The 72089-nt window shown below is 36.2% G+C and overlaps 4 protein-coding genes across 4 annotated transcripts; 2 read left to right on the top strand and 2 right to left on the bottom strand.

The window, feature by feature from the left end:
• Positions 1-22493: 22493 nt before the first annotated feature.
• LOC119066110 (fatty acid synthase-like) lies at positions 22494-29915 on the bottom strand. The gene is made up of 6 exons (XM_037168387.1): positions 27424-29915; positions 25364-27348; positions 24807-25311; positions 24677-24737; positions 24270-24616; positions 22494-24210 (listed from the first exon to the last, which is right to left on the bottom strand). The coding sequence occupies exons 1-6, from the start codon at positions 29859-29861 to the stop codon at positions 22521-22523; spliced, it is 7026 nt and encodes a 2341-aa protein (XP_037024282.1). The 5' UTR covers positions 29862-29915; the 3' UTR covers positions 22494-22520.
• Positions 29916-37807: 7892 nt separating this feature from the next.
• On the top strand, positions 37808-38799 carry LOC119086014. The gene is made up of 2 exons (XM_037196589.1): positions 37808-38162; positions 38222-38799. The coding sequence occupies exons 1-2, from the start codon at positions 37941-37943 to the stop codon at positions 38495-38497; spliced, it is 498 nt and encodes a 165-aa protein (XP_037052484.1). The 5' UTR covers positions 37808-37940; the 3' UTR covers positions 38498-38799.
• A 3615-nt stretch (positions 38800-42414) lies between these two features.
• LOC119085995 (ethanolaminephosphotransferase 1-like) lies at positions 42415-44332 on the bottom strand. Its single transcript, XM_037196566.1, has 7 exons — positions 44171-44332; positions 43946-44014; positions 43467-43844; positions 43183-43409; positions 42935-43115; positions 42633-42881; positions 42415-42567 (listed from the first exon to the last, which is right to left on the bottom strand). The coding sequence occupies exons 1-7, from the start codon at positions 44225-44227 to the stop codon at positions 42541-42543; spliced, it is 1188 nt and encodes a 395-aa protein (XP_037052461.1). The 5' UTR covers positions 44228-44332; the 3' UTR covers positions 42415-42540.
• Positions 44333-44571: 239 nt separating this feature from the next.
• On the top strand, positions 44572-46668 carry LOC119066504 (luciferin 4-monooxygenase-like). Its single transcript, XM_037169013.1, has 4 exons — positions 44572-45352; positions 45411-45536; positions 45598-46412; positions 46472-46668. The coding sequence occupies exons 1-4, from the start codon at positions 44829-44831 to the stop codon at positions 46606-46608; spliced, it is 1602 nt and encodes a 533-aa protein (XP_037024908.1). The 5' UTR covers positions 44572-44828; the 3' UTR covers positions 46609-46668.
• The last annotated feature ends 25421 nt before the right edge of the window (positions 46669-72089 follow it).

Below are 72089 nucleotides of genomic sequence, written 5' to 3'. Positions count from 1 at the left end.
TGCAGTATGTGCTGGAGATAAGTAACGATCAAAACTTTTTAAAAGGTGTATGTATGACATGAAAATAAAGAGGTCGTAATGCGGAATTCACGGAAACAAAAAATACAATCGAGACACGTTTGTACCACATACAGTTCTAAAACGTGTCGCATTTCTGTTTCAACACTATTCTACGATGGGTATATCTCTTTTCGTAACACAAAAGTTTTGTTGATTGAACAAGTGCACCTAGCAAAGTGTGCCGGACGATAATGAATTGATGAATCCACCAATTGCATTCGTAATTAGTCTTGAGGGGTAACCGAGTTCTTTTCTAACTTTTCATTTTTAGAAATTCTTAACGATCAAATCTGTGACTTCTTTTGTTTAAAGCATCGTCTCGTGTTAGATAGCAAATCTTGGGCTTCTTTAGTTCTGACACACATTTCAACATATAAAAGAATGCAAGTCTGAGCGCAATCTTTATTTCTGTTGGTGATGTTGGTTACAGATGACTAGCTAAGAGTTCGAAGGAATTATTACGCGAAAAATTGCCGCGAAAAATTGCACTATGATTTTAATAAAAATTGTAGAGGGAAGCGTGGTTCTCTATGCGGAAACCATTAACAATTTTCAATAGGTAGTAGCGGATTTCTCCTTCAAATCTCACAGTTTACTACAAATAATTTCCATTTATTTCGGTGTGTTGTTTCTACTACTCTTGACTTAATTAAAAGCACATCCACTGCATTAAGAGACCAGGTACCACGCAGTGTAAAAAGTTCCATCTTCACTCGTTAAGTGTATCGATATAATGGCTTCTACAGAACATGGTGCTAATGGATATAAAAGTTAAACGAAATTTTACGTTTGTGTAAGAATAGTGGCGCTTAATTTGTACAAAAAACTCTGAATTTATAATTTTATTCAAAAATTTTCAGCTTTTAAAGTGTTTCACAGTGCTCTAATGTGTGTCCTAAGTGCTGTGTATACACTTATATTTCATGGTATCGCATAAAATTAACAAAATCAGTGTATGGTTTGAACACTTTTCCTTTACACAAGTTAGATCCCCTTGCTTATCAAAGCAAGTAATTGTATTATACCTTCAAAAAGAGCGACATTATTAATGTATGGTTGTCGATGTAGAAATGTATGCTGGAAAAAAACGTTATACATAAAACGGACACAAACCCTTTAACATTTACAAATTTTGTAAAGAAGGTTTATGAACGAAATTCTCGAAAATTCAGCAAAAAAAAACGTGGACATGTTGTGTGGTGCATGAGGCATATTGACAAAATATTTTTTAGTTGAATAACCGGATAACTGGTATGAGTATATTTGTATATGTAGTAGAATGACGAAACACCAAAGTCAATGAAAAATTTTCGTTGGAAAGAAATTTGATTTTCATGCATAGCTCTTCATGTGTAAGAAGGAAATTTTAAAATAACATTCATGGAATCTGAATACTTTTTGCAAATTTTTAAAATCAAAATTTTTCTTTTTCAATTATTTTTGCGGATCTTTATAATCGTATGGCTGGCTTACCTATCCCATTATCCATTATCCCATTATTATTATCCTATGCCATCTGCTTGACGCTGAACACCCGCGAGAATTTACAATACATTTTTTAGTCAATGTAGTGCTCTTTACCTAGGTTCTGAAAGAGCAGATTAACTCACTCACCAAGTCGGATAGCAGCAAAATTTGAATGGTTCAGTGGATTTTCTCTCCACATAAATATTTTAGTGCACGAAGCTTGTTGGAAGTGGAGTACTGGCTGCATGATTGTTCGGATAGAAATTATATCCGCACAACCAATAAAACACAACTTTGCCTTTCGGCTGTTTATAAGTTCTATCCGAAATATCCTGCAGCCAGTTCTCCACTTCCAACAGGTTATGGGCCCAGGGCCCAGAAAAATGGGGAATAAGTAAATTAAATTTGGTTTAATTATGAAATTCGGAAGAAAGTGCAGAATCAAAGTTTGGACACATAACGTAAAAACAAAGTAATTGTGAGTGTCGAGGTGTATCGTTCGGTTTCAAGTCTTGAACTTCAAGGATAAGAACAAAATGCGGATGCAACTAAGGACAAAATGCGGAAGCAACAAAAGGCAAAATGCGGATGCAACTAAAGGTTGGGGTAAACTTCAGGATTCGACGAATGTAGTCACATTAGGATTCACTTGGAACAAGATTCGTGACATACGGAGAAACAAAGGCAAACCATCAAACCGTGGTCTGGACAATCATGGTCTATCAAATAGTTAAAAGTTCAAAATGATGTTTTCCTTCAACAACTCAAACACAATGCGCATCTATGCAGGACTAACAAATCTTGGTGCCTATTACAAGAAGAAGGGACCATCTACTAATCTGTTAGTGTTAGCGTTCGATTTATCAATCTACTGAGAAATTTCATTGGCTGAAACTATCGCGAGACCAATTAGAACCTATCGGAATCGCTCACATTGTGCGAATGAAAAATTTAATAAACTCTAAACTGTCGAAAGCGGAAAGAAATAGTCATGAAGTCACTTTCAAAATCTAGAGGGGAAATTACAAATATCAATTTGGTGACCAAGTATATTAAAATGACATGATGTGGGACACCATGATTGGATCTGACTTTCTATTGTTTATTATTTTCCTCGTCTGAAATACGTAATTGGGTAATCGGCTTTATTTTGACTGTCACCATAGAGTACGTGTCTTTGTATCGGTATTTCTCAGTACATTTTAGATAATATTTTGACAAAGGTTGCGTAGGTGCGAAATAAGAACATTTTCTTCTCTTCATTCTATCGAAAGCGAAATTCATTGTCGAATGTTGGCAGACCTTTTTTGTGGTGTAATTATTAGAGCGATTTGCGTGAATGTGACTCAGAGAATAGTATGAGAACATTTGTCGTATTCGAGATTGTCACAATAAAAAACCTTAATCTTTAGCAACCCACCCATGAATCAAAATCACTCCTCATGGATCACTCCCCTGTGAAAGGGATCGTAGTAAATGAGTTTAAACATTAAGACGTAATGTCAAGTTACTGGTTCTTGAAACACTCTAAAAACCGTCTAGAAGTTCATAAAGTCTAAATAGAAACTGTCTAAGCAACAGGCTTTTACATCTACCGATTCACTTAAAGATGTTCTGTTGACGTAATATTTTTATCACTCTCAAGAGAACTCAAAAAAAAAGATAATTCGCCACAAGAACCACGACTATAAACACCAAAGCAGCAAAATATATTTGCTTTCTCACATTTCCATTGGTAATGTCAATTTCAGGAATTTCATTTAAAGGTTTTTCTTCAAACATTCAAATTCTTTTGTTCTTCTTTTCTTCAAGACAATTGGATTGACTTCACACACATATAATATTGAATATACGATGTTGTGAATTGATACTTTTATAAATGGTGATATTACATTCTTCGACGTTATAATACGTGGAAGAAACTTCTCTCAATAACTCTAACCCACCAATTTTTGGTATCTTCGGTATTTAATAGAGTGTAATAGTTGATCGAGTATACCTATATTACAAAAAACGATTTGAATTAGAGCTCCCTTGCGTCGTTATGTTAACGTAGAGTATGTCTCATCAAATTGAAAATGTAACCTTTCACAAATTATTACAGAATTATGCTCTTGATCTAATGAATTATTTGTTGCACTCGAGCGAATGAAGTTGAATTCTTCAATAATATTAAGTGTAGTGAATGAGACGCAATGCCACTTAGAGCACATTTTGCATTAAAAGTTTCGAGAGACAACATGCGACTTCGACAGTTGGTAAAAGTTGAAGTGAATAACAGTCGATTTTTCGAGTAACTTTTATTTCTGTCGGAACGACAATATATTTTAAAGGCAAACCTAAATCCATAAAAAAATGAAAAACTTAATAAAAAGCTACTTCGTTGGCCACCTTTCTTATCGTTATAACCATCAGTAAATCTTCTACTTCTTTTATTCAAGGTATTCCTTACACTGTTCGATACAACATTGTTTTAACATTGAATTGATTGTATGAAATCACATGCCGGAAGTCATATCTTATTTTTGTCGGAGATGTCGGTGATTATCCGTTGTTGAAAGGTTAAAAGACACTGAGCAGTTCTGAATAATTTGAAACGGATTTTACGGGAGATAATATATCTCCAGACAAAGTAAACCTGAACACAATGTTTCCATGGACAGCCACATCATTAACTTAAGCTTACCATCATATCATTGTCACGATGTCTCACCTACATACCACGCCTTTTATTATCATCGGAATCGAATTATTTTGTCATTCTAGTTCATGTCCGTGAAAGTAATGGCAACCAAATTTGTTACTAAAGTATGCTTCAGGTTTACTTAACTCTGCCTTGCTTCAGCTGTTTCACCAGCTGGGACACTCATTCGAACACACTGCTTATACAAACTTACACGAGATTCATAAGCACACATACAAGCAATTTGATAGTATGATTGGACCAACTGGCAAAACAGGTGAAGCACACGAATTCGGTTGACATTAACTGTAATATGACGAAAACAAACACAAAATTCGTCGTAAATCGGACATCCCAATGTTCTATTCAAAATCAATTATTGAGAAGTATAAATCACAGAAACACATATCTTACAAATCAGGATGATGCACTATATGTTTATCGACGCAATCAACCAGATCAGGTAATATATGATCCAGCTGGAGTTTTCCATTAAAATCTTTTATAATTTTTGTTTTAACATACATTTGACTACAACGAGAATACACGCTAGTCAGAGCTCATTACTAATAGTTATTCTCGGTTACAATCTCATTTCTCATTCTTTCTTCTCGTCATCCAATTCGCATTCGGCCAAATGAAACGGAGTCGCTGAAAAGCGTAACGCAAAGCGGAAAGAGTCAACTCGAATCTATAATTATAATTGTGAATAAATTTTGTTTATTTTTTTACAACCTCCGGGTCCACAATGTTTTTCATATCTCATGCGTATTATTTCTGTTGAATGTGGATTACACACAGCTGTATAATCGTGAAAATTATATTTTGTGAAAGTTTCATTAAAAACAAACAAAAAAAAAGTTGTGTTACATCATGCGGTTTTGAATTGTATGTACACCAGGTGCTTTCATAATATTTTCAGCACGCAGAAAAAAAGCCGGGAAAAAAGTTTTTCTTATTTGTGCGTTTTGTTGAGACTAATTAATTATAACCCTTTTGTCGGTTTAATTAAATAAACCAGTTTGCATAAACGAGACCCCTATACATACACATATATTTCTGACACAATGAAAAGAAAATCTTGCGTAACTTTTCCACTAGCATGCATTTTTAGAGATTTGGAGAGTAGATGTAGCTGTATACACAGCAGGTAGAAGTACGAGTTATATAATACACCTGTGGACACAGGACCGCACTAGCTGACGAAAGTCAGCCAGAGTTAAGCTTCCCATTTCTGTTTTTAAATAGAAATAGTTATGACAGTGTCACAGGGGAGTTGGGGGAAATGATACAATCAAAAAAATCGAAGGAAATAGATAACAACGCCGGCGAAAAGCTCAAATAGCACACAATTTCAACGATTTAAGACGATAATAAATTCCCAAAATTACCAACGTGATGGTCAAAATTCGAATGAGCAAAAATTTAATTCGGCCCAGCTTATGATCGTCATTTTCATAAAAAAATTTAAAAGTGAAAATTGAGTTGCGTCGAAATTATTACCAAATCTTTGCGTTACCAGTAACTCAAGCTCGAATAATATCTTTTTCTGGTTTAGTGTCCGCAAAAATAATTCAAAGGAATTCGGGTCGAATTGGGACTAGTTTTAGAAAATGTTCAGCTCGCTGATATTTTAGAATGGTCCAGAGAAAGTCCTAATAAATCAGATACCCGAAAGTGCTAAACCGTTCCCGAGATGTTTAAAGTTATTTGATTTTACACAAGAGAGAATCTAAGATAGTGTCTTTGGCGCTAGAGCTCTCGACTCATAATCGGGAGGTCCCGTGTTCAAATCCGCGGTTGGGCAAGATATTTTTTCCGTCATTCGTTTAATATGTAACACTCACTCGGTCGAAGCGGTCAAAGATCTTATCGAACTTGTGAAAATTTAGGAACGCTCAGCTGTTTTAGTCCGAAATCAAACGAGCAATTTTGCATTTCTAGGATCGACAACTGTGCTGCGATTTCCATTGTAATCCGATACTCACCACAGGCTAAATAATGGAAAATAAAACTTAATTGTCGATTCCATCAACTCAGAAATGCTCGTATGTTTTCGGCCTTATGTCGTTAGTGAGGGCAAGACAGATACTAGTAAAGTGTGAAAATTGCGAAAAGCTCAGCCCGAGTGATGGCCGATCCGGGTCTGGGTAAAAATAAACGAAACGGTTGGATTTACTGTGTACTTTGTACGATACAACATTTATCTCCTGCAAGCTGATATTTCATACATTACGCGTTTCTGCATATAAACACAAACACATACATAACCACAGCCTATACGATTGGATAATTCACACATAACCCACCTAGGGTAAATTTACTTTCCATCTACATATTTGAAAAAAAAAAAAAATCGCCGAACGGCGGAAGCGAACACGGGACCAGCAGCATATCAACCAAACACGCTGACCACTACGCCAACAAATCACATAACGCGATGCAATTGGTGTCGGTAGTGGTTCGTTAGTCACTTCTACATCGATCAAATAATCAGAGTAGTCGGAATGATGTGATTTGAACGAAATGTTGAGGTGGATAGTATATGTGTGTGAGTAAGTAAATAAAGGATTCTCTGTATGATGTTTTTTTTTGTTGTGAATGCGTTTTAAAACAACATGCTTAATTAATTAATTTTAAATCCAAATTTTTGTGGTTATTTCGCTAATGTATGAAATATCAGCTTGCAGGAGATAAAACATTGTTCTACCTTGGTGTATATTTCTCGAATCACTTCTTATGTACAATTGTATATACACTCGCTGGCGCTCGTTATATACAATTGTACATACGAAGTTATTCTCGAAATATACACCAAGGTAGAAAATGTACTATAATTGGGTTACTTTGAAAGTTTTGCGATAAAACATAATTCTTTAAAAAGTATCACATCATTTTAAGCCGGTAAAAAGCTCTCTCCCTCATCCATACAATATAATACGGAACAAACAACAGCCAAACAACAAAGGACACCAAAATCCACAATATATATTAGTTTTCAACATATAAAATGTGTTTTCCTAACGGCATTAGATAAACATTGTTGAATGGGAAAATGCATTTATATACACAGGTAACTTTTGCGAGTCTATGGTTAACCGTTCTGCGGAAATTCATATCCCGAAAAAAAAGAAACCACCGGGTTTGAAAGTATTCAACGTGCAAGTTTTGCCAGTTAAAATTACCAGTTATAATGTATTACCAGTGTTATGCATTTACACAAACACACGAGACCGAAAACTATCTGTAAAAGAAGTACACAGCGTTTTCTTCACCTTATACCCGCCATTCGAACAAGAAATATCCGAACTGTAAACTTTAGCTGTATATTCCATAAAACTTTTGCTTCGTCTATTACATTGGAAATGCCAAAGTGTTTTATTGTACAATTTAACTATATCATGCCATAAACTTCGATTTTGTCTTTACAGTTTCCCACTTACTTCCTAACTGTATATAACATCCACACATCGCTATATATTTATGTGTGTTTCGGAGGCTATATAACGCTAAGCTCTTTCACATTTTATATTTCTTCTGCTTTTCAAATGTAGCTTATTTCGTGTGAATTTTCGATTCATCATCAATCAGAGATAGATAAATAAAATGTATGCAGCAATGGGTTGAATGGATGGATATATTTGGAAAAATCAATGGGATCTGTGTGGGGTGATGTGTGTGTGTGTGATTTTAGACGAATAAATATTCCCGAACATGTTTCATATACATTCGCTTGTGTGTCCGGAAATATTTTTGCGGATAGTCGGATTTTTGCGGATCAAAATAAGGTCATCATCATCATGATAGCGAAAGTTAAAGTTAAATCCTTTTAATGGTATATCTGGCTACAAAATATTTTTGAGTCAATCGGTGTGTATGATATGCGAATTGGTTGTATTCATATATAGAGATCGGGAAAATCAGTGATTGATGGATTATTGATGACAACACATACTCCGGTTTTCCGTGATTGATCTAGTTTACTGTGGTTAGCACTTGATATGCGAGTGAAAAGAGGCAATGACAAGATAAACGAACCGAACGGAAGATGAGTTGAAAATGTTTCGTTTTCATAATCAAAAAAAAAACGAAACGATAAAGATGGCCACTTCAGCTCCATCACAAATAATTAATAAAGAGACGGATTTCCTATTACCATTTCAATTACTTGAAGATGGGCTGATAGTCATTTGTGAGGAAAAAGAATTACATTTCTATCACTGAGATGAGAAAACCGCATTGACTAATTCCTCGAAAGTATCTCGTTCGGATTCCTTTTTTTGATACATTGTAGTTTCATCCATACATGTATGTGGGATATTAATCTTTAGGAGATTTTAATGGAATTTCAACGATTCCAAGAAATTTGATATTGAAACACGAATTCAAATACTGCAGCATTTGATTCCAAGCTTCTTTTAGATTTAATTAAAAAATTTGAAAACGCTTAAAGTCGTCGAAAGCTCCAAAAATTGTAAATTTATGAGTGTAGTTCGGTGGTTCCGACTTTGCCCAGCAACTGAAGATTGAAAATAAAGCTTGGCATTAGACTGCTGTGTTAAGCTAAAATGTCACAGTGTGTGAATCTTAAATCACTGTATCAAAGCTGATAAGAATCTCCATTTAACCTGTCACATACGGCAAGCATATTAACAGTTTTACTATTCAAACTATTACTTCATTTCGAAGATTTGTGAAGAATGATTTCAGAAATCTTTTACTTCATTTGTTTTGAGCACGATTTCTGCTATAAAGATCTCATCAGTCAGAGCTTGTCGTTTATTCTTGCTGTCGTTGTCGATAACAGATGCCAGCCGTCTGTAACAGGTTAAATATAATGCGTTTTTGCTTTAGAGAGCTTTCGAAAGCTTTGACCTTCTTTTGGATTCCATTGTAAAAGTGGAGTATTTCAGTAGAATATAAGCTTAAAGCCCTCGAAAGCTCCAAAAGTTATAAATTTTACAATATTAGTTCCAAGCTTATCCAAAAAAAAGGTCTTCAAAGAAAATACGTACAATTTCTGTAAGTTGTTCTTCAAAAGAATCCCTACTTCTTCCACCTTAAATTTTACATAACGTTCCAGCAAAAAACAATCAATCACATCAGAGTTTAGTTTCATGCAAAAGCTTCGTAAGTATCGAAGTCGAAAGGCTTGTTGTTTACCAATAAGATGTCAATTTAGATCTCTCTGTCTTAAAACAGACAGTTTTGCATTCGAGGATGCAGAAACCCATCCATTAACCTCTTCAAATATTGAACATGGCAAAACCGGGCAATTCATCAAAATATCAGCCAACCAATAATCAGTGTTACCTGCAAATGTGCTCAAATTTATACCAAATTAATAACCAGATAATCACTCTTGCACCAGGCACACAAATGAATCACCTTCCATCCTCATATAATAAATCTGCAGCCAATTAATTATCCAAATCCTGTCTAAATTCGTGTCTATTACCACGATACTTACATTTTGTGTGTACCTAGACCAACGACTGTACATAGATACACGTACACAAACCATCAGAACATCAGACGTATAATGATGGTTGTTGCCCGTTGTATGTTATTAAATACACTTTGCTCAAATTAATTAACCAATTTCGAAATTTTCAAACAAAAAAGTTCCTTTCCGTTCTCGCCAAAAACTTTCAACAACTTTTCGCAACTTCATTTCGTATTACATTTTTCATACCTACCCAGAATCAGTCGAGGGAATGTCGGGTTGAATTTTTCATTTTTCTTCTGTTCTTGGATCAATTCAACCAACCTTTGCCCAAGATAAAATAAAAGGGAAAGAAAAACCCTTTATTTTTTGAATTATGGAGCTGAAACAGGTGTAGGTATACCATACAGGTGTGCTAAACAAAATACAATAAACGTTCGTTCCGTTCCGTTTTTTTTGTATATATCAAGAAAATTTTGTTAATCACGGAGAAATTTAGGAGAATAACGAAAACTTTTTGTTTTTCTTGAAATCTTTGATCGGCAAACATTTAATTTTCATCGGATATTTCGTTGAGCTCCGGTTCGTTTTTTTTATTGATACCGACCAACAGCTCTGTGTTAGATAGGGTTACCAGACGTACTCATTGTACTCTTTTTCTACATCCACACGTGATGAAAATTATGACAGATAGCCCATACATTTTGTGTCAACATTCCATTTCACCGGCTGGCTGTATACTTGGCTTAAAAAGGTAAAAAAAATCGCTGCGCGGCAATAAGTTCAATTTTCTATTGAAATCATTGTACGTGTTTCTCAAGAGATTTCTTTTTGTAAGAGATGGAAGTGGACACTTTCTTTTAAAGTTGCGGGAACGCTTTGAAATTTTTGATGCAAAGTTTGTGTTTGCAAACAACTTTCTACAACAGAACAATGGTATTAATAGAAGCAAATTTATAGTACTGATATATCCTCTCCAAGTTACGGTACTTTTAAACGTAACCTCAGATTAGTTTTATTCAACCCAAACTTTTAAAAAATTGCTGCCATTTGAGTACTAAATTAGAAATCCTGTGTAAAAAAGGACGAGCAATAAGCGGTGGTTCAAAATCTTTCGTTCAAATGACAATATTTTTAACATCGATGGCAGTTCTTAACGTGGATATGGCATTTCAAACGGCCTTGAAGATGATCTATAATAACCAACATTCTTTTTTGACTGAGTACAAGTACAGCCATAGATGTCAAGAGGTGGTAACTTTTCATTGAGAAGTAGAAACGTTTGTGGTTATCATCAATAAATGCTAAGGCATTAAAGCATGAACCGAACTTCGTCCAGAAAGAGTTAAAATTCAAAGCTATCACTGAAAAACCATTTTAATGAATTTTAATGATAATGGTTTTCCTGCTTTGGCAACCGTACTCTTTTGCACTCTTTTTCAAGTTAAAAATCTTTTTGCAATTTTCGATCTGGTAACCCTAGTATTAGAACACGTTTCGGTGACGTCCAGCTCGGAATACAGAATCAAATGATATTTTTTTCCGAAAGTATATTTGTGAAGAAAATGCAATTTCAATACGGTGTACCAGAGTGACCAGATTCGATTAAATTTTCTCATTATGTTGCGGTCTGTACAATTTTCGCATATCTTTCAGATATGGAGAGTTTTTCGCGTTCATAAAATGTAATTTACTGTTCATTTTTTAATACAAAAAGTATTATGCAAGTAATGCCAAGTTTGTTAGTTTGCAGCTGTGGGCAAAACAGACGACGTAATCTTTTTTCCTTATGGGTGCAGTCACATTGAAAAAGAGTTGAAAAATAACTCATAGTTCGTCGTACTAGTTCATGATAAGAACGATGTCTGTGAAAGGATTTTTTTTTTTGCTTAATTTACTTACATTTTTCATCTCCGCAGTACACCACTTGAGCTGCATTTTTATTCCCGTACAAAATGTAGTGGTGAATTAGTTTTATTGTGCTGTTTGTGGCGTTATGCGAGTGGAAAAAGTTTCATTGACTCTCGTCTTGGAGAAGTGCTTCCACATTCAGTCAACCAAATTAACAGAACATCCTGGAGTAGAGAGTGAAGTCGTAAGTAAGAAAGTTGATCAAAGGAGAGTTTCAATGTTATGATTTTTAGTATACCTCGAAAGGTAAGATGGCCGGATGATATAAGTACTCGAAAGATAGAATGATAGCGTGATATAAGTAGGATTTTCTCAAAAAAATGCTTTGCACCATAGAGTGTACATCAGGGCCTACTTTTTGGAAACTAATTTCTAGAATTTCTCGAAATTTCTCGAATTTTCTGGAATTTCTTAAAATTTCTCGAATTCGAGAAATTCGAGAAACTTCAAGAAACTCGAGAAATTAGTTTCTTGAAATTTCTTGAATTTCTCGAAGTTTCTCGAATTTCTTGAATTTTCTGGAATTTCTTGAAATTTCTCGAATTCGAGAAAATCAAGAAACTTTGAGAAATTCAAGAAATATTTCTCGAAGTTTCTTGAATTTCTCAAAGTTTCTTGATTTTCTCGAATTTCTCTAAAAGTTTCTAAAAAGTAGGCCCAGTACATATTGCAGCGTACAAGCACAGATAAAAATATGGGATTAAAATCTTTTAGGTCAGAGAGGATTATTATCAAAATCTAATTCTTTTGCGATTAGATTTTTAATCTCCGCCAAAAATTGGAAAATGTAATTCCTTCTGGCATTAAAAATAGGACCAAGCAATAAGGGAATTGAACGATGATACTGTTGCCACGTATTTTCCGTCGATAATTTTTAAATTGTCTTGACATCAAACGTTTGTATTAATTTAGTTCGAACAAGATTTACGAACAAGATACGGTTAAAATTAATTGAAATGCCGATTAATTTGATCGTAGAATTTTTCAAACCATTTTTAGTCTGTTTGTAAAACAAATTCTCACAACAATACAAAGATATTAAATATCTGGCAGGCCACTTCCTTTTCTATGTATCTCAAAATATCGTATATGGAATGAAAGTAGATTTCATGGAAAATTTTTAGAATTTTTCGTTGTGTTTTGACCGCACCCAAATGCAGCGAAGTTTACATGGAAAAATGTTTGCAATACGATCCCGTACGCTTGTACCCGTTGTATCCAAACATCATAATTATGTCAATAATGTATATTGCTCTGTTTCTGTAGTATTAAGCTACGCAATTTCTTTTCTAGATCAACGCTAGCACCGTAATTTCACGGCAGAGTAAAATAAACCAGGCATGAGCGGTTCATTTTGGAAACGTCAAACAAATGACAACTGTATGAGAATGAACTCAAATGAACACTGACATAAATTGAAAAAAATTATTCGCAAAACACAAAGGCTACTAGATAATTCAGGCCCCCTCCCCCTGCCAAATCAAGCGTTCCTGCCTGGTTTGCTTTACTCTGCTGTGGTAATTCACACGAGTTGCAAACTTCATTCTTTGTTGATGACCAAACACTTCAAATTTTCAGCTATTTTTCTGCCTGGAACCTGGTTTATTTGAAGTGTTCTTAAATCAATATGGAAACTTATTGCCCATTTTTAACAAAGAAAATATTTTTCATAATTTACAAGATTTCTTGGTTTGAATTTTTTTTAAACACTTTTTTCCAATTCACCTAAAATGAATAATAATTTTCTCTTCCATCGAATGATTATAAGCAAATCATGAAAATGATGCTATATAGTGTAATGTAGAATTATTATTTTTTTCTGTTAATAAATTTACTTTTCAATGAAAATCAATAATCCGTGAACCAGTATGCAACGAAAAGGCAACAATTCTTTTCTTCTTCTTCTCAACATTTTCCATTTATAACACAAAGCATTATGAAAAAGTCTTAAACAATTTTTCATTCAATTCTGGGATGTCGGTGGAATTAATGAAGCGAAATATTTGGCTTAATAAGGAATAAAAAGAAATATTTAAATTAAATACAGAGCTTTGTAGTAACCAGTTGGAAAACGATTTAAATTATATCGATATTGAATGAATTTCACAGTTGAGAAATCTTTGTGTTCTGCAGTAATTTTATTTCATTTTAATTGAAGAACGATAATACAATACGATAATATTGGTTTCACTGCATTTGGTTCTAAATTTAAACTGACCTCAAATTATGTACAGTTGATGGTCAGAGATGAATGTGATTCAGCTTTTTTTCAGCCGGTCCACTCATACCAATAAAACTGCGTACATATGTTTGTATGTCTGTAATAGGAGCACACACGCTCATGTTACTAGTAAAACCGTATAAAGACGTTTAAAAGGAGTTTTGTTTGTTTGGGTGGACCAGCTGAAAATAAGCTGAAGCAAATTTCTAACGAATTTCACTGACATCCGCTGTATGAAAATAAAACAATCTGACATTTAGTGTTATCTGCCATCCAATACAAAGTTACCCCGTTAGAGGCGACAAGCATATGATCAATATTATAGGGCAATGATGTTTGGAAACTGAAGTTTAAATGTAAAAACGGTAAAACGGTAAAAACGAATTTTGACAGACCGAAAACAACCGACCGTCATCCACAGAAGCAAACATAACCGCAACTGAAACAAATTTGTTCGTGAAAACTTCAAAGTGAGGTTGTGTTGGCTTCTCTGTGGATGACGATTGACATTTTCAACGGCCTTGGAAGAAACCTAAAAATTTTCGTAAATTTCTATTACATTTCTAGTACATAGATTTCGTCATAAAATTACTAATCTTAGAGCTATATTTTTTGTGAACTAACTTCACTGCAATGACATTTCATGGAAATTTACCAGAGTGAAGTTATTTCACCTGAAAGTAGAGCGGAAAGAATGAAGTACTGAAAAAAATTGTGGTGACTCTACAGGCCAAATGACGCGACGTTTTCTATTATCACGTCTATTACTTTGTAAACGGTTGATTTCGAATCTTGCACTTCAATTTTTTTAACATGAATTTTACTATATAAAGGACTATATTACTTAGAGCTTGTCATTATTTTTGTCATCGTTATCGATTAGGGATGAATATGACAAGTTAACGAGGAGAACTTAGAAGACATGTCCTATGTTCGTGGTTGCCGAAAATGTTGAAATGAGTGAATTTTCTTTTGTTAAATGTTTGACGTTGCACTCGACCCTTGATCCTTATACACCCAGGCTAACACGTCACTGTACTTCTGCCATTTTGGCAAAATCGTTTTGCCATTTTATCTAAGGTGAATGGAAATGGGCTATGTCATGTCGAGAGGGCGTATATTGTCTGGTGCGGGTTTTAGTATTTTTGTCGATGAGATTAAAGACCATGGTCAAAACTGCAAACTAATCAGTATGAATGTAGCGGAAAATTGTTAGAATTAAAGTCGAATTTCACAAAGTTTCCACAGTCAGTATTAGCAATTCGTCATGATAACTTCCAACATTTACTCTATTTTATGTAAACCCTCAGGTTCATAGTAACTGTAGTCGGGGGTGTACTGCTTGTAAAAAGAATAAATAAACATATGGAATAACTAAATGAAAATCCAATCTAAAGTCCTTAGCAAATAATTCTCACACAGACATGGCAACGGGTAAATCCCACATTTGAAAGACTCCCCCTCTCCCCCTCTACAGTGTTCAAGAGATATTTTTTGCATAAAAAATGATGTACATCTACCAATCCATCTATTATGCACACCAGCATTCGGAACTGTGATGTCTCGAACATTTTATTCGAATTAAATTTCCAATTTTCCGATAAATCAATTTAGGAAATAGTTTCACGTTCATTTGATTAGTGGGTAACATACCATACTCTCTCGACAGAGTACATATTGAATTAGTGTTATATTACGTCGTTGTTCAGCAAATGAAGACAGACGCAAAAAACAAGAAGAAACATAAATCGATGCCAAAAATGTAAATGTAAGGAATTTTTGTTAGATTTCTTTTAATATACTTACCTTTTATGTATTATATGCATGTTCCATGCCGGAGCCACCTCTCGTCTATATTGTGTGTATTGTATATATAAATACTTACATTTAATGTATTTTTATTTATATTGATGTATTTCGCATGTAATATATATAGAGCTAGAGAGCTTGAAACATCTTTTTTTCCTGAAATCGTGGAATCCGAAGGTAGAGCTATATATGCATGATACCTCTATATACAATGATGAAATTTACGTGACAAGAATTTCCCTTTGCAGTAATTACGACGGCAGCACGTACCATATAAAAAACTACGTTTAAATATGAGGAAACCAGTAACATTTTCTTTGTTCAATTTTTGACCGTTTTTTGTACAAAAAATATTTTCCAACGTTTTGTTGATCGTTTTCTCTTCCTACTAATTCTTTTCAATAAAATAAAACATTAGGGGCAATTCATAAATGATATCCATCCTAGTGATGAAGTCAAAATTCATTATAGAGGAACCAACGCTGATGGAAATCCCAGCTAAACGAGAATTTTATTCTACAATGTTGATCAGTGTGAAATTGTTTAGCTAAGCTCCAGCTTGCGGGGCTTGTAAATCGAAATTTTATATTCTGAAAAGTACGAAAAATTCTGATTTTTTTCGGAATTTCCCCAGAATTTTTCGGACTTTTCAGAAATGAAATTCCCAAAAATAGATCCTGACGCCTATTTGAATATACCACTTCCTTCTAAATGAGAGGAATATTTGGTGGTGCATTTTGTCTATAAGTTTCTGTGAACAATTTATGGACAACCCCTAATCACCGTGTTATCAAATTAATAACATTCCAGTTCGCAATTTCCGAAATTATTTTGGATGAGCATTGGATGCATTTCATAGCCTCTCTCTCCGTTTATTTTTCAAATGGCTGATTTCAATTTTAATTAACACGTAACTCCGATTAACATTGCACGTAGCAGTTTACGTTGGTACAGATTTTTCAATGCCCTACGCAAGGGACCGTCATTATTTTGTTTTTCATAATTGACGATTTCTGAAGCGAATTGGTTTTCATATTTATTAACAACTCGTGATGATATGGTGTGTTTTGTCAAAATATGCTCAAACTGGTGGAAACAAAATCGGTTTCAATTCGTCTAATTTAACCCTGTAATGCTCAGAGGAGGTATGGTGTGTATGTTATAACTATACTTACGAGATCAGGTAATTCTACCAGTTTAATGTTTTCTGTATACGTGAGAGTGTATTGGTGAGCTATGATATGAATCGGTTGGTAGGGAAAGTAAACGGTTAAGAGAGAAAGTAAAGGTTGGGAAGGAATGCACCAACACACTCTCACTATTACAGAAAATATCTTTCAAAATACCCCAATACACACTCGATGTGTGGGCTTCGCCCGCGCGTGTACACACATCTTGTGTGTATTGGGGTATGTTGAAATATACTATTTTAGTTAATCACTTGTAGTTTGAATTAAAATCACAAATGCAAAATATTGATATTCACATACTTTACACAATCCCTGTAATAATTTGTCTAATGACAATTGGGGTGAGAAAATGTATACTTTCTCAAAGCTGTCTCTCCCGTAGCTACGCGTAGGAAGAAAATGTGAAATTTTGACACTTGAGAAAAACGGAAAAACGGCGTTTATTTGAAAAACGTTGTGTTCACCTGAGAAATAGGAACTTCCAGCCCGCTAATTCGTTAATTACAGACCTCACTAATTGTTCAAACTTCCAATTTTCCCCCCTAAAAAAGCAAATATCGATTGAGTGAGAAGGTGGTACCTGCAGGGCGAGGGGTGACGCACTTCCATTTAATCCATTTAATCCATTAAATCCATTTAATCCATTAAATCCATTTAATCCAAAAAAAAATTTTTAGTTTTACCGAAATAATTAGGCTACCGACCTGAAAAATTTGTAAAGTAATTGCGAAAAATAGATTTGCACGATCCCCAGCTCGTTTAAGTACTCGTGAGGTATAGGAAAAATTTTTTTGTGAAAATTTAATCCATTTAATCCACTTTACACCAAAAACTCCTAAAAGTGGATTTTTTCGCTTTTTAACATTGTAGTATGAGTTGTAGTACGTGGTTCGATCAAAATCAACAATTTTTAAGACTTTTACAGTATTTGGTAAAATGAACTTTTTTCCTATTTAATCCATTTAATCCAATTTTTATTCCATTTAATCCATTTAATCCATTTAATCCATTTAATCCATTTAATACCATTTAATCCATTTAATCCATTTAATCTTGAAGTGAGTTACCCCTCGCTGCAGGGGCTATTTAGTCGAATTAATTTGCCGAAATTCGTCGAAATTCGCCAAAATTCTCCCAAATTAAAAAATTCAAATTTTGAAAATTTTCTTCCAAATTTATGTTTTTTGGAATATTTTGCTAGTTTTGTGATATAGCATAACAAAAATATGCAAGAATCTACCAAATACACAAATATATGTAAAATTCACAAAATTAGGACATTTTTCATCGTTTGGCCAAAAAAAACCTTCATGGCTTCCCGGTTAAAAATAGATTTTTAGAATGTCTTGGCCAAAAATATGTAACTAAGTTCTACGATTCTTTGAAATTTCTTAAAATCATGTATAAATCACAAAAATTTGCAAAAATTCGTCAAAATTCGCCAAAATTCGTCAAATTCGGCAAAATTCGCTAATAATTCAACTAAATAGCCCCTGGGTACCTGACATTACTTTACCTCTTTTCATTGATCTCAGATAAATAAAAAATGAGAAAACCTCACAAACTAACAAATTTTTAAGATCTTTGAGATTGGGCTTCAGAATTTTGGTGTAACCCGGAAAAGCGAATCGTAAATCTAGATTTATTGCACTAATGTAAGTAACGTATACTTCACGTAAAGTCTAATTGTTGGGTAATGCAATGCAAAGCACAGCCCTAATTAAATCTTTTTAATTTCCTTCACACTAAACGGTATGTTGTTTCTCCATGCAATGGAACGTTTCGCTTTGAAGTTTTAGCAAAATTTATTTTGGAAATTTAATTTATTTCAACAACAAAATCCACACCAAATAAAACAAAGAGCTTTAAATGATTGCATTTCAGCCAGGGATATTGTATACTTACCGGCGAAATGTGTTTATTCACACATCAAAGGGGTGAAACTAAAAACGTACGTGTGTGTCTGAGTCTTCAACATCTTCTCTCGGTTTTGTTGTCTGAAACCCCCGTCAAACTTTTATCAAATGTATTAAGCGTATTTTATTTTCGGTGTTATACACACCGTCAACATAAAGTACGGCTACCTTTCATACATGGTAGTATTGTACGTCCACATCGTATCAATCGGGGGTTGGCTGCAGTAACCTTTCGAATGTATATAAGCTTTCCAGGATGTTCACAGAGAATTTCAACGCCCAAGCATGTTTTGACTGGTTTTGTCAAAATGGAAATTCTACTAGAAATTTTCAAATTACCTGCTCGTGAATACTGAGAATTTGAATATGTTTTCGATAGTATGTCCATCAAAGCATAAATTGTCGCTACATAACACAGTCAACTCATTTATCAGATCCTATGTGAATTGATGTTAGACTGGAACGCATACGAAGTAATTCTAAGTAAGAGTCTCTAAGGTTCATCAGAGGCATCATTACGTTAGTATATTGAGATTGTTCAATTAAAACCAATTTAATCGAACTCAGAAGCAAGTCGTCTGACCGATGTCATTCCGTCTGTTATCATAACATATGAAGAGATTTCAATCAACCAAGGCATGTTTAAGAGGCCTGGATGCTCCGCTAAAAGTCTACATTTTTAGCCTACACTTATGCGTTTTTGATTGTACAGTGTAATCAGAAAGTTTCGACACGCGAACAATAGAATCGCAAACAATAGGACATTAGAAACTCACTATTACATTGATGATATCGTTTTGTCAGAATACTTTTTGAAAAGTTTGAAACCGCAATAACGACCACAGAGCTGGCGTTAAATAAAAAATAGAATTTTGGTCCTCATTTTCAACAGTTCTGGGAAAACTGAGCAGTTTGTGCAAAATTAAGGTAAAGGACTCATGTCTCTCAGGGGTCAAACTGACGCAAACAATTCTATATTTTTATTATTGAAAGCCAGTCAATACATTTGCGGTCGTCATTGCGGCTCTACATTTTTCAGAAAGGATTCTGGAGAAAAGATATAATCGAAAAAAATACGAAATGTAGGAACTACAATATCAGCTAAGCATTCATGCCTCTTAAAAGGAAAAGCCTACATTATGGCGTTTTTTAGTCATCATTTCTACTTACAGTGTGTTCATCTTTAAAAAGAACAATTTTAGATTTATCAGAGTTTTAAAAGTCATCGATGTTCCCAGTGAATAAAGTGTTTCTCAGTCTATGATATTTTGGCAAAATATCATAACCTGGAAACACTTTATTGACTGGGAACATCGATGACTTTTAGAACTCTTACAAATCTCAAATATGTTCCGAACTAAAACAAACGCACTGTACCAAAAAAGTACCTCCGTGTGAGAGACAAAATTGAATTTTTTCAATTTTTGCTTCGTTTACTTGACAGTTTGCTCTCTCATGGGTCTTTCAATGAGTACTTTTTGTTGAGTGAAAACCATACTTTAAGCACCACAATTTGTGACAGTTAGACCATCTATGAGAACTCAGTAGCTTATGCAAATTTAGGCAAGCAAACTGTTAACTTTTCACAGAAGTGGGGTCAAACCAAGAGATTTTTAGCCCCGTACGAAGTACGAAGGGGCTTATAGGATTACGATGCCGTGTGTAATTGATGGAATTCGAAGCAGACGGTAAGGGCAAAGTGTTTGCCTATGTTCATAGATGACGAATCCGCAATAAAAATTTGGGCCGTCTGTCTGTCACGTCGATATCTTGAGTAAATCAAATCCGATTTCAAAAAATTGTTTTTTCCCTGAAAGATAGTCAAAATAGTGAGGCTAAGTTCGAGGATGGGCATTTTCGGGTCGGCCCTTCGTGAGTTAGGGCCACCTAAGTGATTTAAGGTCTTTTGGTGATATTTATGGCAAAATAAACGATGGAAATGTCAATACCAATCCAGGAAAAAAAAGTTTTTTTAAATCGGGTGAGTGGACCGTGAGTTAGGGCCTTAGAAGTGAAAAGCTACTAGGGCCCTATGTGTATTTTACATAGAACTCAAGTAAATTTCATCCGTTTTTCGTAATTTTTGTTTCATTTGAAAGATAATCGAACACCGAATAGATTCTTGTTGAAAAAAAAATTAAATTTGGGTCCTTGGACTAAGGCCGCTTCTAGGGCCCTATGTGTATTTTACATATAACTCGAGCAAATTTCATCCGTTTTTCGTAATTTTTGTTTCATTTGGAAGGTAATCAAAGGCCGAATAGAATGTAGTTGAAAAAAATTTTTAATTTGGGTCCTCGGACTGAGGCCGATACTAGGGCCCTATGTGTCTTTTACATATAACTCGAGTAAATTTCATCCGTTTTTCGTAATTTTTGTTTCATTTGGAAGGTAATCAAAGGCCGAATAGAATGTAGTTGAAAAAAAAATTAAATTTGGATCCTCGGACTGAGGCCGATACTAGGCCCTATGTGTATTTATACTCAATAAATTAAAATTTTAGGGCTATTTGAAATTTTTGTTTTATTTGAAAGGAACGTTGTACGAAACTTCGTAATTGCGCTATGCGCAATTTGTAAGATGCACACATTACATAACAATTTTACTTTAACTACATTAACCGGCGCAATAGGCTTACGGTCAAAGTAGGGTGACAGACGCACTAGGGTCACGTACGCAATAGATATACGGGTTTGTACGGGGCTCAGTCGCAGCAAACGCTCCGACTGTTCTGATGGCTCGTTTTTGAAAAATGTACGACCACCATAACGACCACCACAACGACCACAAAAGTGTTACCTTTAAATAAAAATTAGTTTTGGTTGTAGTCGTTTGACCCAGTTCGGAGAATATTCAGCAGTGTAACGAAATTTTCATAAACTGGTCAATTTTCTGTTGAAAGCTAACACATTCGTGGTCGTTATTGCGGTCCTATACTTTTGAAACAGAATTCTGGTGGAAAGATATCTTCAAAAGTCAACTAAAATCAAGTATTTAAAAAACGCCCAAATTTATGCTTTTCAGCAAAGCATTGATGCCTTTTAATACACAACACGTCGATTTCTCGATTTAGCGTCGTTGTGACCCTTCTGCTGTGTTAAGCCAAAGTAACGTATTGTATTTGTGACTCTGCTTTAAAGAGCTTTCGAAATCTTTGAGCTTCTTTTGTATTCCAATGAAATCTTCCACTTCGAAAGCTCCTCAAAGCTCACATATAATGTGATCCATTGTTTTGGCTTAACACGGCATAAAGGCTCCTTCAACCAGTAATCTGACAAAAGTTACCTACAGCTAAAATCGAATGCAAGTGCAATGATTACCTGTTTGATTAATATCCTTCTGACTAGGGCCTATTTTTGGAAATTTGTGTCCAAAAATTTCCAAAAACTGCAAACATTCAAAAACCGAATTTTTCCAAAATTTCGATCGGTTTTGGAACTCGTGAACTAAGCCTTGCGTTTTAGATGACTCTCAATTATTTTGTTTGATTCTTGACACTATTCGCTTTCAAATGAAGTCGAGCATGAGCGTCAATAATCAAACAAAATCATTGAGAGTCGGCTAAAACACAAGGCTGAGCTCAAGAGTTGATAAAACCGTTCGAAATGATCGAAAAATTCGGTTTTTGAATGTTCGCAGTTTTTGGAATTTTTTGGAAATTTTGGAAAAAATTAGGCTCTGCTTTTGACCAGTGATATAGCGTGAGTTGAACAACAAAATCTAATAAAAAACTCAACAGAAAAATGCTCTTTATTGTTTTAGAAAGAGCGCAGATGTATAGAGGTGATTCAAAAAAAATTAAAATTACTATTATCAGTTACTTCAACAAGTTCTTAAGTAGTTGCGGCAGCTTTGGATTCAATAATATCGTTACGTGATCTCCATCGACAACTTGGACATCGATAGATTTGTTGGTGAACTTGTCCAATCCTATAACTTCATCCATTCGAGTCATTGCCGTTGCAGACGATTTAAACAAAGTAATTGGTGTGGATGTTAAGACTTGGCTGCGCATCTGGTCGACTTTGACGCACATCTTGAGTCTTGAAAACATGCCATTCAGAAGAAGCTTTTTGACATACGTTGTACTGTATTTGACTCGATCTGCCATGAACTCATGCATCAGTTCAATGCGACCATCCCACGACGATCGTTCGAATACTTTTGCTATTACAACCTCTGAACCATCCATAAACACACCGGTGATGAAGTTTTTCAAGATTCGTTCCTTTAAAGTTTCGTCCGTTCCACTGTCACAGATCATTTGATTCGAAACCTTGTACATAAAATCGGGTGATCCATCAATAAGTGCGATTTGGCCAGTCTTTCCTTTCGCCTCCAGAATGAATGCAATTTTCAAAGCCAAAATTGAGCCAAACGAATAGCCAACAATGAAATATTGGTCGTTGCCTTCGAAGAGCTTGAGAACGTCATCAATAATTGCATCGATGACCTGTTCAATTTCCGTACAATCGGCAGTTTTGAAAATTTGAAGGATGTACGCCGGGTAGCCCAAATCTTCAACCAATTTACTGAACAAATCTCCACTCATGCCAAAGAAGCTGGGAATCATCAGGACTTTCGTTCCTCCCGTTGTAATATTGTTAACCTTTACCAATGTTTCATTGCATCTGCTCTCGTCACCAAAACTGGTAGCGACAAGCTGAACCTCCATGGGCAATTTGCTTTGCTGCTGATTCGATCCAATATTGTCAGAAGCTTTGGATACAACTCTCCGCTCGAGTTGTTTCAGACTCAAAGACCTCAACTCCTGCGATGAGATCGTGATGTTATAGTCACGTTCAAGAATTTGTCTAATTTCCACACTCATGAGGGAGTCTATTCCTAATCGCGCTAACGTCACGTGCATTGACAGTAAATTTCTATCCCGAAGTGCCATGATTCTTAAAATCGTGTCAATGATATTGCCTTTGCTACTAACTGTCGCTTGCTTATCACCAACAACCATGCTCGAGACAACCGATTCAGTAGAAGTCAGCAGCGTGTCGAGAACATCTAAACAGGAACGAAGATCTTGCGGCAATGTTCCATCTATTTCCAAATTGTCGTCTTTCGCTTGAAGTTTAGCCAGAAGACCGACGTCTCCGATAGCTCCCCACTGAATGGCCTTCCCTGGAAGGCCTCGTTCCACTCGACTTTCAACAATTCGTTCCATAATCGAATTGGCAAGACCATAATTAGTTTGCCCAGCATTTCCACGGCCACAGGCGACACTCGAGAAGGCGACGAAATGCTTCAGATCGGGACAATAAAGCTGGGAAAGTTCACTTAAATGCTTCGTGGAGTCAACTTTTGATTTCAGTGACTCTTCGAAGGTCTTCTCAGTTTGATTTTCGAAAATGGCATCTCTGAGAACCACAGCAAGATTGAAGATTGCGCCAACGGGACCCATTTTGAAAGCTACGTCTAGGAGCTCTTTACAACCTTCAACCGTAGATGCATCGGCTTTGGTTACGACAGTCGTTGCTCCAGAAGTCTTCCAATTCCTGCAAATTTCGAAACATTTTTTTCATGACAATCAAAAGCCCTGTGCATCAGATCTTACTGGATTCTTGACAATTGATAGTTCTGCGAAATACCACGACGTGAACTTAAAACAAGTTTTCTGCATCCTCTATTTACCAACCAGTCAGCGAGTTCCATTCCGAAACCACCCAAGCCTCCAACGATAATGTATGTCTCATCCGGATCGCAAAACACCCTCGGATGGACCTTTATTGGCAAAGAAGCTTTATCGTCATTGTCGCGAATCTTTAACAAAACTTTTCCGATATGCTTGCCAGCCGCCATCAACCGGAATGCTGACTCGATTTCGTGTGCCTCGAATATTACTGATCTGAGTGGTTTTATGATCCCCGCTTTGATGTCTCTAACGACCAGTGCATGAGCGATCTGCAACGAAAAACGAACGATTTAGGAAATTGTCAATTTTCTCACATCTTCCGGTCTTACTTTCATGTCATCGCATTCGGTTGGAAGGTCTTCGAAGAACACAGCCTTGAAATGTATCCTCCTATAATTGACGAAGAGAAAATCGGTTAAGCGAGAGGAATACTATCAAGTGGAGAAAAAGATGGCAAACCTCGAAAGATGTCCCATGTGGATTTTAGTTCTATTCACGATGTCGTACTGACCGATCTCCAAAAATGTCCCATTCATACCAAGACACCGAATGGATGCTTGCAGCTTGTCATCGGACAATGAGTTCAACACAAAATCAACTCCTCGACCTTTCGTTCGGAGCTGAATCATTTTTTCGAAAGTTGTGTCACGCGAATTTCCGATATGCTCAGCCCTCAGTTGAGGAAACTTTTCCAGCAAATAATTTCTTTTCTCATCCGTACTAACGGTTGTGAAAACCTCCAAGCCGTACGCGAAAGCCACTTGTATAGCTGCCTGTCCAACACCTCCACTTCCGGCGTGAATCAGGATAGATTTACCCTGTTGAACCTTAGCAGCGACGAAGAACGCAAAATAGACCGTGAAATAGACCAGAGGAACAGTAGCAGCTTCTTCGAATGACCATTCGTCAGGTATATCCCACGTGATCGGATCGCTTGAGTCATAGTAGGTGGCCAAACCTCCACCTTGTGCCAAATTTTAGAATTTTATACTTGTTCAATAGAACAATGACCTTACCTTGTCTCGAGATGCCCATCACTCTACGACCATTTCCATCAACACCTGCGAATTCAAATCCAAGAACGCTTTGTTGATCAAGTGTTCCGAGTGCCAACATAACGTCTTTGAAGTTAAGCGAACCAATCTGGATTTTGATGATCTTCTCGGGTCCAATTTTTGGGTTCTGCATGTTCATATGACCTTGAAGCCACAAAACTGATGACAAATCGCCTTTCACCAGACTGTTAGCAAATACATGATCGTTGCGTGGAATCAAAGACGGGGTCCCGCTAAGCCTCAAATGTCTATAACTTCCCCATTGGCCGTTCTTGAAGACATTGATAATGTGCCCGTGGTCAAACTGAGTTTTATAGAATGGAAGCTCCAGGTTGAACTTCGGTGCGTTTTCGTCGTTGATAAAGAAGCATCGAAGTTTCTCACCACTGGGTTCCCGCCGAAGACAATTAATGAATCCGAGGATGCCAGAGTTGCTGTCTTGGTATGCATACAGTACGACAGCAGCTCGTTCCATGAGTGCGTCTTGAAGAGGCTCTAGCCAGTCTCTGACGTTCGGAGTTATTTGAATAGTCTTAGTTGGTTGCTGGTGGAATTTCTTCAGTTTCATTACATGGAGAATGTCATTAGTATCCAATGGGACTCTTGAAATCAACTGGCAGAGCCGGTTGGCCGGAGTAAGCGGTTTACATTCTCTAGAGACAATTAATCCATCATCACTGAGAGAGCTAATAGCTGTCTCCAAGCTGGAAGCATCTTCAATTAATTCATTACCAATCACCAAATCAACATTGCTGAAGGACGAAAGTTCTTTCGACTCATCAACAATCACATTTTCCAATTCCATCGTACGCTGTGTCAACAAATTGCATTCACAAATGACGGTGGGTATCTCTTTCACAGCATTCATGACATATTGACTGAGGGGCTCTCTGCTCATCTCTCCGGTTGCATCGACTTCAACCGAAATGAGTTGCTTACGAAGCGAGGCTTCAAAGAGTATCTGTGTGCAGATTTTCATTGCGTCATGCTGTGATGCTACTTTTGAGGCGAAGAATGGCACAAATTTATGAGCCTCGAGAACAGGTTCACGTGGTCGACGTCTGGTTAAAGTTTTGTTTCTCTTCTCGTGAATTTCAACTCCTCCAGACTTGATGATCTTCATATAAGGACAAACAGTTACATCGACTAGAACCTCTCCATCTCGATCCTGGTCATTTCCAATGGTTTGGAAATGAAGTTTCGGGTTTATGATCATTTTCCTGATGTCAGTTGGCACGAGCAGCTCTCGCTTACCAGAAGTTGAAACGTCGCAGAAAGTCATGCTGTCCATGAAAGTAATCCAGTTTTGATTCCATTTGACTTTAGCTGTAAGACAGTCGTCACGGATCTCTTTGACACCTCTGAATACTCCCCGATGGAAATATCCCCGAATTCTCATCTCGTCGAAAAACTCCTCTTCGTTGATGATAACAGCTTCTGCGTTAGGTTCTGGCTTCGGGATTTCCGTCATTTTCGTATTATTGCCGTTGTTGATGTAACCAGTTGCAATCGTTGAAGTCCCTTCGAGAATTTCGAAACGTCCCGTACCTCTCTGAATATTGATACTAACAAAAACGTCCTGGTTCTTCGCCAGCATTGTCGCTCTCATCAGTTGTATGTCGTGGAACACAACGGCTTGCTCCTCCAATCGTACACCATTCATCCAGCAGTATGTTTCCCAAACCAAAAATATCCAACCAGTTGCCGGGAACAGAACTCTGCCATCGACGATGTGTCCATTAATGAAGTCGTAGTCTTTGTCGCTCAAATTTATGGCAACTTTTCTTCTTTCGTAGTTGCTGAATGTATCAAAGTATGGAACCAAATAGTTGTCAGTGTGATTCCACTTGATTTGCGGTGAGATCATTGCCGTTCCACACGATACTGGAAACTCGACCGTTTTGTATAGTTTGGCAATATCGATGTCGATTCCTTTTTGGAACAATCTGAAAAGAAGCAAACATTCGATATAAGTTCGGCTGTTCAGTGTTTACAGATCTCCTGATCTCCGAACTACTCACCTTCCCAATGCTTCAAGTAAAAACGTGACGCCCTCAGTGTTTCTTTGGGTCAAGCTCAAATGATCACCATCTTTCAAATTCTTCTTCAAAATCGCTTTGAACAAGCCATGCGGAGCTACTTCGATCAACAAAGATGTTACTGGCAACATTTTGCAGACTTCCTCGAAGTATACGGGATTCAAAAGGTTCCGTGTGAAATATTTCGCCGACACGCTACCGGCTTCGTCACTACTCCACTGACTTTCCGGATACGATGAGCTCAACCACTTAGCTGATCGTTTCCTAGGCTTTTTGATGACGCTGCGTAGCTTTTCAGAAAGCTTTTCCCCCATCGTCTTAATGTAACGACTGTGCAACGGAATGCCAGAACACGCGACTTCTCTAGCAAACACATTAGAGTCTTTGAGATGGTCAACGAACGATCGTACACTGTCAGCTGGTCCAGAAATGGTCGTCGAATCAATTCCATTGTGGCATGCAATATCAATGTCCTTGGGTAAAATGGTTTCAACTTCCGTGAAGTTTAATCCAATGGCTGCCATTGCTCCTCCAATGATTTCACATTCGTTACATGCCTTGCCGCGGGCATATGCTGCCAAGATGGTTTCTTCAAGTGTGAGACAGCCATCAGCATAAGCCACCCCGAGCTCACCCAGCGAATGGCCGATAATAAAATCGGGTTCTAGCCCGACTGCTTTCAATATGTTCGTCAACGCAATTTCGATGGATATGATGCCGACATACGAATTCAAAACGTCGTCGAAAACATTTTTGTCCGTTGTTGTGATAATTTCTTTAAGGTTCAAGCCCTTCTTGAGGAGAATTTTATGGCAGGTGTCTATGGTATCAGCAAACATTGGGATATTCATCAAATTAGTTCCCATTGTGTTCCACTGTGAACCAATTCCACTGAAAACCCAAACCACCGGCCGCTTTTCGTCATTGAAATTTGTAACGTCTTTCTGCAAGCAAACTGCTTTTCCACTTGAAGGATCGTTCGAGAAGATTCCAAAGCCTCTGTAAAAGTTGGCTGGTGATGTTTGTTTCATCGCACTATGAAGTAGTGCCACATATTCTGGATCGATTGGTCGTTGCTGCAGATCCTCAAAGATTGCGTCCACAGCAGATTCAGTTCGTCCACTCCAAGCTACTAAAACTGGCATCGTCTCGTTGGCATCTGGTCTGACTTTCTGTTTCAAGTTCTTTTTAAATAAGACATGAGCATTAGCGCCTCCGAGTCCGAAGGAATTCAAAGCAATGTAGTCGCCCCTCAGCTCCTCGGCATCTGTAACAACTTTCATTCGACCTTCATTGAAAGCTTCAACGTCTGTGCGGGGACACGTTATATTAATATTTGGTGGAAATTTATTGTTCTCGAATGCAAGAATGATTTTTGCCATCGATGCCAAACCAGCAGCTGCTTCAGCATGTCCCATATTTCCTTTGATCGAGCCAACGTATAACGGCGACTTACGATTCTTACAAAGAACTTCATCAAGAGCAGAGGCTTCTTGAGGATCTCCGAGCTTAGTTCCAGTTGCGTGAGCTTCAACAAAATGAATCTGCGATGTGTCAAAGTTAATGTCACTGTAGAACTCTTCCATCAGCTTCTGTTGCATGACCTTCGAAGGTAGAGAGCTTCCTTCCTTCTTGAATCCGTCATTGTTCGTTTTAGTGTAGATAACACTTGCATAGACTCGCTTTGCGTCCTTTTTCTTTTGCAAGAATATTGCCGAAACAGTTTCACTTCTCACAAACCCTGAAGCATTTTCATCAAATGGTCTACAAACACCATCCTCAGCCAAAACTCCGATTCTATTAAATCCAACACTAGCCTCAGCACTCAATATCAAACAAGATCCCCCCACAATCGCGGCATCACAGTCTCCATTCATGATGTATTTATATGCGGCGTCCAATGCATAAGCTGAACTCGAGCACGCTGTGTCGACAGTAAAGGATGGGCCACACAATCCAAGTGCATAGGACAAACGATTGGATAAGTAGAAATTACAATTACCGACAATTGTGTATCCTTCCTTCGTTGGTATGTGATTGAAAAACGCATCTCTCGAGTCAGACATACTGCAGCCTATGAAAACACCCGTCTTACTTCCGAAAAGAGATTGAGGGCTAACGCCAGCATCTAAAATCGCTTCGTATGCGTGCTCAAGTAACATTCTCATTTGCGGATCAGTCCAGTTGGCATGTTTATTCAATGTTGCAAAAAATGACGAGTCAAACTTTTCAATGTTACGAATTTTTCCAGCTCTGGTTGGTATTTCCGGGTGAAAGTGCTTCCAACGACTTTCGTCATCATCAATCATATCCACTTTGTTGTACAGATTATGAGCCAATTCCTTCATGTTATTCGTGTTCGGGAAACGTCCCGCAATCCCGGATATAACGATCTCGTCACCGTCCGTCATCATTTTCATTGTTTTTATTTACTTTAATTTGAACTTAGTGCTCTCAACTTTAGGTTTTTTGTCACAACACTCACTGGCTTTATTATGAACTTAGTGGGTTCCCTCGGCTCTGTGATTTAAAGTAAAAATGTTCCCAAATCCAATCTGACACACTAAGTAATGTTGCCCGTTTGAACTTTGATTTCAGAACTATTGTCGATTAGGAATGATTGAGAACCAAACTTGTCGTTGCGATTTTTAGTCACTAACTGACTGAATGAATTCAGTACCTTACTTTCCTTTATAAGCTCTTACAAGTTCCGTCATTCGCAAGATAATGAATCGAAAGAAAAACGAATCTGTCCCTTTCGTTAATCGTCATTTATGCTGATGCTGGTTTTTTCTTCTTCAATTCAATGAACTTACGACCTGGTGATGAGTTAAATAAGATTAAAAATACATGCGACACATTCATCAAGCAAAAATGTGTTATGTGATTGATAAATTTTGTTACCGCGTGTGTGACTTCTCTTATCATTGCTAAAATTCAGACACTGTAATTTATTACAAAATATTAATTAATTAATTAATTAATTAGACTTTGTTAATGGGACCGAGGGGCGATTAACTTCGTCTTCTGAAAAAATTCCGTGTGCTATTGTCACTTTTAGTAACAATAATTTTGAAGACGACGATATTCGAGCACTATTTCAACTAATTTCCGACTTTTCTCACTTTCTTCCGATACTTTTACTCACTTATTTCGCTGTTCTACGTACAAAATCTGACTGCAGCTCTACTACTTTCAGCATATTTAGTGTACCTACTGTTCCGATGAGGAAAATTCATCTGGGATCACCAACCGTTTCTGAATTTTCCTCTTTCGATTCTGGATCATCACAGTGTATTTGTTGACCTCTGTATTTCCAATCATAATTTCTCACCATTTTTCGATAGATAACAGTAATTTTGGTTACAGTTGCTTTAGTTTTTCCATAAAAGCAACCTATTCCACATTTTTACACAGCAACTAATGTATTAGCCCACGACCTTGTGCTGCGACTAACCAACTTTAAAGCAAAATATCTCGAAATCGATTCGGCTTTCATTAGCACATCATATAAGATAAAGCTCCATGAAGTTTGCTTTAAGAAAAGTCCTACAGATTTCGAGTAATGTCAAAACGATTTTGCGTTTATCACTGGCATGTAATTAGCCATATAAGAATTCTCGTCAGTAGAAGAATAACACAGATTCGTACAATTCACCAACATAATGTTTTAGAGAAGAATCGAATATTTGCTTAATTCACACTTCACTCCGTTTACGCTTAATGGAAATAGAGAACATCGTTTTTTAAACGGTGAATAAACGGAGTGAAATGTGTTTTTGGTGCTGAAAGCTTAATCCGCACTTGACTCAGTTTACTTACCATTTTCAAAAAACCAATGAAAAAAGCTTTCTCTTTACAGTGTTGTAGTTTAAACCGTGAATTAACGGATTTAAGTACGGATAAGTCTTAGAGGTTCTTGCAATTTCGTAAAAGTTCTCAAGAACAAGGTTTATAAAAATGTCATGGAAGATATATTGGAGAACGTAACGGGAAATGAGTTTCACGCAATGAAAAAATTACAACAAGGCGTAAGTACACATTTCTATCGAATTAACGAATATGTGAGAGCGAAAGAGACAAAATATTGACTTAGGTCTCATTGCAATTTTTCCATCGTAAAATACTGCTGACTCTCAAAAAATATTACTTCAGTACAGTACACTTATTCTTATCACTTTAATATACCTAAAATAAAAATAAAAATCGAAGAAATACTCAAAGTACATTCCCACATAGCATGCTAATTGTATCATTATATCACAGAGTGGAGCCACAAAGTCAACTGTGTAGTGTTGGCGGTAGAAAAGATTGAACACTTGAATTTTACGAAAAGGATTCTGATGAAAAGATACCGTCAAAAATTAAATACGAGACAAGCTACAATTTTAGCTAAGTACCGGTGCCTCTTAACGAAATTTACATGAACTCAGTTTTCTCAGAGCTGGTCAAACTGCTACAACCAAATTTATTTTCTGTTGAAAGCTAACACATTCGTGGTTGTTATTGCGGTCCTATATTTTTGAAAAAGGATTCTGGTTGAAAGGTATCATCAAAAGTAAACTAAAATCCAGTATTAAAAAAACGCCCAAATGTATGCTTTTCACTTTACTCTGACGTGAGAAAATGAGTCTTTCTTTACAACTGACGAAATTATAGGCACACTTACGGCGAGAATTCACGCCGCAAGTGCGCCTTCTATTTCAAAGGCCATTTACCATTTTGACTTTTGTGCCGTTCTTATAAATGCAAAATATTGCAGACCTTCTACTTCATAATAAAATAGAAATTTTTGATCACATGATGATCTAGTCAACAAGAAAAGAGAAATATTTTTAATTACCAGCAGATACATATTGAAAATATCGAACTTTTGACTTGATTACCCAAACAAACAGACAAATAAGATTACAGATGCTGACCACTTAAAGTAAAAAAAAAACATTTACGGCCTTTCCCACAATTGTTTGTCTTTTCTATCATTGTAATATTTGTAAACATTTCATTAAATTTTAAAACATTATTTATACAAAATTTATGTAAACTTTAGCAATGGAACTGAGAATGCTATATCTTATTATAGAGCGCAACAATTTTTCACAATTAACAAAAATGGTAAGCAGTTTCCCAAAATATTTTTCGAATCTGTTGCTTCTTTTGATCTAAGTCGAAAAAGTTCATTTCGTAGCTAGGACTGAAAGTCTTTTTTAGCGTGTGAGAGGTTGAGGTTCTTAGCTTATGTTAGGAACAACGTTTTGTTTAGAGTGTGTCGGAAATGAGCGACGAAGTCGTGATATTTCGACACTATATAAACAATAGTAGATTACATACTTGTGCGGAAAATCGTTGTTTTGGAAAGTGTGGAGTTTGTATGGAGAGCCGAAGGCGAAGTATGCAACCACACAATGATGATATAGGTGATGATGATGATGACTCTGCTCCAGGATTATCCGTTTTTCGAAATCAGTTCTATTCCATTACTCTTTGATGTCGTCCTTTATCTGAACTTTATTTTAACTACACATATTGGCTTTTCGACCTTTACGTCATCAGTAGATTATGCGGACATATTTTTCCACATCGAATAAAAGTGGCTTCAAAGCAAGATAATTTTCTCAGTTTAATTCAATCATTAGGAAGCATTAGGTGCTTTAATAAAATGAGAGTTTTAATGGTCAGTAAATGGTGTTGGGAGTTTTTTGATTTGTTGAGTTTTTGTTCAATAAATAACGACGAGAACTGACGATTTCACTTATTAAATCTAAAGTTTGTGGGGAGTAGCGAATTCGCACGACGACGTTGTACACGTACACATTCAAATATAGGAGCTAACTAAGCTCAATTTTGAGATTTCTTGAGTGAAACAAACGCACTCCAAGAATTGGGAAAAACAGAATTTAAATAAGAAGCCTTCACGGCGCAGTAATCCAAAAATCTCATATAAAACTGAGTTTTTAGCCCCGTACGAAGTACAAAGGGGCTTATAGGATTACGATGCCGTGTGTAATTGATGGAATTCGAAGCAGACGGTAAGGGCAAAGTGTTTGCCTATGTTCATAGATGACGAATCTGCAATAAAAATTTTGTCTGTCCGTCTGTCCGTCTGTCACGTCGATATCTTGAGTAAATCAAATCCGATTTCAAAAATTTTTTTTCCCTGAAAGATAGTCGAAATAGTGAGGCTAAGTTCGAAGATGGGCATATTCGGGTCGGCCCTTCGTGAGTTAGGGCCACCTAAGTGATTTAAGGTCTTTTGGTGATATTTTTGGCAAAATAAACGATGGAAATGTAAATAACACGGCAAATGATAGGTATTGTCAATACCAATCCAGGAAAAAAAAAGTTTTTTAAAATCGGGTGAGTGGACCGTGAGTTAGGGCCTTAGAAGTGAAATGCTACTAGGGCCCTATGTATATTTTACATAGAACTCGAGTAAATTTCATTCGTTTTTCGTAATTTTTGTTTGATTTGGAAGGTAATCGAATGCCGAATAGAATGTTGTTGAAAAAAAATTAAATTTGGGTCCTTGGCCTAAGGCCGCTACTAGGGCCCTATGTGTATTTCACATATAACTCGAGTAAATTTCATCCGTTTTTGGTATTTTTTGTTTCATTTGGAAGGTAATCAAAGGCCGAATAGAATGTTGTTGAAAAAAAATTAAATTTGGGTCCTTGGACTAAGGCCACTACTAGGACCCTATGTGTATTTTACATATAACTCGAGCAAATTTCATCCGTTTTTCGTAATTTTTGTTTCATTTGGAAGGTAATCAAAGGCTGAATAGAATGTAGTTGAAAAATTTTTTTAATTTGGGTCCTCGGACTGAGGCCGATACTAGGGCCCTATGTGTATTTTACATATAACTCGAGCAAATTTCATCCGTTTTTCGTAATTTTTGTTTCATTTGGAAGGTAATCAAAGGCCGAATAGAATGTAGTTGAAAAATTTTTTAAATTTGGGTCCTCGGACTGAGGCCGATACTAGGGCCCTATATGTATTTTACATATAACTCGAGCAAATTTCATCCGTTTTTCGTAATTTTCGTTTCATTTGGAAGGTAATCAAAGGCCGAATAGAATGTAGTTGAAAATTTTTTTAAATTTGGGTCCTCGGACTGAGGCCGATACTAGGGCCCTATATGTATTTTACATATAACTCGAGCAAATTTCATCCGTTTTTCGTAATTTTTGTTTCATTTGGAAGGTAATCAAAGGCCGAATAGAATGTAGTTGAAAAAAATTTTAAATTTGGGTCCTCGGACTGAGGCCGATACTAGGCCCTTCAAAAAAATAAAATTTTAGGGCGATTTGAAATTTTTGTTTCATTTGAAAGGAACGTCGTACGGGGCTTCGTAATTGCGCTATGCGCAATTTGTAAGATGTACATACGGTCAAAGTAGGGTGACAGACGCACTAGGGTCACGTACGCAATAGATATACAAGTTTGTACGGGGCTCAGTCGCAGCAAACGCTCCGACTGTTCTGATGGCTCGTTTATGTTGGTATATGCGTTACGAACGTACAAAATATCAATTTATAAAATCTATTCCTTAGCTTGTTGTTGGAGTGCGTTGGTGAACGTGAAACAATGAAGTGACCAAACATGTGAGTTTTCTTTCAGACATTGTTCGTTTGGTCAGCCTTGATATTCTCCGCTATTGCAATGCCACAAAGAAAAACAGAACAACAGAGTACGGAAGATACTGATGGAAATGTGTGGTGGAAATTGTGGATGGATGTTTGGAAGTGCTGGTAACGTAGAGAATAGACACCAAACTATTAGCCACACTGCACAAATACTTCCATCGATCAAAGTATTTTTAATCTGTTGATTTCAAATCTTGTACTTCAATTTGTTTAACAAAAATTTTACTATACAATAGATCATATTACCCAGAGCTTGTCATTATTTTTGTCGTTGTTATCTATAACAGATGAATAGCCGTATGTGACAGGTTAATTATTATAGATAAACACTCTTTTTCATGTCTTGGGCATAAATTACGGAACTTTTGTTGTAATTTAGGCCCCCAGCTTGAAAAGTTGAATACGCATCTGTTGTGGACGGGGCCTAAATTATTACGTAAATACATAGAGGTAGACTACCTAGAGGAATTATAATCCGAAATTCATTGAAAAATTATATCACACACACCACTAACACGAAAACGTCAACTTTGAATTATTTTGACGTTATGGGTCCCTTTACTTTTGACATTAGTAGTCCCTCTTTACTGCAAGGCTGTATACTTTGGGGAGGTCACGCAGATACAGATACGCGGGTTACACACCACAGTTGATGATAAAATGGCCGATTTTATACAAAAATTCACCTACTCTGATGATTCTCGTCGTCTTGAGGATGTGGTGAATTTTTTTACATGTTAAATCATCAGAATAGAAGTGGTGTGTTCTCGCGTATCTAATAAAATGGCGGTCTGCGTGACCTCCTCAAAGTATACAGCCTTGCTTTACTCTGCGTAAATAACTATCGCCCAAAACCACTTACAGTGGAGGTGTGACGCAAGTCCTGTTATCCACTTACAAAAGAACTGATATCGGTGTTGGTGACGCTTACAGATTCGACACGCAAAAAGATATGCGTCACAAATGGCAGCTGATGAGGAAAGTACGTGAAAGTTGTATAAAAAAAATTTTGCCCGAAATTTTTTAGAAAGAAAATTATAACAAGAAAATGTGCGTCAACAAGTGGCAGATGATTCGGCTTTCTTCCGTTTGAATTCCATTCTTTAAAGCAATATATTTCACAATTTTAAAAATTTTCCTTCCTCAACATCTGCCACTTATGACGCATTTTTTTGTTATAATTTGCTCGCTCATAGCTCCCAAATGATCGATTCTTGGAGAAAACCATCAAACACGTGTCGACTAGAATGTGAAACTCTATACCTTTGTCTTTTAAACAAATGGTTCTTTATGGTTCCTATAGTTCAATAGCTTGAAACGCTCATAACTTTGAAATTATAAGCTTTTATGAAAATTCCTGCAAAATTGAAAACTGAAAATTTCTGCCAAATCCACCGGTAAATTCAAAAGTTTCGTTGTAACAAAGTGACAAAGGGACAAAGGTTGGTAAAATTCATCTATTTCAAAATGTATGGAAATGAATTTCTTCATACAAATTTTCAAGTTTTGAAATTTAATATCTTAACCTTATGAGGCGTGTGATAGCTCGTTGAACTAGTATGGACGCCTAGACGAATAATAAAATAGGTGGGGGTAGTTGGAGCGGAGGGGGAAAAGTCAAAAGAGTTGTGTGAATATGTTCCTCAGTCCTACGGAAAAAAAATTTTTGTCAAATTTTTCAGTTTGAAAGGACTTGCGTCACGGCCCTTCACTAACGTAGGGCCATGATTGGGCGAGGAAATAGTCTCTAGTGAGTCTACAGCAATTTTATTGGTTTAGTGACACCGATCGGGAGTCATCTGAAGCGACAGCCGATCGCCCATTATAAATTTATAGAATTGGCTGAACGCAAAACAAGATTTCTCCATTTCATGCAACAAATTTATAGAATTTGCTGAATCCGGGTGAGTGTGAGTTACATCGATCAGCATGAATAAACTTTCAATGAAAGTAGATAAGTAGGTATGGCCACTCCATACAGTCGGAGCACATACGGATTTGCATGGCGCCACCTCAAACGAACTCATTTCTAGTGAAAATTTGCACTAGAAATGAGTTCGTTTGAGGTGGCGCCATGCAAATCCGTATGTGCTCCGGCTAGAACAAATTTGAACGTTTGGCCATACCTATCTATTTACTTTCATTGTAAACTTTAACGTGAACTGAGCTATTTATTATCTCAGCGTAGTGCGTTGCTTGCCAACTGGTATTCAATCACATAAGTAGACTGAATTTGCATAGATCAATTTGCGACTATCAAAAATCATCTGAATAATTCATCATATCATCAGTAAAACATTGAATGGATATTTATTTTGAATGAGAAACAATCGACAGACTGTATGCGGCAACTCCGGTCGATGATGCATATAACGGAACTCGATATTTGAATGGGAGAGAATTCTCACATTATAGTCTCTCAATAATAAACCATCGACATGCGCAGATTGCCTAGGTTGTGCTAAAGTCAGATTCGATCAGCTGTGTGTCATAACAATGTGTCACTTTGTTTATTTACGAACAATTCCATTTCATTTAGACGATTTTATGCAACTAAAAATATTGATTCATGAAAATCGAACGGGAAATAGTAGATAAGACAGCAATATGTGTATCGCTTGAGTTCCATTAAATTTCGTTGTTATATTCAAAGTTTTAAATGGTTTGTGAGTTTCTTAGAATTTTTGTTTTGTTTTATTTGCGGTAGAATATATTCAGATTGTCACAGCTGCTTGTTTCCTTAGTTACTTATCGTTATCGTTGTTATCAGTTTTCCGTGACCATTTTTACCAATATCTAATTCAATTGGTGTTCCGAAAAGTTATAGTGATCGTGGCATAAGCATTTTGAACAATGGACAATGAAGACACCAAAACTCCCATCGTCACCGATGGAAATGCTGCCAGACGAGAGAGAATTGTGAATCGAATCTGGTTCGGATATAATGCACTCACTTTCATCGTTACTTTCGGCTTATACATTTACACAATAATTATTGCTGTGCCGGTGCTGCAGACATGCTACATTGTCGCTGTTTTTATCATGCTTCTGGGAACGGCTTTGGGATTGGTTCAGGTAAAAAAAAACTTTTCTTTTTGTTCAAATGAGTGCTCTAAATCGCTCGATATTTAAAGCTCGTGCCCGAGTTTTTCCGTAACTTCATCAAACTTGAACCAAGGACAGCACGCTACGTGAATTACTGCTTTTTCTTCATTCTGGCCGTTCGCATGATTTGGTTGATAGCATCAACTGTAATAGTAACTAGAGCACAATGCAAACACATTAGCTATGCGTGGATCAGCATCTATGTTAACTGGGGAATTTTTGCATCGACTATTGTAATCGTAGCTATAATCGTCATTGTGAGGGTATTGAGAGCAAGACGAGCAAGACGATCAACTCGATTATAACGATTAAGTGAGAGATGTGTCGAGATGAAAAGTTGCGATCCAAAAGGTCAACAAATTTCGGACATTCCATTCAATTTTAGCTAATAATTGCGTGTTTCATATGCGGGTATTCCAAGCACTAATGTTGATTTGACTGGTATCAAATTTTGAGGCCTTAGTGATACGAGTTACCGTCTGTTATACGAATACTTGGATAACGATAACGAGTAAAATGGTGAAAAATCATGAACAAACTTCCTAATATTTTAATTGTAATAGAATGCAATGAGTGTTTACAAAGTTCTAGTAATTTTTGATGACAACGACGTCGATCAGCTTTGATAACAGAGTAATAAAGTTCTTATCAACATATTGAGAAGTCGTGGTTTGTGTAACTTTCGAGAAGTTTATTTACAATAAATTTTGTCAACTCGAAAATTTTGCTTTTTGTTGTTTTTAAAGCCTAGAACGAAAGGTCGTCACGATATAAAAATATGATTCTATGAAAATCTCTTCACTGAATCGTTACCCTAGAGATCGAGGGCTCTGATACTTGGATGTAGAATGGAAGTATTTTTTTGTGTAGATGGAGAAAAAATTGAAATTCGACAAGTTTTTTCTGATTTGGGAGTTGTTGTGGTATGTAACTGGTTCCACCAGAATTTCGTTGAACAAATAAAAATCTAAACTTTGATTTTCTGAAATTTGGTTAGGCTCGCAACAAGAATGAAATACTAAGATACAAAATCTAGAATATCATTTGTTAAACAAATTTTGTGTGGAATCATTTACAAAGCACAACAACTCCCAAATCAGAAAAAACCTGTCAAATTTCACTTTTCCTTGTAATTCGAGTAAATATGATCCGTATGGAATGATGTCAATGAAGAAAATTCTCGTAGCAAAAAAGGTGGAAGGCTGCTTACGAGATTTGGAGATTCACGATTGGAAAGTTGTTGCAGAGGATCGTTGGCGAAATAGACAGCATTTTGTAATAACCAAGTTTCTACCATTTAAAAAATGTCTTTAAACATGGTTATTACAAAATGCTGTTGAAATAGTTTTGTAGAGTCAGTTGAAGCCTTTAGCTGGTAATTAAGTAAGATCCATTTTGATAATTTTACCAATGTAAAAATCGAATAAAGAAACAGAATATAAATTCTTTAAATACAACGCTCAAACGGACACACAAACGATCAGAAATCGTAATAATAATTATGTACCTGCTGCAATATATCGAGCATTACGCTTCTGTACATACCATTGAGCATAGCGAACAAATCATTTTTTATGTGTCGATGCAGAGATAAACCCAAACTCACTCTTCGAGATGATGCATAATGATAGCCATACCACACAGAGATATATAAAAAAAATTATGATATTCATATAAGACTCCTCAGCCTAATCTTACCTAGAAGAGAAATTTCGTACAGAATTACGTAAAATTTGTGGTCCCGATATGAAATTCGTAATATTTGATAGTATGAGTTTTTCCCTACTAAATTGGTGGGCAAATTCGAGGGGGAAACCACTCTTTTTTATTGACGTGATTAACATGATTAATATGATTAACCAGCGATTAACATGATGACGAATCAGTGATTAACCAGCATTTAACCGAGGGAATCGTCTGAAAACTACAATAAATTGTGAAATATGGTGGTTAATCATGGTTAATCACTGATTAACTGTGCGTATTCACCAAAATCATGTTGCTGATTAACCAGTTAACTGATTAACCATGTTAATCACAAAAGAGTGGTTTTGCCCTCGGGCAAATTACTGCAAAAAATTTAAATGTGCCTAATAGAATGATCAAAAGTTTCAACGTCTACAAGTGTTAGTGAAAAACTCTACGTACGAAATGTGTATCTTATACAAACTGGTGTCTGGACCACATTTTATCGTACGAAATATCAATGAATGTACAAACCAGGTATGGTCTGTTCATACAAACCGGAGGACATGGCGATTTCATACAAACAAATTCACCTCTCATGAGAGGTGAGTTTATTTACATGAAATCGCTATGTCCTCCGCTCCATACAAAGTTTGACATTCGACCATACCTTGTGTTGACGTTCATTGCGAAATATCAGTCCATGGATGTTCCACTAATCTGATTAAATTTGAAAATACACGGAAAAAACACAAAATGTCGATGTACGTTTGAGTCGATCACGTTTTACGTGTGGGTCGCAAATGCTACGTCTCGTACGTAGTATGTACATCGAAGTCGTAAAATTCTACGTCTACATCGTACAATAAACGGCTGAGTGAACCATTGGTTTTGTCCTCACTCAACTACAATGTACAAAACCAATTGTTCACTCAGTCGTTTATTGTACGATTTAGACGTAAAATTTCACGACTTCGATGTACATACTACGTAGGAGATGTAGTATTTGCGACTCACACGTAAATCGTGATCGAATCAGACGTACATTGACATTTTCCGTTTTTTCCGTGTACGTTTTCCACGCAAAATATATTTTCAATCAGAAACATGTTCTCCATGCAAAATATGTTTTCCATGCGAAACATGTTTTCCAGGTGTGTGAAACATGTTTTTCCATGCGAAACACATTTTCCATGCGAAACACATTTTCCATGCGAAACACATTTTCCATGCGAAACACATTTTCCATGCGAAACACATTTTCCATGCGAAATATGAAACAGAAAAACAAAATTGTCTAAATATTATTCCATTAAATAATTTAAATAGCTCAGCAAAGAATTATATTTTTGCCAGGTATGCATTCTCGTACATAAGAAGAAAATGCAGATTATTTTAATAAAATTATCTAGAATTAATCGTATAATTTCTTTTAATAAGATTGCATACCTGGCAATATATTTGCTGAGTTATTTAAGTAATTTTATAATTTGTAGACAATTTTTTGTTCATATTTTTAAAATTTCGAAAATGTGCACGACAATTCTCGTGTGAGTTCAAGTTAAAGACACGATGCACGATTAAATAATAAAATTTCCCTTATACTTATAAGTGAAAACATGCACTACGCTGAGATAAACTGACGAAAATATTTACAATTATTGCAATTTCTTTCCAGTCGTTCAAAATAGCCTACAGTACGAATATTTTGATTCGATGTGAAATGATGTGGCTTGGATGAAAAATATATGATATTTATTAGCAGATTACTATATACCAGGGTGATACGAGATATCAGTGTCCAGTATGCTATTTTATTTTACGAGCGAGGCACTATTACCTCCCAAGTAAAGTAATAGTTATTTTCTAACTAGTGTTAAAATATCGCGACTTCGTCGCTTATTTTCCATGCCATTTAATAAAAACGTTGTTCTTAACTTATACTAAAAGGATTTTTTTTAGCGAATTCGATTCCAGCACTCGCCTGCGGCTCGAGCTGGAAATATCTCATTAGCTAAAAAAGCATTTAGCATGCGTTAGGAAAATAACTATTACTTCGCTAAGGATTAAACGATGAAAAGTAGAGTCTTCGTTTGAATTCGTGTGTTGACCCGAGGCGTCGAAAGTGGTGCTTGAAACATGAAAAGTACCGTTTTCGACACATATAACATGTAAAGTACTTAATTGACAAATTTTACATCAATGTTGCACCCCAGTTGCATCACATGTTTTATTTATTTATTAATGGTATAAATGGATTTCAAATAATAAACTTTCCAAAAGTATTTTCCTGCGAGTCCGGTGCGCAAGCTTAATTTAGACAAAAATCTCAGCGGATAAATGAACTTTCGTGTCTAGTTTCATCATCGACTAAAGATTAAGGTGAAAATAGACCCACTCTAACAGACTATCAGAGATTTACCTTTCACACCTTTAGCGAGTGTAAGATTGAGCCAGACGTTTCAAATACATTTTTTGTGTCATTGAAACTGCATCCTGAGTCTATAAGAGTGGACAGTTTAATAGACACAATTTTTTTTTCTCATTTATTGTAATAATTTAATTCACTTAGTCTCTGCACCCGATAAAAATCTTTACAAAAATTTTCGTTCGTTGCTACAGGGAGTGATAAAAGGCCTCACATACGCCGTTCATATTTCAACTATCTCGTTTTTGATTTAGAATTAATCTAAGGAGAAATAAAAATCCATGAACGACACAAATTTCCTGCTTTTTCTAACATGTAAAACGTACCGTGAAGCATCTGATGCCGAGATAATCACACAGCTCATTGATCATTCCATAAGCGTAATGAATGTGAACAAATTTGGAAAATAGAAACAGTCCCAGAAGAATGAACTTCTCGACGAACATTGGAAGCATTGGGAGGCCAATCATTTGATAAGGGGCGACACAGACTATGACTGCAACTGTATAGAGTGTCAGTTGATGGTTCCAACCATTGACTGCGGTTTTAGTCATTTGTGCAACAATGAGGCGAGTCTGAAAAGTGGAATGTCTTTGAAAATATTCCGGTGGACATTGCATGAGCTTACACAGAAGTTGGTGAAAATTGTTCCAGTGACCAAGAAAAATATTCTTGGATGTAGCTCGAGTATTCTGTTCGGTGAGTAGTAGCCCCAGGCTGTAGCCACGATAAAGAATCCGAAGAAAGTGTATAGAGGTTTTAAGGCCTCATGAAATGATCTCATGTGACCAGTCTTGTCTCTATAGGATCTGATGGAGTGTAGAGTGTATGTGTTAGTTCGGAAATCAAACTGAAAGTGGACGTCGCTCTCGTTACTTGTAAATATTCCATGCAACCATCGGATAATTTGCAAAGACTGACGAAATGTAAATGATTTTTTTGTATGTTGGAACCGAAAGCTTGGGAACACTCTTGTCGCGGATGTAAATCTGTGGACCAAACATGAAAGCGGCAAGTGGTGCTAACGTACAACCAAACATGACCATATGGTACGACTGTGGGAACGCCAGGACTTTCGTGTGATATTGTGCGAAGAATGGAAGCTAAAATGAGAGGATTACCAATAACTGTTCGTTATCTCTAGTGGGAGATGTACTCACGTAAAAGCTGAGATAAATAGTGAACGTAACCAGATGCATCCACATCACCGGAAAATCTATTCTCCCGAACAAACTGAATATGTAGCCCATGATGAAGTTTGCGCTGTAGACATCAAGGCCATGATCAATCACTTCTCCGAGTGGCGAAGCTGAGCCTGTTCTTCTCGCCTGAGCGCCATCGATATTATCTATTGTGTATGCGAGGAAGAAATTGATGGACACAACTAGGAACACCCATCTGGGAATGGGATATTCATCGATTGGATGCGAAGTAGCGTCGAGGTCAAAGTCATAGTAGGCGGTTAGACAGAAGTTGGCGACGTTGAGAAAAAATCCGGTGAACGTGAGAAGATTTGGTGCCATCCACAGTGGTATGTACTTCAAATTCAAGGTTGAAAAAATCGTTTAAAAATTCTAGATCTCCTATATCCCATTCGACCATTTCAACAGGGATGTGAAGCGTTAGTGATGTTACTTACGTTTATACACCAAATATAAAATTTACGCATTACATTGTCACAGAGCAATGGTGTCTGGCTGGCGGTGTACTGTAAATGAAACTCGAATTAGCAGACCGATTTCATCTCGAGGTTCGTCTATCACTTTTTAATTTTGATTAATTTTGTGGCACTCTATTGCCTTAGGTCAACGAACTGCTTTACTTAAGTTTACTCATTTTAATATTCACAAGTTCGTTGTACTACCTTGTAAGTAGCGAGTCTCTCCAGTTCAACATCGCTCAGATACTTCCTTCTGAACATTTTTCCACTTTTCGTTTATTTCTCACTGCCACATCAGTGTCACAGTTTCGTAAGGAATATTTAAAATAAAGCTAAGCGTAATGCGAAAACCGATGTGCTTCCTTTTATCAAATGAGATCGAAAGTTCAAACAGTGGGAAAACGTTTAGTCAACACAAAGTGACTAAGCAGAGCCCCGTGTGAAGTGAAGAGATTATTATTTTTGAGTTGAACGAATTTTCACACAGTGTGCAATATTGCTGGAATGATAAAAAGGTCACTGTCACGTCACATAATATATTCTCAAGGAAATACCCATTATCGTTGACAATTCTTAAAGTAAAATGTGAGCTGATAGTTTGAGATTATTCAACGTAATTATTACGACAAATACTATTTGATGATAGCGAGTTGCTTATCAAGTGCATACAAAAGTGCATTCAGTTTTTGTGACCCACTGATTTAGAGCAGTACAATTTTGAATAGTTGGTTTTACGTGGACGCCCTGACCTAATTTAATTGATCGACTGAAAGCTTATTGGCTTGGCTTGCAATCAAGAACCAGTTAGCAAGAGTGTGAACAGTGTTAAATTATAGTTGAATCTCGACCCTAATTTTCCGTCATGTCTTATGACCGCAACACAAAAATTCTCAGCGGAATTGACGTTCCACCATTCTACCATCCAAATTTAACGCTAGGTGAATTTTTTCTGCACTACCTACAGCGTGATTCGACTCGAATTATTCAAACTAATCACGATGACGGGGTTGAGATGTCAGCTGGTGAAATGGCTCGGCTTGGCTGCAGTATTGCGGCTGGACTTTTGAAACACTTAAAAACTGGAGACGTCGTTGGAATCGTCTGCAAAAATACAACTTATCTTGCAGCACTGGTTCTCGGTAGCGTCTTGGCAGGTACACCCATTTCGGCTGTTGATCCAGTTTTTTCGTCCAAGGAAATATCTCACTTTTTTGATCTCACGAAGCCTAAGATGATCTTTTGCGACGGGGACAACATGGACAAATTGAAAGAAGTTTTACGGCAATGTAAAATTGATTGTAAATTGGTAACTGTAGATGAGAAGGTGGCGGGAAGTGAATATTTGTTTGATATAATCGAGACATCCGGCACGGACTCTCAGTTCAGGTAAAAAGATATTTCAATTTTAGCGTCCGTTTTGACGCTCATATAAATTTCTGTTCAGTCCGCGAAGACCAACCACCCTAGCTTCACAAAATTGTGCAGTTATTTTGTGTTCATCAGGCACCACTGGACATCCAAAAGCATGCATGCTGTCGCATCAGCAATGTATGACTTTAACAAAAGCAGGGTAAGTGTGGATTGAAGGGTCTTAATTGATTATCCAATTTAACACTCTCTCCCTTTGCCAGGCCCTACTACGTAAAATTATTTTCCTTCAGTAAAATGTATTGGGTTACGGGCTTTACTGGTCTCATGCAATCGCTAGCAAATAATATCAACAGAATCATCACGAAGTGTAATTTTTCACCGGAGCTCTTCGTCGAAATTATCGAAAAGCATAGGGTTAACGCGATTGTAATTCCTCCACCAATAGCTGCGTTGCTATTGAAGTCGGAGATAGTTAAGAAAGCAGATTTCAGCTCAATATTCGTGGCTATATTGGCAGGAGGACCTATGGACGTCAGCGCGAGAAAAGAATTCCAGAAGTATTTGAAAGTCGGATCAATCGTGATGACCTACTCAATGACGGAAACAGGTTCCCTTATATCGTCAACAGCTCCTTTCGAACCAATCACAAACTCATGTGGAAAACCGTCTGCCAATATTAAAATCAAAATCATCGACCAAGATGGCAAATCATTAGATGCATTGCAAATTGGTGAAATTTGTGTTATTGTACCGTACAAGTTTCTCGGTTACAGCAACAACAAAGACGAAACAGAGAAAGCTTTCGATTCAGACGGATGGTTGCGAACGGGTGATCTTGGTTACATCAATGAGGGTGGTGAAATTTTCGTGACTGATCGGCAGAAAGAGTCATTCGACCAGTTGAACTTCGTAGTTTATCCCTCTATGCTCGAATCATGGATTGACAAGATGAACGGGGTGAATGCTGTGTGTGTGGTAGGCATTCGAGATTCAGCTGATTTTCATGCAGCGGCTGTTGTAGTCAAGGAAGCGGGAAGCTCCATCACAGAAAAGGAAATTGTCGACGAAATTGCTAGTGAGTATTAGAATGCTTAAATTCGATATGGGTTGGAATCTGAACCATTGTTTTCATAGAAAATTTTTTGAATGCCCAACAACTACATGGTGGAGTATATTTTGTTGAATCATTGCCAATGACGTCTACTGGTAAGATTAAACGTCTGGAAGCTAGAGCCATTGCGGAAAAGATGACCGATCAGAAGCGACAGTGAAATCTATTGACTTAATGTGGTTAAACAGTTCCATTCAATTAAAATCGAACAACTAGTCGTGGCGTAACAATGAGACTTTCATTTTCTCCAATTGGAGCTGCTATGAATGAAGTGGCCCAGTTCATTCAGGTTTTAGGATTGAAGGAAAACGTTCTGGGTAAGTATATTTGACCAAAATATGCAAGTTTTGCGCCCCGTCGCCTATATGTATAAGACCCGACCCCTACACCAAAAGTAATTGTTATTCGACACGAAAACATTTCTAGTTTCGAGTCGAAACTTTCGATCGATGTAGCTCTATGCGAACATAGTCAACTGTCTGGTTTACTAAAAGACTGAACTCGCGATAAGACTAGCGCGGTGTTTTAAACCAATTTAAAGGACTTCGCCATGACCTCTCTTTGTTTCTTAACACCAAAATGTATGGAGAAACTTTCGAATTAGTATTTGTCCAACTTCCCCCTTTAGAGAGTTGTTAATTTATGAATGACAAAAGTACAAAATGCTCTATAGTCTAACCGTATTTAATATAATGTTATGGGTCGTGTTCTACCGACTTCTTATACACACCATATCAATTTGAGGTTTACTGTAAGTAAGTTTCTTTAATACAAGCTTTCCAATGTTTACAGAAAGTTTCCATTTTTCCAAACATGTTTACCGATTGTGGCAAGAGAAAATTTTACTAAACTAAAACTTTCAAGTTGACTGGTCATGAATACCAATTTAAAGAATTGATTTTGAGAGCATGTCCATCAAAACTTAATGTCATCACGCTTATACACAGTACACCATCACAGTGTTCTCTGTGAATTAACGTTACCGTTAAAACTTTTTATGGCAACGAAAATAACCATCAAAAGTGCTTAAAGTTGCACATTTTTTCATCACAATAACGTATCTGCGACCTTTATTGCACGTTACCGATGATAGAAAGAGTGGATTTTATTATTAAACTGAGCTAATAGGTTATTGGCACTGACACGCTTCACTCAAACACAGTATGGTTTGTTCTGTTACGATTATAATGATGTCGATAACACGGTTGAATAGAATTCAACAAAAGTTTTAAAATATCTAAAGTTTAGAAACCAGTGGTTGGGGTTCGAAGCTGCTTGAAATTTGATTTTACGTGAAGTCGATCGAGATGTGCAGTTTTTACGGTAGATTCACAACGCCAAACTGTCAAAATGGTTCAAACTAAAAACCTTCTAAATCTTTATATCATCTGTTATAGACAACACCGACAAAAATAGGCGATGAACTGAAACTTATGTGGTCTTATACAGTATTTGTTAAGACTTATGAAGTAATAGATTTTGTATCGTTCCCGAGATCGTTCCAGTAAAACAACCATTCGAAGTAATAGACTTGATGTATGAAGCAAGCAATGTTTCTGATTCATGCTTTAAACTTCGATAAAGAAGCTGAGTACTCGTTCAGCAACGACAAAATCTTTCACTATGTTTCGAGCCAAGTTACTGCTGTCACATTTAACTGTGAGGTCAGATTTCTCCCGATGTATTTTGGTCGTGAGGATTAAAACTAATATGTCATGAAGATTTTAGATTCACATTTCTGGTAGGAATGGTTATACGGCAATTTCCCATTTATATCAACAACAATGAAAAGTACTTGATCTCAGAAGATTTTACAAGCGACTGACCTAACATAATACGATTTGAATAAATTCTTTGCTAGCCCCAGTCACAATGATTATCCTCGTTGTTCCCACAGAATAGAAAATAATTATTTTAATTAAAAAGTTTCCTTCCTCGTTCCCTCCCTCCAGAGAGCTCACAAATATTATTTTCGACATCAACCAAATATATATTAAATTCTAAATGCTAATCCTCAAAATAAAGACATACAAAATATTAGACAAATCTTTCGCGCCGTTAATGTGACACCAGATTTGGTGTTAAACAGAATTTCATTGGCGAGTACACACACCAAAAAAGGAAGAAAAAAAATCTATTACGCTTCAGCTCACGGCCAATTTGCATAATAATGGTGGGTCCAATCCAAAATGAAACGAGAGGACAAAGATAGATGTACGAAGCAGTTTTTGACAAGAATTAAATTTACATAATTATAATGTGATTTAGTTTTTTTTTTCTTCAGTCGTGTGCTTGCTTATTCGCCAAGCCAACTTTCGGCATCGGCATAGGGATTATGCAGAATTTCTTTTTCTCACAAAAAAAAAATTGTTGTGCCTCTCTACCCACTTTATCTAATAGAATGAGTGCAAAAAAAAAACTTCAAATTGCTTGGATAATTATTTTCGGTGATTTTTTTGCTCCTCTGGAAGGTATAAAATATCACTTCGTTATAAATAAAATTGTCTCCAATACAAATGTGAGACAACGACTTGTCCAAACTTTAATTGTATTTTATTTATCGTACGAGGTAGGGGCCGTTCAGAAAAGACATCGGCGTTTTTATCAGTACTTAGGTTGTCACATTGCGTCCTCCAGTCCACTTACTTATGAAATCTGCATATACGACTCGATGATTACCGAAGCAAGTTTCGAGCATTGTATTTTGGTTTATTGAAAATTCCAGTATATGTGTAATGATGGTTGATCCGAGGCGACAACGAGTTCAATAAAGAAAACTTAAATTTCAATTTTACCCAAAGTTACATGTACATGTTTACACACAAACTGTAAAACAAAAAAATGTTTTCCAACCTTAGGGCTGTAATAGTCTTTTTCATGACTCGGCTACGCTTCGGATCAACAAAATTCACTCGAAAACTCTACTTTTTATCTTTTTATCCCAAGTTATGTTTACGTGCTGATGGCGTCGAAAGAAGTTCTTGAAACATGAAAAGCACGATTTTCGACGCATGTAGCATGTAATAGTAGATTACTGTACCAGGGAAGTAATTTGATATCTCGTATCCAAATGAGTAAAAGGATCCGAGGGCTTCAGCCCGAGGTACTTTAACTCATCGTGATAAGAGATATCAAATTACTTCCCTGGTACAGTACATACCTCCATAACTTCTAGTTTAGTTATCCTTCCCTTAGTTACATTTCGTTCGATTTTACGATCCCTTAAATAATTTTCCAGCAAGCCTAGACGTTCTTTGTGGACGGCCCCAAAGTAGGGTAAAAAATGTCGCATTTTGTTAACAAAAAAAGCGTGACATCCAGCTCAAGACTGCAAACTGTTACGGTTTATTCGCGGAATTATAATTTCATCGTTCCACAGAATCTCTTTTTTTCCTCCTGCTCCCTCTGTTTTCTTTCCCAGATAAATAGTCGTTTTATAAGTTTGAAATGCTTTAAATAGATTAAACTTAAAAATATAAAGTTTTAAGTGCTTGAGAGTAACGATGTTCATATTGCACTTAAAAGTCTCACATCGACCGTACGATGGATTATACCATGGATACCTCCAATACACGGGCGAGTTTTTACAAAGTTTCGCACCTTTCAACTTCCGTTACGTTCAAGTTTTACAATCGAGATATGGCGCAATTTCGATATACACGACTATAATACACCATCGACGGAAGATAATATTATAAGAGGAAACATATTAGCTCCTTCATTTTCATCAATCTTAATTTACGGGATATCGATCTATCCACTGACTGCTCGCCTATTAAATTATGCATCATTCACCATAATAATTTATTGCATCAAGATATTGGTAGTTTGGAGGAAATATGAAGTAATCTAACGAGCAATTTATTCATAGATGGCTGATTTTTTTGATTGTGTTACGAAATTGTACGACATGGTCTGGTCATCGATGGTGAATAATTTATAATTTGTATAATTAAGTCCCCAACATAGTTGAAAGTCTACTGCGCTTACATGTTAGTTAGTTCAGTGGTTGTTGAACTAACAACAAACTTTCATTCATGCGAATTTTACGCGTTTTATCACAAAAGTTATGAGTACGTCTGAAAATGAACTAGGTCCACTGAAGCGAAAAAAACAAACAAAAACAGAAGTACGATTAAACGCTTAATCTATCGAAAGAGGTGTTGCATACCTATCTTCTTTACTTCTAGATTTGATTATTGATTGACGGTACCTTATGGTCGTTAACATTGTTAACCGTTGCGTCAATTTAAGCATATTGTAATTATCAATCTGTTACTTCTTTTTGTCGAAGCGTATTCAACGGACTTATACGCAATCTATTACTTCGTTAAATTAAGTTTGCTCCTTGGAATTAGATTCAAGCTGGGAGTGCTGTGACTAGTTATACTTTAACATTCTAACAACGGTATTAATATTTCCCGATAAGTTAGGTACGATCTTGATTGTTGGCCAAAACAACACCTAGCGTTGGCCAAAATCATCATTAATTGCAATGTTATATAATTAAATTATTTTTAAGAAAATAACGCTAGACTCGAGCGAACTCGATCAATGCTCGGCGTCCATCATCAACAATTAATGGTTGGTGTATCGAAAAAGCTTTTGATTCAGTTGAAACATGGTCGATATGGGACTCATTGGACGAATGTAGAGTGGACTCAAGGTACTCCAAGGTGCTCCAATATGTGTACGAAAATGCTACGTCATGTATTAAACTTCATGAGAACACGACGAAATTCAGGCTAGGTCGAGGTGTAAGACAGGGTGACACCATCTCACCGAAACTGTTCACATCAGTCCTGGAGAGTGTTTTCAAGAAATTAGACTGGAGCAAAAAGGGAATTGACATAAAAGGAGAATTCCTTAGTCGTCTCCGTTTCGCAGATGACATTGTCCTAGTCGCACTAAATCTATACCAAGCACAAGTCATGTTAGAAGAGTTAAATGAAGAGGCTAACAAAGTTGGTCTCAAGATGAACTTATCTAAAACGAAAATCATGACAAACATTGACGACGACAGACAAATAAAAATTGGAGATACAGTTATTGAAAGAGTCGACAGCTATGTATACCTTGGTCACAAACTGAAATTAGGTCTAGACAACCAAACTGCAGAAATCAAGCGTAGAATTGGTCTTGGATGGGCAGCTTTCGGGAAACTCCTGATTTTCAAAAGCAAAATGAATAATAGTCTAAAACGGAAAGTTTTCGATAGGTGTGTCCTTCCAGTGTTGACATATGGAGCAGAAACGTTAACATTAACCAAAGCATCTGAAAATAAGTTGAGAGTGGCACAAAGAGCCATGGAACGAAGTATGCTTGGAATTACACTCAGAGACAAAATGACAAACCAATGGATTCGTCAACAAACAAAAGTCGTTGATGTCATGGAAAGAATTGCGTCTCTAAAGTGGAGTTGGGCAGGACATATTGCAAGAAGGACAGATGACCGTTGGACCAAAGCCATCATGGACTGGAGACCCCCCACAACAAGACCTGTCGGAAGACCACCAGAGAGATGGGCAAACGGAATAAAGAAATACATCAAAGGTACATATGGACACACGAACTGGCAACAAGTGGCAATGGATCGTACAACATGGAAAAATTTAGGGGAGGCCTACATGCAGCAGTGGATACAAACAGGCTAAAGAAGAAGAAGAAGAAGAAGTATCGGATGTTGGTGTATGGGGTTCACCATTCCTAGCTTAGAATCATAAAACTTACTGACATATTTCTGGCCAAGACTTTCTTTAAATCGATTTTTCACCATGAAGCCATGATGGCTCATTTTTGGCCAAATGGAGAAAAATGTAGATCTGGTTGTGGTCTACATTTTTCTCCATTTGATCAAAAATGAGCCATCATGGCTTCATGGTGAAAACTCGATGATTTTCACGAAATCTTGAAGAGATTTCGACGAAGTGCAACGAATTGTCGATAAGTCATGTTATCGATTTTCCCGTTCAAGTTTGTGTTAGAATGTCGATATGTGACCACAAAGTCTACCACAAAACATTTTTGCGTCTAGAATTCCGAACAATCTTTGCGATTTTCAGCCTAAATTCATTTTGCACGATGAATATCTATATGCTGGTGGGGAACATGTCCACTTAGTGAATTATAAGAAAATCAAATTCCATTGATTTAGCTTTATTTCCAATACGGTGACGATGTTGTTTCTAAGGTAAATATATAGGCGGAAATATTGTGCCTTTCACAAAAAAGACGGCACAGGTTTCTAAGCAATTTTGTCTTTTTAAAGAAAGCGAGAGATGGATCTGACTCGGTTGTATATGGCATCTAGTAGCATCGTCACACTATACGAAACAAAAGCAAATCAATGAAATATATTTTCTGTAGAACGATTTATATGATATTGGAGACTGCCTCAAATATTTCGACGTTAAATATTTCGAACTAAATTATATACAGGATACAGAACTGCGTCGTATGCATGTCAAGGTGACATTGTCTCCAAAACAGTTAGCTTTTACCTTTACGTTGTAATTTATACCTTTCAAGTTAGAAATTAAAAAAAACTTCGATCAATTTCCCCAAATTCCGAAACCACTTAAATTATTCATAATCCATAACCATTTCTCGAATGATGACAACTTTATTTATGTTCCTATCATCTACCGACGAAAATGTTCATCTATGCTAACCAACAATGATTTTCTATGTTACAACATACTCACATTATTATCTTAAATTATTCTACGAGCGTAATAAACATTAAAATTTATCCTTAAAACAACCTAAGCTTTACCTTTTTCCTTTTGCTACGTAAACATAAGTACCGAGGCACACTGATAATAGAACACCCAAATAATATTTGAGTTGAGTCTTAAACAATGGGGTTTAACATTTGTTTTGCTAGACTGGAGTAACACCAAAAGCTGTTATTTCTATATGACTACGCTACACAGAAGTATATAAAACTTCATTCGATAAAATAGAATATGCCTGGCAGATATACAGATGTACCTATCCAACATGAAATTAGCCCAAAGATGAGTTTACAACCATCAGCTAAAACATTAAATAAATATTATCGCACACCCAAAAGTGATATTTTCACAGGTTTTTCAGCTGGAATGCTCTTTTTATGCACATTGATATTTACACGTCTATCCAGCAAATAGCAATGTATAATATATATATAAGCACATCCATACAGCTCACATAAAAGTGATAAGAGACAACAGCTGCTGGGTGAGCACACATTTTCTTTTTGGTATAATTTGTCAGCATAAATTTCTAGCTGAACGAAGCGACTTTAACACACTACCAGCAACACACAAAAAGAATCTAGAGTACGGAGAAACTTAAATATAATTTCACGGAATGGAATAAAAATTTTCCGAGCGATTTTTTTCGTCCTTTTTTAATTCCCACGGCTATATTCCCAATCTATACCACACTTTTATGCACAAGCACAAACATTTACCGTACACATACATTTGTGGTGCTTGTGATGACCTTTGGGATTGTGTGAATTGGTGTATACACATCGTAGTCCAGCCCCTTGTGTCAGTCGACTCGCTCGCTTTAAGTTTTTAGAATTTTTTCTTTATCTCATATGATTGAGCATGAATAACTGTAGAACTAATTTTTTTTCTGGAAAATGGAAAATCGCTTTTCCGGCCGGAAAAGCGGTTTATATGAAAAAATTAAAAGTCAAATATCTACCGAAAGCGACAACGTAATTCAAAAATTCTTTTTTTCCTTGAAATCCTGATTCAATACCAACATTTCGCGGAACAACTTTTTTTTCTGGAAAATAAAATGGCGTCGATATAGGAATCTTCCCAAAAAATGACCCGGAAAATTTCTAGACTTTGAGTTCACCTCACACCGTCAATTCGAAACTGATTTAAAAAAATGAGGGTTCCTTAGAAAACTTAAGTCAGTACTTTTCGAATGCTGGCGGGATTAACGCTGTTTCTTAGAAGTCGAGATACAGGCCAGGATTTCCACGGTTCCTAGAACTGATGTTTTCCAAGATTATTTAGTATTTATTTAGCAAAATAGTGACGCATCATTAATTTTTGCTGATGAATTTTGAAGAATAGCCTGTCCACATCCTTTTAGAATTGAATCCTAGTCACAAATCTAGCTCAGGATGTTGTGGATGTCATTCAATACCCAAATTTGTATAAATCGTCAAAATAAACCCTATTTTTGCACTAAACTACTTTCAATCCGACGACTTAACACCAGAAGTGTTTTAAATGATGATAACTAACTGCACCATATACATTTGATTTGTGTAAAGTACCTTCCTGGATCGGATTTTTTTTCAAGTTTTTCTGGATTTATGTCATTCTTGAGGTAATCAGAGGTCAGTTCCTATCAACTGACCATTCCTTATGGGTCCTTCAACTTCTAGGTTCTAGAAATCCGAAGTCTTTAGTATTATTTCTAGTTTTATCTGTATTTTATGTTTTTTGAGGCAACTGATATACCTATCGCTGACTTCCAAATACATAAAGTTTTCGATCACCCTTTAATAACTCAGGATAACACAGGATACTGGTATATTTTCAGACTTCTAAGATTCTAAGACTTCTAATCACATGAGATAGAGAAAAAATTCGAAAAACTTACAGAGAGAGGATTGATACAAGGGGCTGGACTATCGACAGTATATACAAACTACCATTCAATTTGATAATCGTCATCAAATTCGCTTTTTTGGGGTTACATTTGAATTCATATTTCCAGGAAAAGAGTGTGCCCATTATTCGAATTATGGTTTTCGTATAAATGGCATTGTGTGAAAATCTGGCGTCAGAGATTGATGCAGATTATATTATACACTCCATATTTCCATGAGGAAAAATGGCTGTAATATGATGTTTCCCTGCCTGCTTTATTGTTGTGCTATTGTGTAACTATTGAAATTTTGAATGTAGGTTTGTTGACATGTATATGAGCCCTCCTATTTGTATGTAGAACAATATATATATATACATCCACTGAACACACTATATATATCCCTGCATGCAGATTGTTGTCTTTCCCAAAGTCTGTATAGCGTTTATGCTAAATGGATTCAAATATATGTCAGATTATATAAACGGAATGGATCCCTATTTGCTTAAATGTGTAAACAAACAAACAAAAACAAATCATTCATCTCTGATCTCTCTAATGTCCAAAGTGTTGGCAAAGGTTAGTTACATTAAATTTTCTTTGCGTATTATAATGTACAAAAGTTATGTCGAAGAAGAGTTGAACAGTTAAACCGAAACAAGTTTTGTCAACATATTAGGATAACCTAGGGGACATGTTATTTTGTTTCGGAATATATAACCCAAATAAAAAAGTTCTTCAGCGAAATTATTGTGTGTATGTCTTTTGAGTTTGAAAATTGTTTTTTTTTTGTTGCTCTCTGTGTCGTGTTCTTTATGCTTGAACTTTTCGGGGTGGCTTAATGCCATTACATTTTCGTTGGGAGCGAGATGGGGATTTTGATGAATGAAAGTTGCTGTTTGACTTTAATGTTATTTGGCTCTTGTCGAAATCAATTTGTACCAGTTAATTTGTTCTCGTTTCCTACTTTTTTCTTCAGTTGGCTGTAAATATTTCTTTTTCCCTAATTTGAGCTACTGGTATTAGGCAACAGAATTCATACGGTTAATATCGAATTACGATCGATAAAGCGACAAAAAATTTTCAGCGAAATTTTCAAAGAGTACAGCCTCCACTCAGCTAGTCATAGTCGTATGACATCAAGAGTAAACACAATACCATATTTAAGGTAGGGGTTTTACGTTATAATTCGAGCGGTAATATTTTTGGTATGACCATTGGATATCTTCCTTTTACAAATATTTTGAGGCACTTCATAGAAATGGTACCAATCGAACGATAATATTGGTAAATTGAATTATTTCTAATGCTCAACCACAAACTAATAATTACAAGAAGAACTACTAGAACGGTCTAAATTGCTTATAATTAATTTAATTCTGTTCAGTTTCACTGAATTATGTGAAGTTGAAATGTAGTGCTTATATTGCATCAAAGATGCTACCAAACTTCCGTAAGCTCTACTTCTCCTGAAAGTACATGCAATTACCTTTCATATGACACCCCACACGACCATGAGCCGTTCGTGTAACTCGAGAAATATCTGCAAGAAAAGTGTAAGTTTTCAGTCTTTTTTCGGTTGAAAACGTTAACTGCACCTATCTCAGTGTGGACCCAAAAAGACCCTATTTGTCCCGAAAGTACATACAATTACCTTTCTAATGACACCCCACACGACCCTGTATGGCTCGTGTACTCGGAGAAATTTCTGTAAGAAAAGTCCATGTTTTCAGTTTTCGATCACATCCCACCAGCCACACAAGCTTCAAAGAATTTTTTTGAAAGTGGTTTTAGGTTCTAGGGACCAATACCAATCTAGGCACACATTAAAAAGTCCAATGGAAAATGCGTCCGATTTCAAGATTCTGTTTTTCAAAAGAATCCCTCATTAACAAAGAGTAGAAAAGGCTTCTTTTGAGAACTACTATCAGATGGTTGAGCCGATACCGACCATTTTCGAACTTGACCTGATGATTTCAAAGCTTCATCGGATATAAAAAAAAAGTTTTTGCAAATCGGTTGAGATTTACTCAAGTTATCGTGTTAAGGCCCGTCATTGGAAAATGACAGGACAGTTTCCCGAAAATGTATGGAAAATTTTATCACAAAAATTCACCGAAAAGATTCAAAGAAACTCACCCATGATGCTTTCCATTGCATTCGTGCACCGTCTCTTTATGTCCCCAAGGCATATTTAAACACTAAAACACTTTTTACTCGATGCAAAAACAAAATTTTGTTTTTTGTTTTGTCGCGATAAAACACAGAAAATATTTCGACACAACTGTGACACTCCGCTACTATAAGGACTAGAATGAATGTTTGCTGTGTTCACTTCGGCGGTAAAATATTTTCATTCAAAAAAGTGTCCGACACTTCAACGATGATAGACATTTATTAAAATTGTAACCTCTCCCACTTCTTTAGTAAGCTAACAAGACTTCGCTGAGTCTAAATATGCCACCCTTTCGAACAAAAATATCGGCTGAGGTCGAATAATTTTCCGCTGAGCTTTAACAAACCTCCGCTGAGCTCTAATAATTCTCCGCTGAGCTTTGACAAACCTCTAATGAGCGCTAATAATTCTCCGCTAGGCTTCAGTAAGAGTCCGTCAGACCTTAGCACGTTGTAGTAAGGCAATGAAGCTAAGCGAACACTCAATAAGCATCAGCGGACACCTAATTATTGTTGCTATGATTTGATAGCTCCACTTAGCTTCGGCAGATCTCCGCTGAGTGTCCGATTCACTCCATTAAGCCTTCCTGCAACTTGCTTAGTCCTAACGGACACTTTTTGTAGCCTAGCGGAGAATTATTATAGCTCAGCGGAGGTTTGTTAAAGCTCAGCGAAGAATTATTAGAGCTCAGCGGAGAATTATTAGAACTCAGCCGATATATTTATTCAAAGAAGTGGCATAATTAGACTTCGCGAAGTAGTCTTAGCTTACTAAAGACTCCCATCGTTGAAAGAATGTCCGCTGAGCTCTCGTAAAGCTTTAAAAAATGGTCGATGAGCATTATTAAATGTATACGCTACCCTTTGTCAACCGTTTGATGATTGTTTTTAAATGTCCGACACTTTTTTGAATGAAAATACTTTACCGCCGAAGTGAACACAGCAAACATTGATTCTAGTACTTATAGTAGCAGAGTGTCACAGTTGTGTCGAAATATTTTGTGTGTTTTTGTCGCGACAAAACAAAAAAAAATTTTTTGTTTTTGCATCGAGTAAAAAGTGTTTTAGTGTTCAAATATGCCTTGGCGACCTTAAGAGACTATGCCCGAATACAATGGAAAGCATAAGAGGTGAGTTTCTTTCAATTTTTTCGGGTAATTTTTGTGATAAAATTTTACATACATTTTCGGGAAACTGTCCTGTCATTTCCCAATGACGGGCCTTAACAAGATACAGAAAATTGTTACATTTAACGTTTTTAATCACATTTTCAAACATTTTTAATTACATAGTGATCGTGTTACGTGATGAAAAGATGAAAAATAGAGTTTTTGTGTGTTTTGTTGATCCGAGGCGAAGCCGACACACAAAATCGAAACCTTCCATTTTTATACTTACTTATGAAAAGGATTCTACGTGCTTTTTAAGTTTAAAGTAATTTACTTTTCATCACAAGAGTTGTAAAAGCCACTTTTGACCCTAAGGAAAATAAACGTATATAAAAACCGTAACAGAGCACCAGTATATATTATACTAGCTCTTCGCTTCGCACTTTACTTTCAGAGTTGTCAATGTGTGTTTTGGTTTGAAAATGTGTAAAAGGTCCAACAGTCCTGACTCACTTTCCATACTTTCCTTCACGATACAAAATACACTAAACACTTCGAATTTATGGTGTGTTCAGCCAACACACTTCAAGCATGAGTGGTATTCCTTACTCTAAAATTTAGAGTCTAAATAGAGTACTGAAACTGGACAGTGTATCGAACAAATTTTGGCGCTGTAAAAAAATGTGACATAAAATCGTACCCCATTTTTTCAGCTGTCATTAAAATCACTTTTGACGCATGAAGTGCTTTGGTTTAGCATAAAAACGGGTTCATCAAAAAATGACCTAAGTTCAACAGGATGTTCGAAGCATGAACTTAAGCAAAAAAATCTATATCACCAAAAAACAATAAAAATGAAAGATCTACGAGTATTTCATGTCGCTATATAAGAGAACCTAGCAGGAGCTTATTTTGTCGTCGTTGTCAATAGCAGATGGCCAGCCGGTTCTATGCAATATCATGATTTGGCATGTTTGACGTCAGTCAGAGTTCAATCTATCTACGATCAATACTTTTTAAGGATGACAACTCGACAGCACTGTCACTATGCAAAATTCGCTAAACTTTGCCATTGGTGAACATTTTATAGTAGTATAAAAGTCAACCTATTGTTTTATATTTCGCTCACCGCAACTATGATATTTAATTGATAGTAAAGCGGAAAGAGTTTTCAACTTTTGCCATTATTTCCCTCGTTTATGAGTACCGAGCGGAAGAATTTCCAACCATTTGTCTCTTTGTGTTGGCAAAAGGTAATTCAAAATTTGATTATAAATAGCTCCCAATGAAAGTTTAAAAGATTTTGTAATTTGATATTCTATATTGTTTGATGATTCCGTGCGAAATTTTTTGATTAATTTGTCTCTGAGGAAAACTCTGTGTCGTAGAGTGTATTTCTCTGCTCATTTTTTATTTATTCGTATTACAAATTACATCGAAATTGGTCCACAAATTACCTTGTTATCTTGAGCAATCTTTGTCTCATAACATTGACAACATCAACTTATCTAAAAGATAGAAACTGTCCCAGCTTTCCCATCTGCATATTAACTGTGAGTATGATTTATGAAAGAATTCGTCGAGAAAACTATGCACAAGAATGTTTTTGTGATGGAGCGTATGCAGTACACAGACTCTGTGGTTATATTATAGTTAAGTGGCTGCATTATTTTTCAGTAAAAATTTCGTTTCAAAACGTATATAAACAAAGGATTTGATAAAATGGTTATATGTATTTCGTTCGTGCGCTCCTCTTGGTATGCTGAACATTAAACTCTAAATTGTCAGTTTAAATTTATTTCCTTGAGTGACACACGAAACACAACAACCTAATTCTGTGTTTTGTGGATACAAAATGTTCTCGTTCCTTCATTTCGATGTTCGTCGTTGAATTAATTCCATTTACCATTATTCTTCTTCTATTACGAAAGCATTGTTTTGCTGCCAGTTTTTTTTGTCTTTGCTTTCTTCTTATTTCGTTCCTAAACATTGTGTAACATTTACAAGCATTTCAGGACGAAGACAACTAAAAAAAACATAATCGGAGAGCTTTTGAATGAAGAACCGTTTCTCTAGGCTCTATATTGAATTATTTCGTGTTTGTAACTTCAAAATAAGGTTCAAATAAGCAGGATATGATACTACGCTTCATTGCCTATATATAAGAAGTGTGTATGTGCAGAAAACGAAATCTATACGGAGCTTTTTTTCCGTTCTTAGTTAGACTGGAAAAAAATAAGACATTGACAAATTAGCGGTGATCAATATAAATCACAATCACAAAAGTTTTGTTTCGGTTAAGAAATTTTTATCTTTCTTCCGTTTCACAGAATTAACGAGTTTTCCGCTCTTCTCTCTCACTTTCTCATGGGACTTCCCTCATGGGACGGCGAAAATATTCTCCGACTAACACAAAACGTAAATAAACTAGGAAATTTATGGTAACTTGAAGAGCAAAAAAAAAGTCGTTTAATAATCGCAATCAAGGAGATGACTTTATAAATTATGACAAGGGAAATTAAAGGATTTTTTTTATATTCATTTTCCCTTTACTGTCCGGGTCGTTTGAGCATTAGTAATTGGGTAGAAGGAGAGTGGCATAGAATTTATATGAAAATTCGTTTGATTTGGAAATGAATTTTGAATAATTTCTGATGTGCTCTATTAATTTTTATTTATTTTGGTTCAGCAACGTTTATTTTCGATGTACAACGACAAAGAGCCATTTTAAAAGATTTTTGAATGAGCCAAAACGAAAAAAAAAATTATTTTTTTGGCAAAAAGCTCGAAAATATTTGTTGTTATACAGAGCGAACGGGTGGCTTATTATTATTTCATCTATATAGCTTATGAAGCAAAGTGAGTGAAAGATATAAAATCGAAATGCTGCGATATAACATTTTATCGATTTTGGGACTATAAAATATTACATTGATTCTGTGTACACTTTTTAGTGGTATAAAACAATAACGTGGATTGAAATGCACTTCTCGCTGGGAGAGCATAAAACTCGAGAGTTACATGAATAAATATAAAAAAAGGTCATACTATGTTCGCTACTGAGTGAATGCTACACCATTGATTGTGTACATATACCCACTAAAATTCTGTTTCACAATTTAACCGATTCATTTCATTTTAAATAATTGTAATGACCCCCAAAAACCACTTACAGTGAAAGTGTGACGCAAGTCCTTTTATCCACTTACAAAAGAACTGATATCGTTAGGTGTGACATTTACACATCTTTGACACGTAAGACTAAATATGGTGCGTCACAAGTGACCTGGAAGAAATACAATCATACAGCCGAATCATCTGCGTCGTAAATGGCGGATAATGAGGAAAGTGTTAACAGCTGATTGAAAAATTGGTTACTAAAAAAATAAAAGACGATCTTCCACCTGTACCAAGGCCTGTACGCAAAAGTTTTATCAACAAAAAATTGACCCAAAATATTTTAGAAAGAAAATTTTACCAAAAAAAAATTGCCTCAAAAAGTTGCAGATGATTCGGGTTTTTTCCGCTTGAATTCCATTCTTTCCGGACATATTTTTCACAATTTTAACAATTTTCCTTACAGAAATTTCCTCAACACAACATCTTCCATTTGTGACATATTTCTTTTTGCGTGTCGAAGCTGTCTGCGTCACTCGCACCGATATCCGTTCTATTATAAGTGGATAAGAGGACTTGCGTCACACCTCCACTGTAAGTGGTTTTTGAGCTGTACCTGTTCTTTTGTAAGTATTGTATTTGTAAATAAAAACTGGGTGTTTTTGGTAGAACCCTGAAACACGTGTCGACTGGAATCTAACACTCTATAAATTTATTCTTTTAAACGAACTTTCTGTCTGCCTCATTTTCCGAGTTATGGGTCACACAGCTCAATAGCTTCAGACGCTGCTAGCTCGGAGATTATTGACTGTTATGAAAATTCCTTCAAATTAGTTTCTTAGAATTAGGTCCTTGACAAACCCTTAGAATTTCAGCCAAATGCACCGAGTAATTCGAAAGTTTCTGGTAACAAAGTGACAAAGGTTGGTAGAATTCATCGATTTCTAAACGTAGGAAAATCCGTTTCTTTATACAAATTTTGAAATTTAATATCTCGATGAAATCTTAACCAATTTTGACATGTGATAGTTTGTTGAGCTCGTATGGACGCCCAGATTACGAATAAAATACTTTGGCGATAGTAGCTATGAATTAATAGCATGGACATTATTAGAAATGTAATGGAAAATGACAATTTCCATCAGAAATTTTCTAAACAAAAAAACTTGTCAAATTATGCCGGCAAAGAAAAAGGTTCATTAGAGAGCTGAATGGTTCGGCTCGCTGAATATGCTGAGTCTTTAATTTGAAGAAATATAACCAGCTTGTTTTCAAATTATCTGTCTGAGAAGTTGGTAGTTCTGTACCAAAGACAATTTTCTCATAGGAAGAATTACCAACTTCTCAGACAGAGCAAAGGTCAAAAAGTTCGTGTATGTTCCTCAGTCCTAACGGATTTTTCGTTTTATTTTGTGGTGGTCACAGAACTGCAGAACTGCAAACAACGAGTTTCATTTCATGAGCATCACACTAATGAAGTAAAAGATTTGTCGAACAAACGATGTAATAGATTCAATAATACTATTTGTGATGTGTGTCGGCTGTGAATGCTTGATATTCTACATCTACATTATAGATCCATCCTTTTATTTATTTACGGCACGACACTTTGATTCGGTGTTTTTCATTCTTTGAAGAAGACGGGCGAATACCTTCGTTCGCTCCAATCCGGTGACCAATATCACAGACATTAGAACAGTTCATATACTCTTAGATTCGAAAGTTACGATCATTTTGTGTCAACAAACAACTTTATTATTTCTATAACTCCCTCGTTGACTTCGACACTATCTAATGTAACATATGAACAATCCTTTATCGCACTAGGTGACATTTCATCTCAACGTCAAAGTAGAACTAGTAAATTTCCAACTGCTTTTATGATTGATAATTAAGCTCTGGTTGTTGACCAGTCAGAATCGTTTTGGCGAGTGAAACTGTAGAAAAAATTAGAAATTCTCTCTGAAGGACTTATGAGCAAAGGTACGGGAAAAGAAAAGCCAAACAAATCAAGACATAAAAGATCAATTTATTTTAGAGTTCAAGAGACTTTTAAGTTAATTCTACAAGCAAGAAATTTCAAGTTTCAGCGAGGGGAAGAAAATGTCTATTCTGCAAAATGTCTGCACTGTAAAAAACAATTTACAAATTAATGCGGACCAAAAATGCAATATTCTCTCACCAGATAGAGAGCAAAAACGGTTCGAACTTTTGTCCAAAATGTGACATTTTGGTTAGTCTGAATATAAAATGTTCCTCGGGCCACACTACTTTTCAACTGAGTGACGAAATGGGAAACTTTCGTTGCCTTTTTTTTTGGGGAAAATGTTGTACGCAATTCGATGATAAATGTTTTTAGGCACATGGTTTATATTGTCACACTCGATCTCAAAGGCACACTCGACATCGACCTCAAAGGCACACTCGACCTCGACCTCAAAGTCGCACTTAAATAGTCGAATGATAATTGATCATATATAAATGGGCTTAAGTTCAATCTCAATTTTATTGGATAAAGAAGATGTTAGAACCTGAAAAAGAAATGTTATTCATTACTTTCCGTTTTTATGGCATAATGGTTCGATGATCTAATTTTCTGTTAAAAACTTTTCCAATATCTGCTACAAGTCTCGTCTTCACTAACATTTATAGTTATCTGCCATTTCTCCGAACCATCTTTTTCGAATCAAATGGTTTATGGGACCAAAAAAATATGCATTTTCGATTATTCCCATCAAGCGTTTACCATATAAAACAAAAACAAAATAAAAATGATTTTAAGTGCGCAATAAATATGGAAACAGTTTTTGATTTCGATATAATCGTAAAAATTTAATGGAACAAATCGAATTGTTGTTGCAAAAATTAACCCATCAACAGACAGACGAGTTTAAATGCACAAAAAAAAGGGAAAGAAAGATGGAAAGAACCTCATAAAAATGTCGTCAAAATATCATAGACAGAGACAGTTTTGTTCTACATTATAATGCTGAATCCGAAACGATACAAAAAGCCATTATTTGCAGACATGTAGCAGAGATATAATATTGTTTTTGAGGTAAAACGAAACAATACACATCGTAATTTGGATCTGGGTTATTAATGTATTTTCAAAAGGAATTCATTCAATTAACAATGTAACAATGGAGGAGCAAATGTAAATTTTGCCATAGCCACAATATGGTTTGTCTCCGTTTCGACGAAAATTGCTTTATATGGTGAAGCGAAAATGTTTGCCATAATCAACTTTAAATCGATAAATTAAATTTGAGAAAATTGTGAGAAAAGTAAAAAAAAACTGGAAAGCTTTCAGGTCTGCGGTTAGCTTAGGCAGAGAGTTTTCGTTTTTTGTTGCATTAGTCTTTGATCACGTTCATTATAATTCAGTCTGAAACTGACTTTGTTTTTACGGCCTTGTGTCGTCGAACTTTGTTTTTTGTGTCGAATTATTAGTCTTATTAAAACCCAACATTTTCGTCATTTACGCATCCGATTTTGTGTCCTACTTCTAAAATTTACTAAGAAAATTTGTTCCGGGACGTTCGATCCGTTCATCAAATAAGATGCCACCTTACTTATCACACAGCTCCATACCGCTCGCATTATCTGATAAATATTAATTTTTCCATGTATAAACTTCTGAGAATTATATTTTTTTCCAATTTATTTCAACGTATGGATCCTCCAGCTTGAATGGTGGCGCGTATTATATATAAATTTTTTGATGGAATGAACAGTCGAAAGCATATACAGCGAATTATGGGCTGGTGTGTTTATATCTTATATAAAATGATATATAGAGAGAGAGAGACCTTTTCAGCATTTAAGCTCCAAGGTATAAGAAAATTTATTCCGCACACAATCGCAATTACGTTTACTTTCTGGGTTCGGATTTTGGAAATAGATTTTTCTTTGGTTTTTTTTTATCTTTTCTTTTGATGGCGGTGAATAAATTTTCAGTATAAATATGAAAAATGTTATATCGTACCGAAAGAAGAATGGATGCGACGGTATATTTATGATTGTTGAGTGTATTGGATACACGGTGCGTTGTTATAGTCTTCGGTTATCCGTTGTATTTTGATTTTTAAACTCAATCGATTTGAAAACCTGCGAGTCACGACATTTGTTGCACCTATAGGGAATGCAACCGGTAATTTTTTCGAAGTGACTATTTGCTCCCGGGTGCAAATAGACATATAAAGACTATTTCCATCGGAAATTACGCTTTCGTTATGGAAATTGTAAGAAAAGTGTTACCGTTTCACTGGAAAAACAAGTCGGTTTTGTAACGTGGCTTTAAACAAGCGAAAATACTTCTTTGAAGCCCATAAAATGTATTTATCCTTTAACAAATGAGAACACTAATACTATACTAAGAATGAGGATAGTACTCTGTTGGACTTTAACTATACTCTTTTTCCTTTTTGCAAAACGTAACGAAAAGGCTATTGGAACTATTACAGGATATTCTCCTCTTACAAAATGTAATACAGACGCTAATTGATCGGTCGAGATTGTAGCTTCCCTTTTATAAAGCGTAACGAAAATCTCAATTCCAGAGGATTTTTCCCTTTTAGAAAAATTTGACAGAAAAGCTAATAGAACGATTCCAAGTGATTTTCCCCTTTTACAAAAAGTGAGGCAAAAGGCTAAATTCTAGGGGATTTTTCCTTTTACAAAATATGACGAAAAGGCTAACACTAAATAGACTCAATACAAACAACACACACTCTACGGATAATAGCGGCAGAGTCAAAATGATCCAAAATTATATCGGCTAAATTTGAAGTTTTTGGACAAAATGATGTGTGGACGACCTGTTCATTATCAAAAATAAGGGGCACCTTCCATACATCACTTTTCGATTGGACCACGGAACCACTTGCAAAAATCAAGCAAAATTTCGACTCTGCCGCTATTATCCGTAGAGTGTGTGTTGTTCGTATTGAGGCTATTTAGCTAACACAACGATTCAACGGAATTTTCCTCGTCACGAAATGTACCACAGACGCTAATTGATCGGTCAAGATTACCTAATTTTTTTATACAAAAAGACCGAAAGATCACGAAAATCTGATATGTAATTTTAAAAAAAGTTTAAAAATCGTTGAATTTAGAGAAAATAGAAACTTCTTCGAAAAATTGATCGAAGTGCTAGTGATTTACTCACCAGTGGTTTTTCAAAGTTTTACAATTTTTTTATGTGTTAATTTTCCCAGTTTTTTTCAAAAATGTTTTTTTGACAATTTCCAACTTTAAAAAAAATATTCTACGAATTTTGCTCATACACTCACGACCTTTAAATATACTACTTGAGGACTTGTCAATTATCAATGTAGGACTTATAAACTTATGACTTGAACGTTTTTGACTTATAAGCTTATGAACTTCGATTTTATATGTAGTCGGCTTATAACTTATGACTTATAACCACTTAAGAGTGATATCGCCAAATCTTCGAACAACTTTGGGACAAGGTGTCACGGATTTTATTGAGTTATAGCTCTTTCGATTCGTTGAACTGATGCGAGTAAAACGTAGTACTACGTTTGATGAAATTTATTTTGTTGTCGACGATCGAGGTAGTGAAGTAAGGGTCTGTCAAAAGGGGCCCAAAATCGTTTTTTTACAATTACTCGAGCGAAACAATTTTGGGAAAAAACTTATAACCAACGTGGATATATCAGTTAACTCTTTATTTTTGTTTAATTCACTTTAAATAACAATTTTATTGAAAATACATATTGAATACTCACAAAAAAAGTCCAAAAATGCTTCACATCCCACTTTTATATAGAAAATAATCCAAATAGATCGAAATTTGGGTTCCAAGAGTATAAGAACCACGTGAATACATCAAAAAAATCTTTATTTTAGTTGATCTCATTCTTATCAGCAATAAATAATGAATGACCGCACAAAAAACCTCAAAAAAGCGAAAAACAAACGAAAGAAAGGGATAAAATTTCGTCGACTTGGGGCGGACTTCCACTAAAGTCACTCCAATCCTTTGCAGTGAAACTAATCCAAGGATGTTTTTGCATGTTATGGTACTACAGAGGCTAGGCTATCTCACAATACATACCATGTCACGGACTTGTGTCACTGCAGCCGCTCAGGTACTTCGGAAAATCACCTATTTTTTCATCTAAATTCATTAATATCACCGTCAGATGAACATGGACCTGGTGGTGTGTATACTCAAAATGTTTCACTCGAGTAATTGTAAAAAAAACGATTTTGGGCCCCTTTTGACAGACCCTTACTTCACTACTTCGATCGTCGACAACAAAATAAATTTCATCAAACGTAGTACTACATTTTACTCGCATCAGTTCAACGAATCGAAAGAGCTATAACTCAATAAAATCCGTGACACCTTGTCCCAAAATGTCTGATTTTGTTCGATGTTTTGGCGATATCACTCTTAACTTATAACTTATAACAGACCGACTTATAATTTATAAAAACTGCCATTTATAAGTCGACATATGTCATTTGCGCAAACTCTCTACTTTGAAATATGTATTTTCGCAACAAGTGACGATAAGTAGGACTTTCCGTTGCCTTTATTGCGAAAAATGTTGTATACAACTCGATGATAAATGCAGAGCCGGATTAACCCATGGGCAAAGTGGGCCCGGCCCAGGGCGCTGGGAAAATAGGGGCGCTTAGAAATTAAATTTTCTCGACAATGTAATCAATTCACGTTCAACATAAGTCATGCACAAATCAACGTCGATTAAAAAAAAATTCGTGCTCGCTTCGCTTGCGTCTGTACATTACATTCTTGGGGTAAATGTGAGCTACAAGAAATGCATATATACATCTAACTTGATATTTTTGAATAATACACGCACATCGACTAACCACGGCAGAGTAAAAGTAACCCAGGCAGGAGCGCTTGTTTGACTAGGGACCTGAATAATCTAGTAGGCCTATGTTTTTTGCGAATTAAATTTTTCAACTTATGTCAGTGTTCATTTGAGTTCATTTTCATACAAAGGATTAGGTCCCTCATTTGACGTTTCCATAATGAACCGCTCCTGCCAGGGTTACTTTTACTCTGCCGTGGACTAACCCAAGGCTGTTCGTATTTGGTTATTTAAAGCGTTTTTATGATGGTCCTGCTTTAGAAAAGTTGAACTTTGAGGCTTCTGGCTGAAGACACTATAAATAATTTTCAATAACCATTCCATTGCTTCATTTTCGTCAGCCGCCGGTGATAGACGGATGATGGAAAGCTTTTAGCTCATTAGGAATCTTCGAAAATTTTGTAAATTCCTCATGAGCTGAAACCTGCTCATGATCGCCGGACAACGGGAGTTTGGAACAAATAAAGCAGCTGGAAAAGCTGCAGAACAAATCCGTTTCCGCCCATTGAAAATTGTTCATGGCATATATTCGCGATTTTTTTTGTCGAAATCCAAGGCAAATTACCTAAATTTCAAGATCTAACACTTTCAGAGTGAAGACAAAGGATCATTCTAGAGTGCCCTAAACTTCAATACTTTTGGGATCCGAGTCCTAGATCCTTGAAATTGCTTCAACGCAAGTCGTTTTTTCCGAATCATGACCTTACCCAACGCACTGCTCCTAGCATATGAACATAAGAAATATTTGGAGGCTGATGAAGTCACAGTAGGCACTGCGTTTCTTTCGTGAAGATAGGTGACTTGTTTTAGTTGTGTGAGTTCAAACACACAATACAATCAATCTTAAGCGGTAGCTCTCATCACAAAAGCCTCCAAATTCGACGTTTGTCAAAGTAGTGTTCATGCTAGGAGCAGTGCGTTGCCTTACTAAGTAGAGTAAATCTCGCAATATAATGAAACTGTAACAGTATCACAAATATTGTGTCAAAAATTCACGTTTTTTTCTTGGTTTTTCCTCACAACGCGTTCATGTTCTAACGATCTTTCAAGGGAAGTGAAAAGTTAGAATAATGAGAGGACATTCGAGTGTAAATTGAAAGAACACCTGAATGAAACTAGAATTGTGATGTAAATTTGAATTGTAGTATTCATTTTAAAATGTCTGTGATTATGGAACTTTGTATTTGAAAATAGCTATTTGCTAAATAAATTTGTTTGATTTGATTTGTTCTTCAAGAAGAATTTCAAGAAAAAATTGTTTCGGATTCATTCTACAAACTTCAAACTTAAAATCCCGAAAAATACGAGCGAAACCTTTTTATAACTTTACTTGATTTTTGTTTGTGGGAAAGTTTTGCGAATTAATTACGAAAACTCTGGTTATATCATGTATCTCTCATTCATATATGGTTATATGTTATCATAAGCTTGCCACCTCGCCTCGCTCGCAATTTCTAACTACACATTACTTAGAAAATAATATTCTTGAGGAAATGTTGAAAACATTTTATTTGATTTGGTTGACAATGTAGGAAACAATTTCTTTAATAAATTTTTCATGCGGCGCTGCAAGGCTCGTTGCCCAGGGCGCTGTAAATGCTAATCCGGCCCTGGATAAATGTTTTTTAGGCACACGATGCGTATTGTCACACTCGGCCTACGGCCTCTACACATGTAGTGTCTAAATAGCTATTTTCATAATAAGGTAGTAAATGGGATTGTTTTGCGCACTAGATGTGAGATTGCCGATACGAGCGAAGCGAGTTCGGCAACACATCGTGTGCGCAAAACCCCCATTTACTACCGTGTTAGGAACAAGGTTTTATCTCCTGTAATGTCATAATCACCATAAAAACCAATTTAAAAAAATCAAACTGAAACATCAACACGCCATGACACCGTCACTCATTCATATTCCCCACAAATAAAACACACATCTAGTACACTGTCAAGAATTTGTCAATTTTCAGTGAATAAATGTGAAATTATCGAAGTTCGCCGTGAATAAATGAGAAAATATCGAAGTTCGCCGTGAATAAATGAGAAAATATCGAAGATAGCGGTGCGCAAATGACCAATTGTCGAAATTTTCAGTTAATAAACGTAACGTCCTGTGAATGACGTGTTTAAATCTGGCCCATTTTGATTCTAAAAGTGACACTCAAATTGTGAATATTATGACATTACAGGAGATAAAAAGCATTTATCACTCGGTTATCACAAATAACAGGCTCAATAGCCCAATAACAATCGTAGTGACTATTCGCCCGTATGGGCGAATAGCATTCTTATAATACTAACACTATTCGTCCGTACGGGCGAGTAATATTCTTATAATACTGACACTATTCGCCCGTACGGACGAATAGTACTCTTATAATACAACGACTATTCGCCCGTACGAATTCTGTTTAAATTGCACCAGTGTGAGTTTCTGGGCCTTAGAATCATAATTCGACGTATTTCGTCACTGCACCTACGATCGAAAAGTGATTGCTAAGAAAAGCTGAAATTGTTGTAATGTTTTTGTTTTGTTTTTCGTCTCATTATGATCCTTACGGCACAGAAAACGTAGTTCGTGACTTGTGACGAAAGCAGAATTTTTTCAGGACACGTCTTAAGCTTGTCCTAACGAGGCGAAGACGAAAAATACTATTTGCATACCATAGTCTTACCATGTCACTTTCCATGAATCTTTGGTGTCGAAGATGTGTTCGTGTACTTGCGTTGCTGTGGCGATAGATGGTTTCCGGAATTACAGCCGAGAGGTATGTTGGGAATCGACAGGACTTTTTGGTATTCTCTAGAAAAGCGGGTTGCCTTCTTACTTCTGGTGGTGCTTTATCACAGAGAGCGTAGAGCCATGGCAGAGGTTTGGATCCGACCGTACCAGTTACGATTCAATGGCTTCGTTGAGTTGTGTGTCTACTTTTTGTGTGTGCGCGCTGTTTATCCACGAGGAGCAGCAGTATTAATCGTATTCATTGTTTGTTGGCACGATGCGGATACACCCCAAGTGGTGACGGTTAATTTGTTCAGCAAGTTTTTTCTTGTGCTGATTTTCTTTTCGTTTCAAAGTTAGCGAACGGTCGAGCGTGACTCCCAAATAGGCTGGATTGAATTCATGTTTTAGACACGAGATGTTGAACCAGATTCTTAGCTCTGAGGAGTCTGCGCGGTTGTTCAGGTGAAAGGCCGATGCGACGGTTTTCGATGCGTTTGGAATTAATCTCCACTTCCGGCAGTATTAAACGTAATTTACCATGTCTTCGTTCAATGTTTTGTTCAATTCTTGGATTTTTTTTGTGGTGTGCAGTTTCGATGTAATTGGTGAGTGAAAGGACCTGGTCATCGGATCTATGTTCGGTACGGAAACCACCTTGGTCATCTAGCAGGATTTTTTCAATTTCCATTCGGTTGTACAGGACACGTTCCATTAATTTTAGCGTTTCTGGTTTTTCTTCGTTCTTGTTCGGTTTTAGAAGTGCCATTACTTTTGTTATTTTGAACGCTCGTGGTGGGATGTTCGTCTTGATTATGTTCGTGAAGAAGCCTGTAAGCTATGTTCTGCATCTGGGTCCAGAATTCTTCAGAAATTCTGGGTGGATCGAATCGGATCCAGATCCACTAGCTCGTCCTTTTTTCATGATATTTAGAGCCTCGTCGTGGAGAAACATCTGGAGATTTCGCTACTCTTTGGTGTCTTTTTTCGGAAATCACGATTTTTTTGGTTATCCGACTCAGGAAATCTCTGTCGT

This window comes from Bradysia coprophila, chromosome IV (genome assembly GCF_014529535.1).
Source record: "Bradysia coprophila strain Holo2 chromosome IV, BU_Bcop_v1, whole genome shotgun sequence".
Taxonomy (NCBI): Eukaryota; Metazoa; Arthropoda; class Insecta; order Diptera; family Sciaridae; genus Bradysia; species Bradysia coprophila.
The sequence above is the reverse complement of the archived record's forward strand: the minus strand, read 5'-3'. Positions and strand labels throughout refer to the sequence as shown.

Bases quoted from the DNA above. Each gene is read 5' to 3' on its own strand.
- LOC119066504 (XM_037169013.1), top strand. From the start codon at position 44,829: ATGTCTTATGACCGCAACACAAAAATTCTCAGCGGAATTGACGTTCCA. The intron at 45,537-45,597 runs GTAAGTGTGGAT...TCCCTTTGCCAG, and splicing joins ATGACTTTAACAAAAGCAGG to GCCCTACTACGTAAAATTAT. The intron at 46,413-46,471 runs GTGAGTATTAGA...TTGTTTTCATAG, and splicing joins AATTGTCGACGAAATTGCTA to AAAATTTTTTGAATGCCCAA.
- LOC119066110 (XM_037168387.1), bottom strand. From the start codon at position 29,861: ATGAAAATGATGACGGACGGTGACGAGATCGTTATATCCGGGATTGCG. The intron at 24,617-24,676 runs GTAAGACCGGAA...TTTTCGTTGCAG, and splicing joins CCGAATGCGATGACATGAAA to ATCGCTCATGCACTGGTCGT. The intron at 24,211-24,269 runs GTAAGATCTGAT...CGAAATTTGCAG, and splicing joins TATCAATTGTCAAGAATCCA to GAATTGGAAGACTTCTGGAG.
- LOC119086014 (XM_037196589.1), top strand. From the start codon at position 37,941: ATGGACAATGAAGACACCAAAACTCCCATCGTCACCGATGGAAATGCT. The intron at 38,163-38,221 runs GTAAAAAAAAAC...CGATATTTAAAG, and splicing joins CGGCTTTGGGATTGGTTCAG to CTCGTGCCCGAGTTTTTCCG.
- LOC119085995 (XM_037196566.1), bottom strand. From the start codon at position 44,227: ATGTTCAGAAGGAAGTATCTGAGCGATGTTGAACTGGAGAGACTCGCT. The intron at 43,845-43,945 runs GTAAGTAACATC...TTGAATTTGAAG, and splicing joins TTTATATTTGGTGTATAAAC to TACATACCACTGTGGATGGC. The intron at 43,116-43,182 runs GTAACGAGAGCG...ACACTCCATCAG, and splicing joins GTTGCATGGAATATTTACAA to ATCCTATAGAGACAAGACTG.